We start from the raw sequence: 72089 nt of genomic DNA on the forward strand, positions 1-72089 counted from the left end.
ATCAGTGTTCTTGAGACTGGTAATGAGCATTTCGTTTTAGGACTCTGGCATTCTCTTCTCTACAGAAAAGAATCTAAGCAGAAAATAGTCTTTTTGCATTGTACTATTGACAAGACTCCCCACCTTACATTATCATAACTGTGAAAGTGACAGTGTTGTACAATGAATGAGAGGTAGAGAGATGGTAAATATGTGCACACAGATGTTATTCATTTTGTTTCAGAAAGTCACCATATTTATAAATCTTTCATGATTAGGGCCTAATTCATAGAAACATAGAATACTAGAACTAGAAGAGACCTCAAGAGATCAAGTCCAGTCCCCTGCCCTCATGGCAGGACCCAGCATCATCTAGAATTTCTAGATCATCCATGACAAGATGTCTATCCAACCCAAGCTTAAATATCTCCAGTGATGGAGATTCCACAACCTCCCTAGACAATTTATTTCAGTGTTTAACCACCCTGACAGTTAGGGAGTTTTTCCTAATGTCCAACCTAGACCTTCCTTGCAGCAGTTTAAGCTCATTGCTTCTTATATTAACATCAAAGGCCAAGGAGAACCATTTTTCTCCCTCCTTCTTGCAACATCCTTTTAGGTACTTGAAAACCGCAATCATGTCCCCTCTCAGTCTTCTCTTTCTAAACTAATAAGCCCAATTCTTTCAGTCTTCCCTTATAACTCGTATTTTCTAGGCATTTAATCATTTTTGTTGCTCTTCTCTAGACCTTCTCCAATTTTTTCACATCTTTTTAGAAATGTGGTGCCCAGAACTGGACACAATACTCCAACTGAGTGCAGAGTCGAGCGGAAGAATGACTTCTCGTGTATCTTGCTCACTACACTCCAGTTAATGCATCCCAGAATCATGTTTACTTTTTTTGCAACAGTGTCACACTGTTGACTCATATTTAGTTTGTGGTCCACTATGATCCCTTTCCGGAGTACTCCTTCCTAGACATTTACTTCCCATTCTGTATGTGTGAAACTGATTGTTCCTTCCTAAGTGGAGTACTTTGTATTTGTTCTTAATAAACTTTATCCTATTTACCTCAGACCATTTATCTAGTTTGTCCAGATCATTTTGAATGACCCTGTCCTCTAAAGCACTTGCAGCCCCTCCCAGATTGGTATCATCTGCAAACTTAATAATCGTTCTCCTTTTAAAGGATCCACCCTTCTTATGAGGGGTATGTGAGGGGCGCAGGGCAGGGAGGTTGGGAGTAAGATGGGCAGATTTGCAGGTGTATGAATGGTGCAGGAGTGTTGTGGCAGAAGATGGAGTATATGGGGCTGCAGGATTTTGGCGATGTGAGAGGCTCGGGATAGCGGGTTCCAGTATATGATAGGCTCAGATCTTGGGTCCGGGCAGGGTGGTTACAGGTGTGTTATAATGCTTGGCCCCAATTGGGGGTTTGTTGGCCAGGCTTCATTTTTCAATAAAATATTATGTCAAACACAAAAAGTTTCAGCATTGTCTTTATATATGAGAAGGACGGATAAACTGTTTTAAATGAGGGGTCACTGACCCACAGAAAATCAGTTGGGGCCACACAAGAGAGATGCAAAAAAATAACTCCTCCAACCACCCCCCCACCTCACTAATGTGGCCCCAAATGTGGTGGTGGGAGCAGAGGACATGGTACTGGGGAAGGGTGCTAGTGGGTGCTGGGGCAGGGGACAGGGTGCCAGTGGGTTCTGCAGCAGGGGCAGGGTTCTGCAAGAGGGGACGGGGTGCCAGTGGGAACAGGGTGCCAGTGGGTTCTGTGGCAGGGGACAGGGTGCCAGTGGGTTCTGCTTCAGGGGACAGGGAGTCCCCAGCATGCACCTCCTCCGGGGACTCCTACCCCCCCCCCAGAAGGAGGGAAGTCTGGTCATGCGCTTCTTCTCGGGACTTCTAACCCACCACCTACGTGGAGTAGGGAAGCCCCAGCACACACCTCCTCTGGGGGTTCCTCTCCTCTCCCCCACCATAGAGGAGGGAAGCCCGGGCATGCACCTCTTTTCGGGACTTTTAACACCACCCCCACCCACGCGGAGATGGGAAGCCCGGTGTGCACCTCCTCTGGGGACTCCTGTCTCTCCCCCATGCAGAGAGTCCCTGGCACACCACAGACCTGCATTGTGGTATGGCACCAGCTGTTTGGGGGAGGGGGAGCAGCCTGCACACTTCATCAAATCCCGGAAGTGGCACAAAGCTGTTGGACTTCTGTCCACACCATAGGAAGCCGGCACTACCTCCCTCATTGCTGGAGGTAGGTAGTGGGGCTTCTTTGGGGTGGGAGGAAATGGGGGGGAGGTTCCAAACACCTTGCGATTGACTGGTCAGGGCTTCCTGATCGACCAGTTGATCGCATTCGACGGGTTGGTGACCACAGCTCTAGGGCCTTGTGGTCAAGTTCCCCCTGTCCAAGGTTCTGCAAGGGTTGCCATTGGCTTCTTGGCTAGTCTTCAGTTGCAGGACCTGGTTCCGACCAGGTACCAAGTCCAGCTCCCACTAGGAGCTGTCCGGAGTGCTGATGTTCTCCCGGTCAGCCCTTAGATCTTCCTGGGTTGAGCTCCAAGAAGGAACTGCCAAGCCCTAGCCTAAGCGGCTTCTTTTATATCAGCCTGCAGTACCCTGATTGACTGAATCAGAGGCTGCCACTCTGTTCTGCATGGAGGACCTCTCTTCTGCTCATGTTGCTGGTCAGGGTGTGGAAAGGCCTCCCCAGGAATGTTGGGGCTTTGTCCACCCCTTCATACCTCTGTCATTGTCTAAATTGTTGATGGAGATATTGAACAGAACTGGTCCCAAAACAGACCCCCACTTGTTATGCCCTTCCAGCATGACTCTGAATCATTAATTAATAACTACTCTCTTCAAAGCCCCTTGAAGTCAATGGAGAAAACTTAAGAACATAAGAACGGCCATACTGGGTCAGACCAAAGGTCCATCTAGCCCAGTATCCTGTCTGCCAACAGTGGCCAACACCAGGTGCCCCAGAGAGGGTGGACTGAAGACAATGATCAAGCGATTTGTCTCCTGCCATCCCTCTCCAGCCTCTGACAAACAGAGGCCAAGGACACCATTTTATCCCCTGGCTAATAGCTTTTTATGGACCTAACCTCCATGAAATTATCTAGCTTCTCTTTAAAATCTATTATAGTCCTAACCTTCACAGCCTCCTCTGGCAAGGAGTTCCACAGGTTGACTACATGCTGTGTGAAGAAGAACTTTCTTTTATTAGTTTTAAACCTGCTACCCATTAATTTCATTTGGTGTCCTCTAGTTCTTCTATTTAGGGAACTAATAAATAACTTTTTTTATCAGCCCTCTCCACACCACTCATGATTTTATAGACCTCTATCATATCCCCCCTTAGTCTCTTCTTTTCTAAACTGAAAAGTCCAAGTCGCTTTAACCTCTCCTCATATGAGACCCGTTCCAAACCCCTAATCATTTTAGTTGCCCTTTTCTGAACCCTTTCCAAGGCCAAAATATCTTTTTTGAGGTGAGGAGACCACATCTGTACACAGTATTGAAGATGTGGGCGTACCATAGTTTTATACAGGGGCAGTAAGATATTCTGGGTCTTATTTTCTATCCCTTTCTTAATAATTCCTAGCATCCTATTTGCCTTTTTGACCGCCACTGCACACTGAAATCATGTGGCTTTGGCTCAGGCACATAGTACATCAGGGATGGGCCAGAACTACATTATTTACAATAGATGCTGGTGACATCTGAAAGCAAAAATGAAAAATGTACCTACAAATGGGAAAACAGAGAACATGTACCAAACAAATCACACTTCCAAATGTGAAGTTACTGTGCCAACCTTAATACAGATTGTTCCACTAAAATGTTGGGATGCATCTAGATTTTCAGCACACAGCCTTGCAGCTGGAGATACTTATCTAGCACTTACCAAGGCTAGCTATTATCATAGGAATCCTTTTTTATTCTGCACTGCTAGTTTAAATAGAAGAGTTCTGTCACGTTGATTCTTCCTATGTTTTCTGTCCTGTTTTTTCTCTTTAATAAAGTATCAACTGTACTTGCATGTTGTACTTATATTGTAACCTTCCAACAAATAATCATAATGAACATTTTAATTTTAGTATTTATATATTTTGTGCAAATCTCTGTAGCTTCAAGTTACTTTATCCAGTAATTTCAGGAAAATTTGGATCCAACTGCCATCATGCAAAAGATATGTAGGGCTGGAAACAAGAGAGGCTTGCAAAGTTGTATTGTGAAAAGATTTAAATTGTGTTGTGACATTGCTTACTTTTAGGAAAAGCCTCATGAAATGATGATGATGATGATTGATGAAAAATGGCATGTTGAATTTTAAATTAGCCATTAAATTAAATTCTCATTTCTTAATTTGGCTTCAGTATCATGTAGTTTATCTAGATCCAAATCTTCTTCAAATAAATGAAAACAGTTTTGTGAGAAGGAAACATACCTCACATGCAGTTTAGGATATAGTTTATTAATTTTGTGGCTGCAATCGTATAAATATTATGGAGCTTACATTCCTTTTTTTGAAATATCTATTGTAATCAAACTGATTATCCCTGGGAAAGCAAGTGTTGTACAAGAGAAATCCTATTTTACATAATTAAATAAGGCAACCTTAGGATACATGGGTATTTCTTAGGGTATGTCTACACAACCACCCTAGTTCGAACTAGGATGGTTAATGTAGTCAATCGAAGTTGCAAACGAAGCCCGGGATTTAAATATCCCGAGCTTCATTAGCATCTTGCCGAGCGCCGCCATTTTTAAATCCCCAGTAGTTCGGACTCCGTGCCCGCGGCTACATGCGGCATGGAGTAGGTAGTTCGAATTAGGCTCTCTAATTCGAACTACCGGTACACCTTGTTCCACGGGCTTCATTTGCAACTTCGATTGACTACATTAACCATCCTAGTTCGAACTAGGGTGGTAGTGTAGACATACCCTCACAGATTAATTTGACAGGTAAGGGAAAGAAGAACTATCTTAAAGTACTTTTTTAAGACAAATGTATAAATGTCAGTGGACCATTTTCAGTTTATAAAGAAACCACTGTGCATAGTGAAGGCATGGTAGGTGATACGTGAAGGGATATGCAAAAAGAGATTATATGTCCGAATAAGGCACAAAAGAGCTTTTGAAGTGATGTATCTGAAGTGACAGAAGATGAAATATCCAAGCCTATGGATTTCCATTCATAACTGGCTGATGTGCATCAAATAATTTTACATTGTATCAGTCATAAGAACATAAGAATGGCCATACTGGGTCAGACCAAACGTCCATCTCGTCCAATATCCTGTCTGCCAACAGTGGTCAGTGCCAGGTGCCCCAGAGGCTAGGGGCACCATTCCTTTCCCCCTGGCTAATAGCCTTTTATGGACCTAACCTCCATGAATTTATCTAGCGCTTTTTTAAACTCTATTATAGTATTAGCCTTCACAACCTCCTCAGGCAAGGAGTTCCACAAGTTGACTGTGTGCTGTGTGAAGAAGGATTTTCTTTTATTAGTTTGAAACCTGCTACCCATTAATTTCATTTGGTGTCCTCTAGTTCCCATATTTTGGGAACAAGTAAATAACTTTTATTTATTCATCCTCTCCACACTACTCATGATTTTATATACCTCTATCATATCCCCTCTTAAGTCTCCTCTTTTCTAAACTGAAAAGTCCCATGTTTGTTAACCTCTTCAAAGAACTCTAAGGGTATGTCTACACTACAGCGCTAATTCGAACGAACTTAGTTCGAATTAGTTAATTCGAACTAAGCTAATTCGAACTAACGCATCTAGAACTAAAAACTAGTTCGAATTAGCGTTTTGCTAATTCGAACTAGCGCGTCCACATTAAGTGGACCCTGAAGCGGGGTTAAGGATGGCCAGAAGCAGTGCCGGCAGAGCATCAGAGGAGGACTTAGAGCGTGAAGATGCTGTCTCAGGCTAGCCGAGGGCTGTGCTTAAAGGGTCCCGACCCCCACCCCAGACAGACAGTTCTCAGGGGTGCCCTGCTTGCAAAGCAGTCCTGTCTTGGAGTGCCCTGAGTGCCCACACTGGGCACATGACAGCACTCGGCCATCAGCCCAGCTGCACTTCCTGCAGGCTGCCATCTGCGGAGAGGGGACAATTGGGGGGCTGCAGGAGAGCTTCACCCCCCAGAAGCCCGCAGAGCCAGCCCATTCTCCCCATCGGGGGCTCGTGCCCCAATTCCTCCCTCACCTCCTTCCACTTACCCTTCCCTAGCCCCTCTTCTTGATGTACAAAATAAAGGACAATTGTGTTCAAAAATGGAATCTGTCTTTATTGAACAAAACTGGGGGAGACTGGGAAAAGGAGGTGGGAGAGGGGAGGGCAACTAAAATGATCAGGGGTTGGGAACAGGTCCCATATGAAGAGAGGCTAAAGAGACTGGGACTTTTCAGCTTAGAAAAGAGGAGACGGAGGGGGAACAGGATAGAGGTCTCTAAAAGCAGGAGTTGGGTGGAGAGGGTGCATACAGAAAAGTTCTTCATTAGTTCCCATAAAGAAGGACTAGAGGACACCAAAGGAAAGGAATGGGTAGCAGACTTCAAACTAGTGACAGAAAGTTGTTCTTCACAAAGCAAAGAGTCAACCTGTGGAACTCCTTGCCGCAGGAGGCTGTGAAGGCTAGAACTAGAACAGAGTTTAAAGAGAAGTGAGATCAAGTCATGGAGGTTGGGTCCATGGAGTAGTATTAGCCAGGGCGTAGGAGTGGTGTCTCTGCCCAAAGTTTGTGGAAGGCTGGAGAGGGATGGCACGAGACAAATGGCTTGGTCACTGTCTTCGGTCCATCCCCTCCAGGGTCCCTAGGGTTGGACGCTGTCAGAAGACAGGCTACTGGGCTAGATGGACCTTTGGTCTGACCCAGGACGGCCATTGTGGGCTCAGGGTCGGGCGTCTCAGTGGACCCCCTTGATTCTCTTGCACACCTGCTCCTGGGTGGCCAGGCTGGCAGCTCTCCTGCCCAAGCCGGCCACTTTCCTGTGCCTAATGCGGAGATCGTGGACGAGGTCCATGATGTCCGCACTAGCCCAGGTGGGTGCCCGCCTCTTGGGGTCCTGGGCAAGCTCCTGGGAGCCGCCAGCCTGGTCCCGGGAAGAGGGGGAGGGCTGGGGGGCATCGGATGGCTGGCTCGATCCGTGCCAGGTGCAGGGTCTGCTGGCTGGGTGCTGGCAGGCTTGCACCTGGCACGGGCACCATAGCCAGCCCGTGCCCCTTTAAGGGGTCCGGGGCCGGGAGGGGGGGCAGTAGAGTTTCCCTGGTGTTGGCCAGAGTGGCCACCAGGGAAAACTGGGGAGGGCTAACCTCCCACTAGTTCGAACTAGACTTAATCCTCGTGGAATGAGGATTACCTAGTTCGAACTAAGCGCTCCGTTAGTTCGAATTAAATTCGAACTAACGGAGCGCTAGTGTAGCGCCTATGAAAGTTAGTTCGAACTAACATCCGTTAGTTCGAACTAACTTTGTAGTGTAGACATACCCTAATAGATTAGTAAGACATAATTTCCCTTTACAGATACCATGTTGATTTTTGCCCAACAAATTATGTTCTTCTATGTGTCTGACAATTTTATTCTTTATTGTTTCAACTAATGTGCCCGGTACTGACATTAGACTTACTGGCCTGTAAGGTCACTTCCAGAGACCTTTTTAAATATTGGTGTTATATTAGATGTCTTCCAGTCTTTGGGTACAGAAGCTGATTTAAAGGATAGATTATAAACCATAGTTAATAGTTCCGCAATTTCACATTTAAGTTCTTTCAGAACCCGTGGGTGAATGCCATCCGGTCCCGGTGATTTGTTACTGTTAAGTTTTTCTATATGTTCCAAAACCTCCTCTAATGACACTTCAATCCAGGACACTTCTTCAGATTCATCCCCCACAAAGGACTGTGCAGGTTTGGGAATCTTCTTAACATCCTCTTATGTTCCTTTCTATTTACCTCACTAGGATTGGTCTTCCACTTTTCAAAAGATGCCTTTTTATCTCTCACTGCTTCTTTTACATGGTGGTTAAGTCACGGTGGATCTTTTTTCGGTCTCTTCCTATGTTTTTTAATTTGGGGTATACATTTAAATTAGGCCTCTATTATGGTGTCTTTAAAAAGTTTCCATGCAGCTTGCAGGGATTTTACTCGAGTCACTGTACCTTTTAATTTCTATTTAACTAACCTAATTTTTGAGACAAGACAGTTCTTCAGATTCATTACCCACAAAGGACGGGTAAGGTTTAGGAATCTCCCTAACATCCTCAGCCGTGAAGACTGATGTAAAGAAATCATGTAGTCTCTCCACAATGGCTTTATCATCCTTGATTGCTCCTTTTGTATCTCGATCGTCCAGTGGCCCCACTGGTTTTTTAGGTGGCTTCCTGCTTCTACTGTATTAAAAAAAATATTCCTCTTATGTTTAGAGTTTTTGGCTAACTGTTCCTCTAAATCTTTTATAGCATTTCTCATTACATTTTTACACTTAATTTGGCAGTGTTTATGTTCCTTTCTATTTACCTCACTAGGATTCACAGACTCATAGACTTTAAGGTCAGAAGGGACCATTATGATCATCTAGTCTGACCCCCTGCACAGTGCAGGCCACAAAATCTCACCCACCCCTCCTAGAATAATCCTCTCACATATATCTCAGATATTGAAGCCTTCAAATACTTTGAAGACCCCAAGATGCAGAGAATCCTCTAGCTGTGATCTGTACCCCATGCTACAGAGGAAGGCGAAAAACCTCCAGGGCCTCTGCCAATCTACCCTGGAGGAAAATTCCTTCCCGACTCCAAATATGGCTATCAGCTAAACCCTGAGCATGTGGGCAAGATTCATCAGCCAGACACCCAGAAAGTTCTCGGTAGTAACTCCTATCATCCCTCCATTGACCTATTCCCACTGCTAATGAATGGACAATTAGTTACCCATCTAGTTTAATCTTGAAACCAGATAGATCTTTTGCCCCCACTACTTCCTTTGGAAGGCCGTTCCAGAACTTCATTCCTCTAATGGTTAGAAACCTTCGTCTACTCTCAAGTCTAAACTTCCTACTAGCCAGCTTATATCCATTTGTTCTTGTATCCACATTGGTATTAAACTTAAATAATTCCTCTCCCTCCCTGGTATTTATCCCTCTAATATATTTAAACAGTGCAATCATGTCCCTCCTCAGCCTTCTTTTGGTTAAAGTAAACAAGCCAAGCTCCTTGAGTCTCCTTTCATAAGACAGGTTTTCCATTCCTCGGATCATCCTAGTGGCCCTTCTTTGTACCTGTTCCAGTTTGAATTCATCCTTCTTAAACATGGGAGACCAGAACTGCACACAGTATTCCAAATGGGGTCTCACCAATGCCTTGTATAATGGCACTAACACCTCCTTATCCCTACTGGAAATACCTCGCCTAATACATCCCAAGATCGTATTAGCCTTTTTCACGGCCATGTCACAATGGCGGCTCATAGTCATTCTATAATCAACCTTCTCCTCCTCCATTACTTCCAACTGATGTGTCCGCAGCTTATAACTAAAATTCTTGTTGTTAATCCCTAAATGCATAACCTTACACTTCTCACTATTAAATTTCATCCTATTGCTATCACTCCAATTTACAAGATCATCCAGATCTTCCTGTATGATATTCCGATCCTTTTCTGAATTGGCAATAGCTCCCAACTTTGTGTCATCTGCAAATTTTATTAGGACACTTCCACTTTTGGTGCCAAGATCAGCAATAAAAAGATTAAATAAAATTGGCCCCAAAACTGATCCCTGAGGAACTCCGCTAGTAACCTTCCTCCAACCTGACAGTTCCACTTTTTAAAAGATTGGACTTCCACTTTATAAAAGATGCCTTTTTTTCTTTCACTGCTTCTTTTACATGGTTTTTAAGCCACGGTGCTCTTTTTTAGGTCTCTTGCTATGTTTTTAATTTGGGACATACATTTAAGTTGGGCCTTTATGGTGTCTTTAAAAAGTTTCCATGGGTTTAAAATTGACAGTTACAATAATGAAACTTTGAATACAAATATTGTATATAGTTTTTCTTTTGATTTTTTTTCTCCAATAAACACTGCTTTTTAGTAAAGACAACTTGGAACTGAAGCTGTGGACCATTTTTGAAGATGAGTGAAACAAATTCTGGCATCTGTAAAAAGTAGGAAAAAGGTACTCAAAGTGGACAGCACTTGTTTCCAATTACAGGGAAGAAGAACTCATTGTTCCATAGGATGCTGAAAAGCTGTGTGGCAGGAAAATGTTCAGTTATTCATAAATGAAGATTTGTCATTTTGCCTTTCCATAAAGACTTCATGCTTCTTTGGGTAGATCATAGGTACAATGACCATTTTCATCAAATCAGTCTTAATGGTAACATTCTGGAATAAAAATTTTTCCACCGAGGCTTCCTAGACCATATTTTAAACCTCTGCCACTTCTCATTAGCTCCTTTGTCTATGATTTATATTGCCTCCAACATGGCCTTGATGTAGAATCATTTTCTGTAATCATATAGTAGATTCTTATAGTTTCTGATATATTTTATAAACTAATCATGAGAGATTGTGAGAATATCCTATAAAATACAAGGTTATTAAAGCTTACCAGTTAATTCTATACTTAGTATCTATCCCATATGAGACAAATTTTCAAAAGCAACTCTGCGATGAAATTTTCAAGAGATCTTAATTTCTATTTAAAAATTTAAAGGAAGTGGATAGATTGTTCAAAAGCACTCAGCACCCAGAAGCTCCCTTTGTTGAACATGTTTGAATATCTGTCCCTATTGTTACTGTGTGCATAATGACCAAACTGGAACCTTTGGTTCCAAATCTCCTAATTTTGGGATTGGGGTAGAGTTCAGTATTTTGCAGATGTCCCTGTCTGAACCTGATCTGGTGGTTTTGATTTGGTGCCAGATCCCAAAGTAGAAGGCACCCATTTTCCATATTTAGTTTAGATGTGGAAAATAGGAACAGAAATCTTATAATGACAATCAAGAGAACTTTTGTAGCTAGAAAGTTTTTCCGAGTATCTAACTTAAATCTGCCTTGCTGTAAACAAAGGTGATCGCTCCTTCACCTACTATAATGAGGTAGGACTCAGCATAGCAGAAACTCCTACTGGTTGTTTTAGGAATTAGCTCTTTCCGCGGTTCGCCTTTGCTACTGCTGTGTCACTCAACATTACTCTCTTGGTCATCACCACCCTCACATTCAGACTCACATCTCTCTTAGACCATGGTGTTCACTTCACTACACACCCTCCAGCTGTGCCTGCTTCACTGGCTCTCCCTTCCTGTGGCCCCCTTCTACAGGATCAGCAGCTTCTGATTCTACCACTTGTTTCAGGACTGCAGTGAGCCACACAATCTAATTTCTTTTTCAAGGGCAAACTCCTGTTTGACTTAGCCACATTCATTGCTGGTAAGTGTGTGTGCGTGGGTGTGGGGGCAACGAGGGGCCCAGGTCTGTCTTAGGTGCTTCTCTGTGAGCTAGTTCTCCCTTCCAGGGAGAGACTGAGCTCCTCTCTACCTTGTTGCCTTCTTATAGTGCACAGCCTAGCGCTGTTAGGCTGTTTTTGAGCCTCCACTTGATTGATGTCAATAAGCCCTTTCATGTTTGGCTGGAGATCTGCACAGCCTCTCTAGCCTGATTTAACCCTTTCCATGCTAGAGTGAGGGCAGTAGCCCCATTACATCTATTTGTGGACATCGAGAACAGTTAATGATCATCCTCTTCATAACAACTTTTTTAAAAATATTTGAAGACTGTTATGTTCCCCTCAGCAATCTCTTTTCTAGGCAACACATGTCCAAGTCCTTCAAACTTTTTAAATAAATCATGGGGGGTTTTAAACCTCTTACCATTTTTGTTACTCATCTTTGGTATTCTCTATTTTTTTCACATCTTTCTTAAAGTGTGTTTTTCAAAACTGGACACTACTTTGGCTAAGTATACCAATGCTGAATAAACTGAAACAATTACCTGCTGTGTCTTTCATATGGCACGCATGTTAATAAATCCCAGATTAAAGTTTGCTTTTTTTCACATCTTATTAAATGTATGATGCACTCTAGCCCTCAGGCCCTTTCTACTTTATTACACCTAGCCAGATATATCCCATTTTGTATTTCTGCATTTGGTACCCTTTCATTAATTGATTTATGGGTTGCAAGAGACCATTAGATGATCTAGGATGATCTCCTAAAAAACACAGACCATAACTTTGTGGTTATTCTGGATTTAAAGATTGCAAGTGATGGATATGCGCCTTTGGTATATTGTTTCAATATTTAATTACTCTGATTTTTTTAAATGCACCTTATTTCATATTTGAATTTGTTTAGTTTCAACTTACCGCCATTGGTCAACTGATGTCTGTTTGTTTAAAGAGTCCTCTTGTATCAAATATCTTTTCTCTATGTATATAATGTGATGTAACTTGTTTTTAATATGCTAAATAGATTGAGCGTCTTATTTCCACCACTGTAACATAGGTTTTCTGGATCTGAATCATTATATGAGTAGCAACATTCAGTAAACTCACTATACATAATACAAAAACTGGAATGTGGGAAAATAAGAGGCAACTGGAAAACCACCAGTTTAATTAAAATTAAAATTATCATAACAAAAATAAAAGCCTCATAAAGTGTGGGAACATTACATTTTCAATTTTAGCATTTACTACTATTATTCTGTTTTGTTCACTTTATTTGTACAAGTGAAAATCTGCAAACTAAATAAGGATCCAAGAAGATTTAAGTGATTGGTCTAATACTTTGCCATAGCATTTCCCCATACAATTGTTAGGGCAAATAACATTTCCCATAAGCAAATTCACCAGATTAATATCGCTCTTCTTTGGGGAAAGAATAATGGTAGTATTGTGTGAAATATGCTAATAAAAGGTTACAATGAAACACTGGAGACTGACAGCAGCTTACACAATGTTTGTTTTTTGCTTATTATGTTTATGTGTTTAACAAAGAAAATCGTAGAAATGCTAGAGTTCCTCTAGGGAAGTGCTGTATCTACTATTCGTGAATATTAGAAATGGAACTAAACTGTGATGTTGTTATATATCCCAAATAGAAGATTTAATAGAAATAAGATCAATAGAAATGAGAGGATTTTATAGAATTGACTCTGAAACATACAATTTAACAGACCTCTATCCATGAGTGCATGGGACTGGAGAATATGACCTCTGAAGGCCCTCTCCAGTCCTATGATTCTACATATTTTTAATATAATATAGGATTTAATAGAGACATAATATTTATTTCTGTTAAAGAACACTACAATTGGTTTAAAAACTCATGTGAAATGTTTATTTAGTGCATATATTTCATGTAAACTGAGCCAGCTACAACTTTTAAAATCCTTACTATAATATTAAAACATATACTTTAAAAAAGACTTCTTATTGGTTAAAGTTATGAAATGCAGTGAAACTGGTTTTAAATACCTTTCGGCATTTGAGTTCAGCATCCCCCTCAAGGGGTATTAAAATATTGGTCCTTCTAGATGAGCATGCATTTTACGGACTATTTTTGCCTCAAGTTTTAATATAGAAGTAATAGGATACTCTCAGAAGGACTGTGTTTTAGCAACCAAGCCAGTTAATTTCTGAAAATCCTATGTCTTATCATAATGAATAATATACCTTAGGCACACTGTGTTGTAATCCATTATCCATGCAACTTGAAGAAATTATTTAATTGGAGTTTCTTTTGACTGTGAAAAATGAATCCATCCACTGTAATTTTATTACACTGAAAGAAATCATGTAGAGGCATTTGCTGACACAAGACATTTCAATGTTAGCTGCTTGTCTGGCTTCTGTGAGTTATATTTACAAGTACCCATAAAAACAAGCATAGATTATTTAGTACATCTATAGACATGTATTAGGTATGTTTAGAGTAGGCAGCTAATAGAACCTGGAAGAGAAAGAATATATGCATGTCAATGTTCTTGCATACAAACATAGATAAATGGAAAATATGTTTAGATTAAAAGCTTCCATTTTGGCTATGGCATCTAAAAGGAGACCACAAGATAACAATCAAATTACATCCACCAGAAATTGTCATGAGACCTGGTTAAATTTCTGGCATTCCCTCGTCTCATTTACAGATATTATCACTAGAATAGTTTCACATTCTGTCACTTCCAGTTCTCATTACAGTCATTGTCACTGAAATGTAAAACCAGAATTTCAATGCTCTAATCTGCAGAATCTGGTTGCAAACTGCACTGCCCTGACCTTTTTAATATTCTGCTGTTTGATTTTCTGAGCATTCTTATTCTTCCTCATTTTCTGTATAAGTAATATGCAATGGAAAAGTACAAATACAGTCTGTCAAAATGTAAATGGTGATTTCTGGTATCTGTGGCAATTCAGGAAAGCATTCTTATTTATACATGTGTGGAGCATTAAACATGTGATTCAGCCTCTTTAAAACTCAATGGGCACATGTTTAGGTGCTTTCTATAGTGGAAGTGCCTCACCTGGGTCAGTGTGGCAAGATAGAAGGGAAACAAGCTATACTGGTCTATTGTTTCCTCCCTATCTCCCTATAGGTGTGTAGAAAGGGACAGGCAATGGGGTGGAACTTTGACAACAGCCAGAGCAACTGCACCAATGTATGTACTGTCTTTGTAGAGCACTAACAGTTTGTACTATCCACTATAGGGGCAGAGAGACATGGGTCTAATCCTGGGACAGCACAATTGCACCCCATAAAAAGGGTTTTTGGCCAAATTATATTTTATAAATTTTCCCAGCCTTGAAGAAGAGCGCTGTGTGTCTCAAAAATTGTTTCCCTCTTCAACAAAATATATTACCTCACTCATCCTGTTTCTCCCATATTTCTGCAGACATCTATGCAAAATTTACTTATACAGGTTGGAACATGATTTTGGCATAACATTTTTGGATTCATAAGCTTTTTAGAACAACTATTTTAAAGATGCCCAGACATATTCACAACATGGAAAATAAGAAACACTCTGTCTAACAAGCTTCACCTTTCTTAAAAGTCGAGGCAAAGGGGCTTTTTTTACATATTTTTAATGTTGTTTAACCAAAATGTGGCAATAAGTGTGGCTGATAAAATGAGCAGTATCTTTTAGGAAGGTGAGAATTGAAGATATATGGTTCTGCTCCATTGGAACCATAAGCAAACATTCAGTTTCATTAGAGATAGTAGCTAACAAAGAAAGTCAAGCTTAATAAAAGTCAAGATTAATGTAACATGAATTCAACAAAGATCCTGTATCAGCAACTACTACAAAAGGATGCTGATACACCACTGGTGGAGGAGAATATGGCTCAGAGGGCACACTGGCAGTTGGTCACTTCTGGCAGCATGCAGTGCTCCATCCATGCTTTCAACCCTCCCACCATGGTACTGAAGAACCATTATGCTTTTCCTGATATGGGAGGTAAGGAATTGCCCCTTGGAGCAGAAGAGGAGAAGCCTCTTCCAAGGCTGAGAGGTCTGCAGCTACTTCTGCAAGAAGAAAACATAGGGTAATGGTGATCAGAGATTCTTTTCTGAAGGGGATGGAGACACACATCTGTTGCCCTGACATGTCATCTTGGGAGGTGTGCTGCCTACCAGGGGCCCATATCCGAGACATTACAGAGGGATTGTCAAGGATTACCCGGCCCTCTGACTACTACCCCATGCTCTTCATCCATGTGGGCACTAATGATACTGCAAAGTGTGACCTTGAGCAGATCAAGAGTGACTACTGGGCTCTGGGAGTATGGATGAAGGAGTCTGCAGTGCAGGTGGTATTCTTTTCAGTCCTTACTGTCAAAGGTAGGGTCCCAGGTGCATAATGGAAATGAATGTCTGGCTGTGAAGATGGTATTGCCAGGAGAGATTTGGCTTCCTTAACCATGAGATCTTGTTTTAAGAAGAAGGGCTGCTAAACAGGGATAGGGTTCACTTTTCAAGGAAAGGGAAGACCATATTTGGATGCATGGCTAATCTAGTGAGAAGGGTTTAAACTAGGTTCGACGGGGGCAGGTGACCAAAGCTCGAGTAAGTGAAAAACATGGTGACCTGGGAAATGGGTTGGAAATGGCAGGGAACATGGGCTATAATACCAGAGATAAAGGAGGGACAAGGTTGGAAAACCAAATCAGAATCTCAGATGCCTGTATACAAATACAAGAAGTATGGGTAGTAAGCAGGAAGAACTTGAAGTGCTAATAAATCAACACAACCATGACATAATTAGTGTCAAAGAGACCAGATGAAATAATGCAACTGGAATAGTGGTATAGAAGGTACAGCTTGCTCAGGAAGGATAGGTGGGGGGAAATAGAGGGTGGAGATTTTGTCTTATATAATAAAATGCATATACTTAGACTGAGGAGGAGATGGATATAGGGGACAGACTTGTTGAGAGTTTCTGTGTTAGGTTAAAAGGGGATGAAAAACAAGGGTGATATCATGCTAGGGTTCTACTACAGATCACCTACCCTGGCAGAAGAGGGGGATGTGGCTTTTTTTACACAACTCTCAGAATCATCCAGTATTTGGTGATGTTGGGGGGACTTCAACTATCCAAACACACAATGGGAAATTAGCACAGCAAGGAACAGATTATCCAATAAGTTCTTGGAATGTATTGGAGACAACTTTTTTATTTCAGAAGGTTGAGAAAGGGAAGCTGTTCTAGATTTGATTATAACAAAGAGGGAGGAACTGGTTGAAAATTTTAAAGTGGAAAGCAACTAGCATGAAAGTGATCATGAAATCATAGACTTCATGATACTAAGCAATGGTAAAAGGGAGAACAGCAAAATAGAGACAATGGATTTCAGGAAGGCAGATTTTAGTAAACTCAGAGAGCTGGTAGGTAAGATCCCATGGGAAACAAGACTAAGAGGAAAAACAACTGAAGAGAATTGACTGTTTTTCAAGGGAACATTAGTAAGTACCCAAAAGCAACTATTCCACTACATAGGAAAGATAGAAAGTATGACAAAAGATTGCCTTGGCTTAACTAAGAGATTTTGCATGATCTAAAAAACAAAAAAGTAGTCATATAAAAACTGGAAATCACGTCAAATTACATAGGATGAGTATAAGCAAACAATATATGTATGTGGGCAAAATTAAAGAGGCAAAGGCACAAAACAAGCTCAAACTAGCTACAGACATAAAGGGTAACAAGAAGATATTCTATGAATATATTAGAAGCAAGACAAAGACCAAGGACAAGGTAGGCCCATTGCTAAGTGAGATGGGAGAAACAATAACAGGAAACTTGGAAATAACAGAGGTACTTAATGACTTCTTTGTTTTGGTCTTCAACAAGAAGTTTAATGATGAGGGAAGCCTAACATAGTAAAAGCTAGTGGAAATGCGGTGGGTTTAGAAGTTAAAATTTAAAAAAAGAACAAGTTAAAGAATACTTAGAAAAGTCAGATATCTTCAATCACCATGGCCTGATGAAAGTCATCCTAGAATACTCAAGGAGGTATCTGAGCCTTTAGCTATCATCTTTGAAAAATCATAGAAGTCGGAGAGATTACAGAAGACTGGAAATGGGCAAATATAGTGCCCATCTATAAAAAAGAGAATAAGAACAATCCAGGTAACTACAGACCAGTCAGTTGAACTTCTGTGCCAGGAAAGATAATGGGGCAGGTAATTACGGAATTCATCTGCAAACGTCTGGAAGAAAAAGTGAGAGGTAACAGCCAGCGTGGATTTGTAAAGAACAAATCATACCAAACCAATCTGATATCTTTCTTTGATTGGATAACAAGTCTTAAATAAATAAATATACCTATCTCATTGAACTGGAAGGGACCTTTAGAGATCATCGAGTCCAGTCCCCTGCCCTCATGGCAGGACAAAGTACCATCCCTGACCGGATAAGGAAGAAGCGGTGGACATAGTATGCCTAGAATTTAGTAAGGCATTTGATACAGTCTCACAAGAGCATCTTATCAATAAACTAGGCAAATGCAACTTAGATGGAGCTACTATAAGATGGGTGCATAACTAACTGGATAACCTTTCTTAAAGAGTAGTTATTAATGGTTCACAGTCATGCTGGCGGGGCATAACAAGTGGGGTTCTGCAGGGGTCTGTTTTGGAACCGATACCATTCAATATTTTCATTAACAATTTAGATGGTGGCCTAGAGAGTCTGCTAATTAAGTTTGCAGAAGTTAGCAAGCTGGGATGGGTTGCAAGTGCTTTGAAGGATAGGATCATAATTCAAAATGATCTTGGACAAACTAGAGAAATGGTCTGACGTAACTAGGTTGAAGTCCAATACGGACAAATGCAAAGTATTCCACTTAGGAAGGAACAATCAGTTTCATAGAATGGGAAGTGACTGCCTAGGAAGTAGTACTGCAGAAAGAGATCTAGAGGTCATAGTGGACCACAAACTAAATATGAGTCAACAGTGTGACACTGTTGCAAAAAAGGCAAACATGATTCTTTGCTATATTAACAGGAGTGTTGTGAGCAAGACACGAGAAATCATTCTTCTGCTCTACTCTGCACTGATTAGGCCTCAATTGTAGTATTGTGTCTAGTTCTGGGTACCACATTTCAAAAAAGGTGCGGATAATTGGAGAAGGTTCAGAGAAGAGCAACAAATATGATTACAGGTCTAGATAACATGAGCTATCAGGCAAGTCTGAAGGAACTGGTCTTGTTCAGTTTAGAAAAGAGAAGACTGAAAGGGGATAAGATAGCAGTTTTCAAGTATCTAAAAAGGTGTCCCAGGAAGGAGGGGAAAAGGTTGTTCTCCTTGGCCTCTAATGATAGGATAAGAAGCAGTGGGCTTAAACAGCAGCAAGGGAGTTTTAGATAAGACTTTAGGAAAATCTTCCTGTCAGGGGGTATGTCTACACTGCCACCCTAGTTCGAACTAGGGTGGCTAATGTAGGCATTTGAAGTTGCAAATGAAGCCCGGGATTTAAATATCCTGGGTTTCATTTGCATCTTGCCGGGCGCTGCCATTTTTAAATCCCCCTTAGTGCGTGGCACGGAGTAGGTAGTTCGAATTAGGCTCTCTAATTCGAACTACCGTTACTCCTCATGGAACGCGTGTAGCCGCGGGCACGGAGTCCGCACTAAGGGGGATTTAAAAATGGCGTTGCCCGGCAAGATGCAAATGAAACCCAGGATATTTATATCCCGGGCTTCATTTGCAACTTCGAATGCCTACATTAGCCACCCTAGTTCGAACTAGGATGGCAGTGTAGACATACCCAGGGTGGTTAAACACTGGAATAAATTGTTTAGGGAGGCTGTGGAATCTCTTTCACTGGAGATTTTTAACAGCAGGTTAGACAGACATCTATCAGGGATGCTATAGACCATGCTTGGTCCTGCCATGAGGGCAGGGGACTGGACTTGATGATCTCTCAAGGTCCCTTCCAGGTGTAGTATTCTATGATTCTAACTAGTTGATTTTCCCATAGAATGTTCCTATCTATATTCAAATGCACAGGTTTTTTTTATAAGAAAGGGGGAAAGAATTGAGAGTACATAACATTAGGAAATATTAGAACCCACTTGGATTGCATCTTGAAATAATGGAACAAATTTCAGTAAAATAATTTCAGCATTGATTTATTTGGGAGAAAGATACCAAAATTTAGATTCAGAGAAATGATCAACAAGTCCAAGTTTTACCTTATTCATTCAGGACTATATTGTGGCCTGATATAAACAGGTACAATTCCATTATTTTGGGGAGTGTTGTTCCTTTCCTCTGTTTATAAAACTTCTGAATATTGCCTGAGAGAAGTGATGACAAGTTACACCGATAGATTACACCGAATCCTTCAATCATGGAATACTGGAACTGAAAGGGACCTTGAGAGATCAGCATGTCCAGTCCCCTGTCCCCATGGCAAGACCAAGGAGAACAATTCCCCTCCTCCCCTTGCAACACCATTTTAGATACCTGAAAACTGCTATCATGTCCACTCTACCTACTAAACTAAACAAGCCCAGTTCCTTCAGCATTGCCTCATAGCTCATGTTTTCTAGACCTTTAACATGTTTGTTGCTCTTCTCTGGATCTTCTCCAATTTCTCCATATCTTTCTTGAAATATGGTGCCTACAATTGGACACAATTCTCCAACTGAGTTCAGAGTTGAGCAGAAGAATGATTTCTTGAGTCTTGCTCACAATACTTGTGTTAAAGCATTCGAGAATCATGTTCACTTTTTTTGGAATTGTGTCACACTGTTGACTCATATTTAGCTTGTGGTCCACTATGACACCTAGATTCCTTTCTGAAGTACTCCTTCCTAGACAGTCAATTCCCATTCTGGATGTGTGAATACTCATATTGAATAAACTGGGGACATTCAGGCTAGGTCCTGTAGCCAGACGTGAACCCCCATTTTAACATCCATTTTTGTCTGCTTGAAAGCATGCAGGGCACAGAAGAGCAGAAAAACAGCATGATCTTTGAAAACCTTGGAACAGGAGGTTCAGATATGCTGGCTCAGTGACCATGGAGATAAGCGGGTGGTCAAACTAAGAGGCTGCACAAAAGTGTCCTTGACTTAATCCATATTGATACGAACACACAGCAGTCCGCGGGGGGAGGAATCTCTCACCCAACAAGAACATCCGGCACTCCTAATTTAGCTATCTTCCTCTCTTACAAGTGTAAATTAACTTGAAACTTGCTTATAAGAACTGGTGCCACAAAACGGACCAGTACAATTTGGCCTCTTAAGAAAGAGAATACAGGCCCCCAGGGGTATAAAGATGAGTCTAGCAGCACACCTACTTTGTGTGTCAATCTACCACCTATCTGCTGGTCAGGTTTGGTGTTTGACCTCCCGAGGTTCCAGAAGGGACGCCCACCTCGTATTTGTCTTTCCGAGGAATTGAGGGACCGACCCTGGCCTGACACGCTGGAGTAGAGAGGCACAGAAGGGGGTAAAAATTGTACCTGGATGTGGGCCTTTGTTTAAGTATATATATACATAGTGTTAGAGCTCTTTAAACATTAAGCTGTCACTTGGTACCATTATTTCTATTTTCTATCTTTACCTTTTTCCTGTAACCATTTTTAAGACCTATATATATTTGCTAGCATTTAAGAAATAGAGCAATAGCCATTGTAACCATATGATTTATAAGCTTCTTTAATAAACCTGTAACTGCTTAAGCTTTAACTTGACTCCTTCAGTTGCTGTATTGAACCAAGCACAATTTAAAAGAACTTCAGCCGGTCATAAAGGGACAGTCATAGGAAGAGCTTGGGTGTTTGGATCTGTGTCACTCCCAGGTGACAAGATCCGTTGGGGCACCTTTTCTGCCTTTCCTAGGCTGCCCGCTGCGAAGGAACCCCTGTGTTCTAGCAGCTAAAATCTAAGGTGTAATAAGTTCTTCCTATATAACGGGGCATCTGTTGGCCTGCTGGCCACCCTCTGCGACGGGACCCCGGTCCAAGCAGTAAAGACACGGACGTTAAACCTTTTCTCGGAAACACACACACACACACTGCCCTGACCGTCGCCTGACAGGTCCACACAACAGCCATGTTTCCGCAAAAGCTTGAAGAGCGTCCACACCTCAACTGCATTTTTGTGCAAGTAAAGCAAAAGAACAGAGGGGTATTTCCGGTGTAGGTATTCCTCCTTTTACGAGGAATAACTCCTTTTCGCGCAAGAGCTCTTGTGCAAAAAGTTGTGTGTGGACAGGGAACAGGGGGGGTTTTACCCAAAAAGAGGCAATCAAAAAAAGAACACCTGCCCTGGTGGCCATTCTGTAAATAGCAATCAGAGTTTCCTTTTGAGAGAGTGCCATGTAGTCTAGACACTCTCTTCCACAAAAGCGCATCATTTTTTTGATACACTTTTGCATTGTGGACGCACTTTTGTGCAAAAAGCTTCTTACACAAGAAGCCTGTAGTGTAGACATAGCTTCACAGTTTTGTTTTTTCTGACCTGGCTTCTTGATAGTCAAAGAGTTGTATATTGCAACTTCTTTAATTGATGTGTGCAATTAGAATATGATCCAAAGGCTATTGAAGTCAACAACCCTCACTGCTCGTACAAGACATGTGCTAAACGGCTACATCTAGACTGGCATGATTTTCTGCAAATGCTTTTAACAGAAAAGTTTTCCGTTAAAAGCATTTGCGGAAAAGAGCGTCTAGACTGGTACAGACGCTTTTCCGCAAAAGCACTTTTTGCGGAAAAGTGTCCGTGCCAATCTAGACGCACTTTTGTGCAAAAAAGCCCTGTTCACCATTTTCGCGATAAGGGCTTTTTTGTGCAAAACAAATCTGAGCTGTCTACACTGGCCCTTTAGTGCAAAAGCTTTTGCGCAAAAGGACTTTTGCCCGAATGGGAGCAGCATAGTATTTCCACAAGAAGCACTGATTTCTTACATGAGATCGTCAGTGTTCTTGTGGAAATTCAAGCATCCAGTGTAGACAACTGGCAAGTTTTTCCGCAAAAGCAATTGCTTTTGCGGAAAAACTTGCCAATCTAGACACAGCCATAAAGTAAATTGAGCTGTACAAAAGGAGGATTTATTCAAGACATTTTTATATTGTTAAGAACAGAACAATTTTCAGAATCTGTAGGCGTTATGGCAGAGTGAGCTACTAATGATCAGTGATAATGACAACATATTTATTACTCAGCTTTATTTTTACCTCTGATTTAATTTTAGTCCATATGTATAAAACCCCAAAATAGTTATTTTTCCATCAAACTCAAAGTTTTTCTACACCAGGGACATCAAATTAAGGACAGCTTAGCATACTTTGCACCATGCCTTTAGGGTTTTTACCACTATCCTCTTCCAATGGTACTGAAAAGAATAAACTGTCATAGAAACCCTTAGGCCTACTTCACATAAACATGTTGGGTCAAGCATTTGAATTGACTTATATCTCAAATCACAGTTTGCTACTTTTAAGTGAGGCCACAGAGTGAGGAACACACTTTTTCCCCCTCTCTCAATACAGTAATGATATGCCACAAACGGACTAGCTATTTAAGTCCCTTTTCTTCAGACTGATCTCATGGGAAAGAATTATGCCAGCTAGGAGAACTGTGTGTCACCAAATCATCCATCATTCCTCTTCTGTATTACAGATGGAGGCTCTGAGTGTCATACAATGGCTGAGTCATTTTCCCAGCCTATTCAGTAACTGGATTAGTACAAACTGTGTAGTACCAAGGCATTATTTCTAAAGATACTTTGACATGATCTTGTCAAAAAGAAAACCATTGTAAAAATACAGTGTCCTTGCTTCTTCTCTAAAACGTAGTGTTCTCTGCGGACTTGAAAGCAAACCTCTAGACTCAATCCAGTCAAATCACAGTTGTGGAGTATATATTAATATTCCAGTTTAGTTCCAGTAATTAATTCTATACTGTACATCCTACTTTTAGAAAACCTAAGCCAATATAACCGTTGAAGAATATTGTCTTGTAGGCTTGAAGCAGGGAGGATCTTTTAGCAAAACATTACATGCAAAGAACAATAATGTGACATGGTATAAGTTGATAAAAATAATTCTAAATGCAATATTTTAAAGTCATTTTAAAAGAGATGTGTGACATAGCCATAGGTCACTGCAGAATTGTTATGCTGTCAGATTTCCTTTGGTTTGAATGAAGTTCTCATGAGTTATTGTGATTCTTCAAACCCAAAGCTCTTGGTATATATTACTCTTGGCAAGGCGGTGGCAGGAAATAAATCAATGGAGATACCACCATCCATGCAATAGCTGTCTGGCATAAATACTACAATAAAAGAGTACTTACAGCTGCACTTTATTTTAGTCTCAAGTACTTACACATGTGTGCAACAGGTTAGAATCCCCCCCTTATTTTTGGCTCTACCCTAGAGCCTACTGGGCTCCCACAAAATCTACTAGCTCCATGCCCCTCAGAACAGGCAAGCTGCATGAGTCGAATTTCTTTCTTACTTGATTTCTTGCTTTTTCTTTTGCTTCTCAATTGGAGGAGGCAGGTTTTTATCACCTTCTCATGTCGGGGAGGCAGGTCAGTGAGGTTTCCTCACTTATTTGTGGCTCCCAACTGATATTTATGTGGATCAGTAGCTTCCAATCCAAAAGAGTTCCCCACTCCTGCTTTAAACTGTTCATTAGTTTGATTTGCTTTTTCAGAGTCTGCGTGTCTTGAGGGCCCTGACAAACACATCCCAAAAGGCAGATATAAATAAGCTTCTTGTTTTTCTAAAACAAATATATCAGCAATTAAAACAGATCTTATCAAGAAGGGCACAGATTTGCCTTTCCCCTTGACCCACAGCTCTTCTCCCCTCACTGTTTTATATATGCAGTTGTAAAGGTCTGCTAAATTCTACTGATTTAGCTACTTCTGGCCATAAACATGTGATAACCAATATTCTAGTCATTAGTCATTAGTCATTTTACTTGTCTGCCAAAATTGGCCCTTACATAAACACTAAGGCTACGTCTACACTGGCCCCAAATTCCGGAAAAGCGATGCAAATCAGGTAAGTCAGCATAGGGAAATCCACGGGGGATATTTAAATAAACATGTCCGCTGCTTTTTTTCCGCTTTTTTTCAAGTAGGAATAAGAGATCCAAGCCGGAAAAAAAGCGGCGGACATGTTTATTTAAATATCCCCCGCGGATTTCCCTATGCTGACTTACCTGATTTGCATCGCTTTTCCGGAATTTGGGGCCAGTGTAGACGTAGCCTAAGGGTATGTCTAGACTACATTGTTGTTGTTGTTGTTTTAAAAACTGCCCTTTAAAAAAAAAAAAGTTCACCTGTGTCCACACTGCAATTAAAATTTCTTTCTAAATTAAATCACAATAATGCAGGGTTTTTTTCAACATTGGTAAACCTCAAATTATGGGGAAGAACGTCTTCTTCAGAAGATCTCTTGAAAAAAAGGTGTGTGTGGACGCACAACAGGGACATTTTTTGAAAAAAGTACAGGTGCCCTGGTGGCCATTCTGTGAATAGCAATCAGGGCTTTCTTTTGAGAGAGCGTTCACGCAGTATGGACACTCTTTTTCGAAAAAGTAGATCACTTTTTTGATCCAGTTTTGAGGTGTGGATGCTCTCTTTCGAAAGAAGCTTTTTTGAAAGAACTCTTTTGAAAACCTTTTTTCGAAAGAAGCTTGCATTCTAGATGTACCCTGAATAAACTTTGACTATCAGACATATATAACACACATTTACTTCCCTGTGTCATTAATAGCACCATAGGCTAACAAAGTGAGAAGAATGCTAAATTTTGCTTTTCATTATACATGTATACTGATATCTGAACACTTCACTCAGTATGAATAATTAGGTATGTCAGTTTTACTTTTGTTTCTAGGGAGTTTTTGGTCAACTTCACTTTCTGACTTTCATTCACCAACATAGTGCTACAATATCTGGATGTAAATAGTGGAGGGGAACTTTCAAACCTAAACAAACTGGTTTCTTTATATTCTACAGAACATTATGCAGACATATCTATTTGTCTTAAATTTTGTAAAATGCTATTTTAATAGAATATAATTTAGTCCTGAACAGTCTTACCTAACAGTTCTCCTTTATTTTTTCATGGCAAGTCCGTTAGCTAAAATATTATTACATTTTTCCAGACTCCTGAAAAAGAATGTTGAGCCTGGTAAAACAGCTAAAAACTGTTGTAGTTGTTCTTAAATTCAATTTCTCATTCAAAGTGGTATTCTGAATCTGCTAAATATTGTATGTGATGTGAAGTGTAAGGATTTGTCTCATAATATTTATTTTATCACTATATTTCATGGGATTGGATATAAGTCAATATTCATTTTAGACCTGGATGTTTGTAGTTATGTACTATCAAGCAGTACTGCATTATTGCTGGCTAACAAGGATTTGGCACAGATAATGGTTTAGTTAGAATTGGAAAGAAATGTTTTGCCATACCTAGAGAACGTAATTGTGTCAAGTGGGTTACCAGTTCTGTCCATAGTTTATCATTCCAACTTGACAAAATAACATATCAGAAATCTTGCTTGCCTTTAAAAATCTTCCAAAGTAAAAATGCCTTGTCCTTTGTCTCTCCTTGATCTTCTGAAAGTCTTATTTGTCTCCTCTTGTTGTGCTCCTAAACTGAGCTATTTTGATTAAATAAATCTCAAGAGAACTGAGATTATAATGCAATAGTCTTTAAAACAGTTTATTCTGGAGTGAATTCTGCTATTATACACTGCATATATAAAATCTGTATTTCATAAATATGTGTTTCCACAAGATCTTCTCAGGAGATGAATATCACATTCATTGTTCCTGACATCACTAAATCATAAACAACAAAGTGAAGCATAAATTGTTTATTTGCTGTGGAACAGCTGTGTGAAAATCTCAGTTCTCAATGGTATAGTAATTGCATCAAAAATAGTATATCCTTAAAATTATAGTTCATTCAACTTGAAATAGGTACTCTTATATAAGTCAATTAAAGTGGTCATAAATCAATTTCCCCAAACTAGACATACAATAGCAAAACAAATACATGCCCTCTTAATTCAGACTTCATATCAAAGGGTGGGGTCATTATTCAGGTGTAAAGTTGTGTTAAACAGCAGATCAAACCCTAAGTAATTAGTACTATATTGGCATAGAGAGTATCCTTATTAAGTTTGCAAATGATATGAAGCTGAGAGGGGTTGCAACTGCTTTGGAGGATAGAATCATAATTCAAAATGATCTGGACAAACTGGAGAAATGGTCTGAGGTAAATAGGATGAAGTTTAATAAGGACAAATGTAAAGTACTCTACTTAGGAAGGAACAATCAGTCTCAAACATACAGAATGAGAAGCGACTGCCCATGAAGGAGTACTTCAGAAAGAGATCTAGGGGTCATAGTGGACCACAAGCTAAATATGAGTCAACAGTGTGATGCTGTTGCAAAAAAAGCAAATATGATTCTGGGATGCATTAACAGGTGTGTTGTGAGCAAGACATGAGAAGTCATTCTCTCGCTCTACTCTGCACTGATTTGGCCTCAGTTGGAGTATTGTGTTCAGTTCTGGGCACCACATTTCAAGAAAGATGTGGAGAAATTGGAGAAGGTCCAGAGAAGAGCAACAAGAATGATTAAAGCTCTAGAGAAGATGACCTATGAAGGAAGACTAAAAGAATTGGGTTTGTTTAGTTTGGAAAGTAGAAGACTGAGAGGGCACATGGTAGCAGTTTTCAGGTATCTAAAAGGGTATCACAAGGAAGAAGGAGAAAAATTGTTCTCCTTGGCCTCTGAGGATAGGACAAGAAGCAATGGGCTTAAACTACAGCAAGGGATGTTCAGGTTGAACATTAGGAAAAAGTTCCTAACTGTTAGGGTGGTTAAACAATGGAATAAGTTGTCTAGGGAGGTTGTAGAATCTCCATCTCTGGAGATATTTAAGAGCAGGTTAGATAGACATTTATCAGGGATGGTCTAGATGGTACTGGGTTCTACTGTGAGGGCAGGAGACTGGACTTGATGACCTCTCAACATCTGTTTCCTGTTCTAGTGTTCTATGATTCTGTGAATGAGACCATGTAAACATAACCTTCACAATACCCAGGTTTCTGGTGGACTGCTTGCTCTTGCTCATGATGGAAAACCACTCTTACTCAATATCAAAAGATCAAGATCTTTCTACTTACTGACATTCCAATGATGAATGTTAGGGAAGCACAGTAGTACCCTATGGTCTGTCTAGTTTCACTAATCCATTTTTCTCATTACCATTCATTTCTTGTAACTAACTACAAGTTTGCTTACATTAGATTCTGAAGAGGCACTCCAGTTTGAGATAGCCAAGTAGATAGACAGAATGGTCTCTCTCTGTTGCATGCTCATTTAGTTTTAACATCAGAATAAAGAATATGAATGATGGTTGTGTAGGAAGAACGAAAATAAAATCCCTTTAAGAAAAGTTAGCAATGGAAAAACATAGTTCAAGAGGCACTAATGCAATAGTGATTGCTTATTCATTCTTCTTAGATATTAAATCCACAAGCCTAGAAAGACTTCATTAGGGCTACTCACAATGGAGCATCGGGGAATATATTTGCAGAAATGGACAATGAAAGGGGATGTAGGAAATAAGGGAGATCTTTTTAATAGTATGTGTCAATTATTGGATAGTGTGATGAGGTAAACTGCCCCACATAGGACAGGAAGAGGTTAAGCCCATACTTTAGTCTGAGGAAGCCATGCCCTTTCCAGGAAGACAGATTAAGAAGTAGCTTAAGGGAACTACACATTGATCTGGAGTAAAATTATGGAAAGAGTCATCACATTTCAGAGGGATCACTGCTGACCCTGTGATGAATACCCAGAACTGGAACCCAGTGGAATAGGGAGGACCTGGGTCCATATTATCTTAGCTTTTGACTCCCTCCCTAGTTGGCTATCCTAAATCTGGGGGAAGTCCTACTGTCTACAAACATTTGCCTTCCCCACCCTGAGAAGAAAAGCAGTTATTTTTTTTCTTGACTGTCAGGTCATAGCACCCAAAGTGGTGATGGGGATATACGGGTATGTCTACACTACAGTGTTATTTCGAAATTAGGTTAGGACTTACTGTGTGGGACTACTGCCTGAGGTTATCTGAGATCTGTGCTTAAAGGGTCCCCTCCCCCCAGACAGCCAGTTCTCAGGTTTCCCTGCTTGCTTGTCTACCTCGATGAAGGACAGCAAAGCCTTTTGTCTCTGCATGCTCTGGTTGTCCTCACTCGGGACACCACAGCACTCTGCAACATGGAGCCAGAGCTGCCCCTGGGCACTCTGGTGCTTCCTGTGGATGCATTACTGCGAGCCTGGCTGCACTGTCTGCAGGCTGCCATCTGGGAGGTCCATCAGGGGGCTGTCAGTATGCAGGAGGTCCTGCGGGAGAGCTTCCACCCTGAAGAGCACTAAGAGCCTCTCTGGTCTGCCCCACTGGGGTCTTGAGGCTCATTCCTCCCTCACATCCTTCCACTTACCCCTCCCTAACTCCCTTTCCTGATGTCAAACAAAATACACAAACTCTCTTCATTAAACAAAACTGCAGGGGGGAATGAAACTGATGAGACTGGGGAACGGAGGCAGGAGATGGGAAGAGAGAGGGTGGAAGAAGGGAGGGGGACATCTGGGAGGAGGGAGCTGGAAGGGGGAAGCAAGGGGAAGAAGGGGGAGGGGATGCTCAGGGCTCAGGATTGGGGTCTCATCGGACCAAATTGATTTTCATGTGAACCTGCACCTGGGTTCACATGTGGCCTTTGGTGGCCAGGCTGGCAGCTATCCTGCCATAGACGGCCATGTTCCTCCATCTAGTGTGGAGATCATGGACGTTGGGGGCATCCCCCCCAAACCTCAATAAGGTCCATGATCTCTACCATGACCAGGAATGCGCTCGCCTTCTCTGGGTCCTGGCAGGCTCCTGGGAGCTGTCAGACTGCTCCTGGGGAGCAGTGGAGGGATGGCTGCCAATGGCTTGCTGGCTCATGTTTTGGGGCCACTGGGTCAGGGATAGTGACTGCTGGCTCTGGGCTGGCAGGCTTGGAGCTGTCACAGGCACTGTGGCCAGAGTCTACCCCTTTAAGGACTCCGGGGAGGGGGGAAGAGAGAGGAGTGCTCTCGGTTGAGGCTGGAGTGGCCACCAGGGCACCCTGGGAAGGCTGGAGGCCCCCTATTTCCATATAAGTGTCAACACAGTACTTATTTTGAAATAGCTGTTTCAAATTTGTCATTATTCCTCATAGAATGAGGTTTACCAAATTCGAATTAAGCGTTCTGCTATTTCAAATTTATTTCAAAATAGCGATTTGGCTGTGTAGACGCTAGGAAAGTTATTACAAAATAAGGGCTGTTATTTCGAAATAACTTTGCTGCGTAGACATACCCTACATGTCCCATGACAGATGAAGGTAGTAAAATCACTAATAATAATGTAAGAAAGGAAGAATGTCCAATGAATATTTGTGTTCTGTATTATTTATTGTTAACACATAAGAATGAAAGAGTGCTTTAGAGTCTTATGGTAACTCAGGATGTTAAATATGAAATATTAGGGATAAAGATTTTAAAATCAGCAATCTCCGCAAAAATACTAAGCAATCCTTAGAGAGTTGATTGAAGAGAGTTCTGGCCTTCTGTTCTGTTTTAATAAATCTTGGACTAGCAGGAAAACTCCAGAAGAGCACTAATGTACCAATAGAAAAAAAAGGTGAGTAAAAGTAAACCAGTTACCCTGACATCAATTCCAAACAAAATAATGGAAAAATTGATATACAATTCAATTCCTACAGAATTAAAGGATAGAGATATAACTAATACCAGTGAACATGATTTTATGGAGAATAGGACCAGGTCTACACTATCAGTGAAAGTCAACCTAATGTGTGCAACTCCAACTATAAGACTAGCATAGCTGGAGTTGACATACCTTAGCTTGAATTTCTGCAGCATCCCCACTTCAGGACATCAATGGGAGACACTATCCCATCAACTTCCCTTAGTCCTCATAATCCAGTGGAGTACCGAGGTTAATGGTAACTCCATGGCTGTGTCTACATTGGCACCCCTTTCCGGAAAAGGGATGCTAATGAGACACTTCGGAATTGCAAATGCCGCGGGGGATTTAAATATCCCCCGCAGCATTTGCATGAACATGGCTGCCACTTTTTTTCGACAGGAAATAAGATGTCACATGACTAACTATTGAAATAAACTACCGAGGGGAAGTGGTAGATATTCCATCTCTTGATGTCTTCAAGTTGATATTGGCTACCATTCTGGAAGATATGCTTTTGCCTAATATAAGTTATTGGGCTTAGTATACAGATAAGTTGATGAAACATAATGGCTTGGGATATGCAGGAGGTCAGATTGGATAATGTAATGCTCCCTTTTAATTTTAACGTCTAAATCTGTGCAAGATCAGTACGTGACAATATGTACGTTTAAATGTTTGCAGAATGGGGGTCGGAGTTTTTAATCAGAGCTTCATTCAAACGTTTGTTTTTCAGTTGTTCACAGTGCTGTAGTAGTCATGTTGGCCCCAGGACACTAGAGTCACAAGATAAGCAGGCAATCTCTTCCTAGTTCACCTTCCATTGGCGAAAGAGACACAAGCTTTGAGCTTCAGGTCTTCAGACTTGATGAAGAGTTCTATCCAGCTCAACAGCGTCTCTTTCATCAACAGAAGTTGCTTTAATAAAAGATATTATCTCACCTATCTTGCCTCTCACTTTTTCAATGGGGTAATTTAAACTTATTAATCCAATGAAATTTTGAAAGTTTATTTTAAATAGATTTGCTTTCATTATGATTTTCATAATGCCATACTTTGCACATATAGCCAAATGCACTTACCCCTATCTTATGCAATTAAAAACATTCTTATGCAGTTTTGTAATTTTCACCTTTTATTGAAGTTTAATGTACCAGTATGTCTGCTAACAAAGGAAGGATCAATGAGAATTTTTTTTCTCCCTGTGTGGCAGAGGAATTATTTCTTCTGGAAAAAAATAAAAATGTGTGTGTGAGTGTATCCTGATTCATCTCTCATGACAGGCCCGTACTGAAACTGATTTACTTCAGTTTCACCAGTCCTTCATCATTTTCCCTCTGATCCCCCATGCTATTAAATTCACTTTTTACTTGACCAAACAAGAACACCAAAAAGAGCATTTACTGTAGAAGAACATGAATGGACTGGGGCCATAAGAAGAAATAACTTGTGTCACTTGAAAAATATTCACTATTATAAAAGATAGGAGCATCAAAGGTCAAAATCTCTTTTGGATGTAACTCACAAGTAACTAAAATAGTGCTGTGATTTTACAGTAGCATCTTTAAATTTTTATTTTATCCTACTTGACTATTCTGATAGTACCACCCTTGGAAATACAATAATGTGAAAACTATTTGCTACTTTCTTTTTGCTGTCTGTCTGACAGCTTCTTCAACACATCTCCCACCACAGAATCAATCTTTTTACCAGCATTTTTAACTTCATCCTGTCTTTGGGTATTGTGGAAAGGGAAGATGCAAAAGTTCAGTTAACAAAATTCTTTCCATCCTATCTCAGGTTAACAAATGCAGCAGTATCACTTTTCCCTGCTGCTTCAACTGGGGCATCTATTTAGCTGGATTGAGCATTGTGCTAAGAAACCTGGGTTCTATTCTCAACTGCCATTCAATCACAGTTTAGATCTTGAGTAAGTCTCAATGTCTCACTTCTAAAGTGAGGACAATAATGATTTCTAGGACTTCGAGGTCTATGGATAAATAAGTATGCAAAGTATTTTTATTTACAGTATCACATCTCATGTTGGAAAACTAGAGTTAAAACAAAAAGTGCAACAAAATCTTCGTTAACTTAAAGTCACATATGTGACTATGATTAGTTTAGAAAAGTGAAGACTGAGAGAGGACATGCTAGCAGTGTTGTGAGCAAGAGACAGAAGAAGTCATTCTTCTGCTCTACTCTGCACTCAGTTGGAGTATTGTGTTGAATCCTGGGCATCATATTTCAAGAAAGAGGTGGAAAAATTGGAGAAGGTCCAGAGAAGGGCAACAAAAATGATTAAAGACCTAGAAAACATGTGTTATAAGGGAAGACTGAAAAAATTGGGCTTGTTTAGTTTAAAAAAGAGAAGACTGAGAGGGGACATGATAGTGGTTTTCAAGTATCTAAAAGAGTGTTACAAGGAGAAGGGAGAAAAATTGTTCTCCTTGTTCGCTGAGGATAGGACAAGAAGGAATGAGCTTAAATTGGAGCAAGGAAGGTTTAGGTTGAACATTAGAATAAGCTTCCTAACTGTCAGGGTGGTTAAATACTGTAATAAATTGCCTAGGGAGGTTGTGGAATCTCCATCACTGAAGATATTTATGTGCAAGTTGGATAGACATCTCTCAGGGATGATCTAGACTATGCTTGGTGCATCATGAAGGCAGGGGACTGGCCTTGATGATCTCTCAAGGTCCCTTCCAGTTCTAGTATTTATAATTCTATTTAACCTATCATCTATTTCTTTCTCCCCAAATCATTGTCTGACCATGCTTGAGTGTCCCAAATCAATACTCAATATTCTATTAAGAAGTGATAGTGATATTGTTAGTAGATTGCAGTTAATTACTTGCTTAATCATTCCTATTCTTCCATGCAATGCTAGTGAATGTTAAAAAATGTCACTTTGATGTATAGAGTGCACTATGTAATATGTTTCTATGTTGTCAATTGAAGAAGGTGAGTAGTTTTGGTTTTACAATAATGTAAAAGATAATTCTTTTGTCCTTATGTTAGCCTACAAGTCTATTTCTTTCAATTACAAAAACCCCAGAGAACTTAAATTACTCTGTACTGTGATAAAGTTACTTCATCCCATTTTAATGAAAGTTAAAACCAGCATGACCTTTTAGCTTGTCTGCTGGGCATAAAAATGAGGTAACTAATTGTTGTTTAGTATGGTATCAGGTGTATTTAAACAAAATATTTTCTATTTGCCAAGTATTTTCTACAGAAGTGAATGAAGACTTTTGTATTTAATTGAGGTTTCTAAAGGCAAACATTGGAGTGCACCAATCCCTACTGTATTCAGACCCAAAATGAACAAATGAAGTCTTAATGGTTTACAGTCAGGATTAAAAAAAGACAATACCAATATTTTAGGCTAATCTGGGTTCTAGTTTTCTTCCTCAGAGAGAAAATACTAAACGGACCCAGGGATTACAGCTAAGCTACATCTATACTGGCATGATTTTGCACGAATACTCTATAACGCGAGACTTTTTGCGTTAGAATATTTGTGCAAGAAAGCATCTATATTGGTCCGGGACTCATCGTAAGAACGATGCACTTTTGCACAAAAGAGCGTCTACATTGGCGGGATGCTTTTGCGCAAAAGCAGAAGCCCAGAACCATTTTGAAGAGGGCAAAAGGGCACCAGCCCTTTCCAGGGGTGGGGCTGGAGCTCCTTTGAGACACGTGCTTAAAGGGATCTCCCCGGACAGCCGTTTCTCTCCTGCTGCGTGCTTTAGGACCTCTTACAGGGACTGACAGCTGTAGCAGTTCTATCTGTGGTTGCCCTCTGCCTTATTGAACACTTCTGCCTTTCGTGCCTTTGGCTGACTTTTTGATCTCAGCTCGTTTGTTGTGCCATGGAGCCAGGGATGGCCTTGTGCCTGCTCTGGCCCCTTCCAGCCATTTTGGAGTGGCTGCAGCTGCTGCTTCAGGCTGCTGCACTCCTCCTCCAGAATCTCGAGGCACAGGTTGCTCTGGACTCCCTCACCAGGGAGGCCATGGAATCCCTGTGCTATCCCCACACCACCGTGGAGAGAACCTTGTGGAGACTGGACACCGACTGGTGGGACCGGCTGGTCCTGGGGCAATGGGACAACCAGCAGTGGCTCCGGAACTTTCAGATGCAAAAGCAGATATTCCTGGAGCTATGTGCCTGGATCGCCCCTGTGCTCCAAAGAACCATCAACTGGCTGCGGGCACCCATCCCAGTGGACAAGAGGGTTGCCACCACATTCTGGAAGCTGGCCACCCCGGACAGCTACCGATTGGTGTCAAACCAGTTCGGGGTGGGCAGATCAACCATCGGTGCCATCATTATGCAGGTAAGTCCCAGGGGGAGTGGGGCGGGGAAAGGGTGCTGCACTCCATGCCCAGCGGCAGGCAAGACTCCAGGCTGGGTCACCCAGGGGTTTGGGCCATCCCTCCCTTGCACAGGCCTGCTGGTGAGGGTGGCCCGTGAGGCAAGGGAGCCCTGGGGTGTGTGTGTGTGTGTGTGTGTGTGTGTGTGTGTGTGTGAGAGAGAGAGAGAGGACAGAGGGCATCACAGGGGGGACCCCCCAAGGTAGCATGCACTCACCCTGCCTTATGTGATGTGTTCCCCTGTGTTTCTCTGCACCCTTCTGCAGGTCATCTGTGCCATCAATGACATCCTGCTTCAGAGAGTCATCCGCCTGCACGACATGGAGGCTACGGTGGCCGGCTTCGCTACCGTGGGGCTCCCCAACTGGGAAGAGTTGGGGAGTCCTGGATGCAACCCACATCCCCGTCCGTGCCCCGGAGCATTGAGTGGCCCATTTCATAAATAGAAAGGGGTACTTCTCCACCGTACTCCAGGCCCTCATGGACCACCATGGCCGCTTCCTGGACTTTTATGTGGGCTGGTCTGGCAGGGCACACAATGCCTGCATTCTAAGAAACTCCGGCTTGTTTGACAGGCTAGAGGCGGGCACTTTCTTCCCCCAGCGGGAATTTACTGTCGGGGACATGCCATTGCCCACGTGTGTTGTGGGGGACGCGGCCTACCTCCTGCTGCCCTGGCTAATGTGGCCATACATAGGGCGGATGGACCACAACCGGGCACGGTTCAACGACCACCACAACCGGGTCCGCAACCAAGTACAGTGTGCCTTTGGGTGTCTGAAAGCCTGGTTCCGCTGTTTGCTCACCCATCTGGAGACGGGTGAGTGGAATGTCCCAGAGGTAGTGGCTGCGTGCTGCGTGCTCCACAATCTCATGGAGCAGAAGGGGGAGGCCTTCCTCCCGGCATGGTTGGCAGGTGAGGGACAGGCCTTCGAACAGCCCCGCACAGCTGCCATCCACCAGGCGCACCACAATGGGGAGCTCGTCCGGGAGGCCCTGATGGAGATGTTCTCTCACTCCCCATAGAAGGGTCACCTCTCCCTTGACATCTCACTCCCATCCCAAGCCCTTCCCTTCTCCCATCCCCTTACCTCCCAATAAACAACCAACACCATTTTTTTTGGAACACAATGTTTTGAATTTTATTATATTTACAATGGATGGGGGGATGTAGAGTGGGAGGGGGGAGGAGGCTCTCAACTGGGAGGGGGAGCTACTGCTGGGAGGGGTGGCCCCTGCGACTGCCTCTGCGGGGGTGGACCTGGACATGGGGGTCAGTCCATGTTGGGGCAGGCAGCACAGGGAGGTGGGCAGGAGGGGCAGAAGGAGAAGGGGGCATTGCGGGAGCAGGAGGGTCAGCAGCAGGAGGGGGAATTGAGGGAGCAGGAGAGTCAGGAGGAGGAGGGGGCATGGGCATTGCTATGGGAGGGATGGCGGGTGGATGGGGCACTACCATGCTGTAGTGCACGGCATGCCCAATATGAGCAGTGAGGGCAGTGATGGCATCTGCCACTCGCTCACATTGGGCCTGGAAGTGGCCCCAGACCTGCTGGCACCACTCAACGTCTGCCTCCACCCGCCAGGTGATGGCTGCCTCAATGTGCTCGACGGCCTGCACATGCTGCCGAAGCAGTTGGTCCCGCTGCCAGACCTGCTGGCTTGGGGTTTGGGTGGTTGGGGGTGCTGCCGCTGACGCAGAGCTGGAGGGTCCCCCGCTCCTGCTCGGTCCTGCTGCAGGGAACAGAGAAAAGGATGGCTCAGTCAGGCAGCCCAGCCACTGCTCCCCTGGTCCTCTTCGTCCTCTGACCCACTGGCCAGCTGTTCTTCCTCCCCCGCCTCACTGTACCTGGTGATAGGGGGGTGCCTGCTGATGTCCACAGGAACTGAGGGTCTGTGGAGTGCTGCCTGGCCCAGGATGCGGTGGAGCCACTGGTAGTGGGGGCAGCTGTCAGCTCCTTCCCCCTGGCCCTCGCTGGCCCAGACATAGCCCAGGCACAGCTCTTTTACCTTAGCCCTGTCCTGCTCAAGGGTCCGGACTGGATGTCCCTGGTGTGAGAGCGCCTGGGCCATGCAGTGGAAGATATCTGCCTTGCGGCGACAGGTGCCCCGGGTGTCATTCAGGGCCTCCTCTTCTGCCCACAGATCTAGGAGGTCCTCGAACTCCCCTGGGGACCAGGACGGGCTTTCCATTTCCCGCCTCTTGGGTCCTCCTGCACTGTAGGTGCAGGTGGCTGTTCCTCACCTGGAACGGCCATCCTGGGCTGGTGGTCTGGTGGCTGTTGGGGAAGGCAGCAGATCAACATGGCAGAGCTCTGGGCAGAGGCGGCAGAAGGGCTTCTGCCTTGTGGCCTCTGCAGGCTGAATCTGCCTTTAAGGGGGCTTGGGTTACCAGGAAGTCCGGGAGCTGCCTGCAGGTACGGAGTGTCGAAGCGGCCATTAGGGCTTTTTTCCATTTAGACTGCTTTTGCACACAGTGTCTTGGCTACCTATCTACACTGGTGTCTTGCGCAAGAGCGCTTCTTCCTGAGCGGGAGTGTCAGAGTTCTTGCGCAAGAAGCACTGATTTCTTACATTAGAACGTCAGTCTTCTTGCGCAAGAACTCGCGGCCAATGAAGACAAGCAGCAAGTTTTTGTGCAGAAGCAGCCACTTTTGCACAAAATCTTGCCAATGTAGACACAGCCCTAATGTATATCTGAATAGTTCCATGTAGTCTAAATACATTGTTATAAATGACTCACAATAAAACCTCATACTGTGTTCAAACATGAACACTGGGGCTAGGGAATGTGGTAGAAGGGAAGACAGAAGCAGGCTCTGAACTGCTGCTATGTGCCCAGAGGTCCATGGAGTGTAGGGAAAGGGGAAGAGACTTGAGTCTGCTCCCCAGACATATTTTGCACTATAGATATGCTGGCATGTCAGGGAGTATACTGCAATCTCGAAGCAGCAGGAAGACTGGCAGGGACATTACTGCTTGTGGAACCATAAACTCCTTCCCAGACTGACCCACAGTTTCTTTTGTAATGGATGAGATCACAAATTGACCATTGTGTCAGGGTCAGGCGAGGGAGAAGCTGCAGAGAGGGCCTATTTGAAATCATGGGAAGGTGGGTGGGCTTTGCCCGCCCACATTCTAAAAGCCCCTCCCCAACCTTATGGGAGGGACACTGAACCCATGTTCAACTGAATCCGGGGGACTAAAAATGACAACAGGGTCAAGGAGTGCGGGTCACAGGCTTAAAATAAGGGAGCCGGATGGGGAAGGCAGCCCAAAAGGGTAAAAACCCCTGTGAGAAGAAGCAGAGAACTGCAGCCCAATTAGATGCAGCTGGGAGGGAGCTGGCTCAGTCAAATTGGGGCCAGCTGACTTCTCTGCTGGTTGACTGAGGGCCTTTAAAAGCCTCAGCGGTTGGAGGCTGGTGGGGAGAGTGAGAGGATGAAAGAGATAGAGGAAGAAATTGGAGAGAACAATTTGGGGTCAGTGCTAGGTAAATACAGCTAGGGAGGGAGCCTGAGGGTGCCTGGCTGGGCTCCCTACCATTGAGATCTGCTGTGAAACCCACACCCCTGGGGCTAGAAGGAGGAGGCCTACCCAGTGGTGGCTTGAGGAAGAGGGGCCCTTGCCACACCATCTATAGGACTTAAAGATGGATAGTTGTTTTGGGGAAACAGAATTAATTTTTCTTGCAGAATTTTCCAATAAAAATTGAGATATATTGAAATAGTTCAGTGTTTTTGTTCCCACAAAAGTAGAGCTTTGTATTATAGATACAATCACTTAGTTTCTAGTTCTCTGGTAGTTGTGCTGGGCAACTTAGTATTATTTAAACAAATCATCTATGAAAATAGATGAACATCCCAACAAATACATAATCATTTAAAAGAATCCAATGAATATTTTGTTTTCATTTCTTTTTAAGTGTATTCAAATATTAATCCTTCAATTTGCATGAGAAACTTTTTGTTGTCCAAGTTTAAATTATAGCAGTGTCATCCTTTGTAAAAGTTACATTAATGACCATATTATAATTTCTAAAACAAATTCTGTAAAATTAATCATAAGGGAGGATGAATGGAAAATGCTCTAATCTGTGTTCTGAATGGTCCCATCCTGCAGACTCACTACATAATTCTAACTCACAGTTGTCTGCTGTAGAACATTATTATGCAACTCTGTTCATTTAATTTTGTTTTAATTGAACACTTTCAGGATCACAGCAATAACTACATGGCAGGGGAGCATGTACTGAGCAGTATCATCTCCTGTGATGCATAAGCTACTCATCCTGAAGTCTTTAGTGTTTATCACTCAGTGGTTCCAAAGATATAAATTGACAAATACCAAACATGAGTATTTTACCAAATAGCTATCCCTGCAAATATTTTTGTATTTATTTCTCTGAAATTTATTTCCCCTGTTGCTAATTTTATTGAGATTATTTAACTTTATAGCACACATCAGTATCTTTAATGTTATACAAATAATAGGCCAAATTGAGACCCTTTATTATTTTAGTACTGAGTAAATTTTGCAAAAAATGTAGTAGCAATCATTTGCAGACAACTTCTTTCCAATAATTGACCTAAAACAAACATGCAAAGTGTGCAAACACACACAGTGTAAAAAATGCCAACAAATAGGCTAGAATGGATAGTGTATAAAGCCACGTCTATACTACACATCATGGCTATAACTACAGTGCTCAGGGTTGTGGAAAAATCCACACATCTCAGTAAATATTTTTACTGACCTAAGCTTTTGTTTAGACACTACCATGGGCTGGAATAGTAGACACAACTCCTTTTCTTTGGCTTCAATGGATTACCAATGTCATTGGTTTTGCATAAAATCCCTGATCCTTGTCCAGTTTACTTTCTGAACAATCTTGTCTCTTCCACCTCTAATTGTTCATCTACACCAGCATACATAGGGGCTGTGTCTAGACTGCATCCCTTTTCTGTAAAAGGGATGCAAATTAGATATATCGCAATTGCAAATGAAGCAGGGATTTAAATCCCCCCCGCTTCATTAGCATAAAAATGGCTGCCACTTTTTTCCGGCTCGGAGCTTTGCCAGAAAAAAGTGCTAGTCTAGATGCAGATCTTTTGGAAAATAAAGCCTTTTCCGAAAGATCCCTTATCCCTCTTAAAATGAGGGATAAAGGATCTTTTGGAAAAGGCTTTATTTTCTGAAAGATCCATATCTAGACTGATGCTTTTTTCCGGCAAAGCTCTGAGCTGGAAAAAAGCGGCAGCCATTTTTATGCTAATGAAGTGGGGGGGATTTAAATCCCCGCTTCATGTGCAATTGCAATATGTCTAATTTGCATCCCTTTTACGGAAAAGGGATGCAGTCCAGACACAGCCAGGCTGGCATAGTAACTGGTTTTGCTGTGTGCATCTGGTATGCAGTTACCACCATTACGTCACTTAGCATCTGATCCTATAGACAAAGCAAGGTTAATTGGAATAGAGGTCTTGATGCTCTCCCTGCACATGAAAGGTGAATTTATCATTGTCTTGATAGTGAATTTTGAGGTTGTAATCACAAGCAAAAAAGTCATTTTAGAAGATTAATTTGTCCAATGAGAGAATAGAAATGCTCTATGTGACCTAGAGTCCCAACTATAATAATAGGACTTCATATAGTTTACTTTGTAAACTGTATACTCAAGACAATACTCACAACTAATAGTTCATGAGAAACTAGGAGATAACAGCACTTGCCAAAGGAGAACAGGGCTGTGGGTTGGAGTCTCCACGGAGCAGGCCAAGCCCCATCCACCCTGGGAGCAACCAGATACAACATTTGCCTGGGGAGCACAGGGTTGCGGGCCTGAGTCTGACTCCTACCTATCCTGATAGCAGCCAGACAGCTACCCCAGGGATGGAGCAGCAGTTAAGGCAGACTTACACCTGCCCAGGATGAAATGTGTTTGTAGAAAACATTCATTAAAATATTTTAAATAATGCAAAGTAATGGAAACACATTTTGGTGTCAATCATCATAGCTTATTGTCCTAAAGACATATGTGCCAATTTTCACCACCTGAGTACATGGTTAATCTATTCTTGCATAACTCACAAACAGGAGATATGGCTGAATACACTGAGATATGGCTAGTTCTCCCCTTTCTCAAGTTGAGTATATCTTACTTTGTAAACAGAGCTATTTATTTCAATCAGACCTACTTTCTGACCTTTTAAAAAGTTTAACTAAAATATGCTCTGGAGGTAAGAAGGATTACTTAATACTAGCTTCAGAATTCCTAAAGTAGAATTATACCTAGAGGTCTGATTTTGCAAGGAAAGCTTTTTAAGTACTTTAAAAAAAGGTACAAGTGATTAGGAAATAGAAATGTCTGAATAAGATTAATTTAAGTAAATGGTGTATTTAGAAATAGGAAATCTGTGATCACCTTGAAAAAAAAAATTACAGTCATCACTCCTCTGAAGTTTATTTAACATATATAACCCTTTCTTAGTTGTGTTTCCTAGTTCTTTATTTGTCCTATTGAAACAAATTCTAACAGCCCTTTCCCCCCTTCACTCTAACAATTACTCTAATATTTTTATTTGCTTCTCAATAGAACTGGGTTTATACACTGAGGCTGTGTCTACACTGGCAAGTTATTCTAGGAAAATCAGCCGCTTTTTTGGAAAAACTTGCCAGCTGTCTACACTGGCCACTTGAATTTCCGGAAAAGCACTAACGATCTAATGTAAAATCATCAGTGCTTTTCCGGAAAATCTATGCTGCTCCCATTCGAGCAAAAGTATTTTTCTGGAAAACTGTTCCGGAAAAGGGCCAGTGTAGACAGCACAGTAATGTTTACCGCAAAAAAGCCCCGATCGCGAAAATGACTATCGGGGCTTTTTTGTGGAAAAGCGCGTCTAGATTGGCCACGGACGCTTTTCCGGAAAATGTGCTTTTCCAGAAAAGCGTCCTGCCAATCTAGACGTGCTTTTCCGAAAATGCTTTTAACGGAAAACTTTTCCGTTAAAAGCATTTCCGGAAAATCATGCCAGTGTAGATGTAGCCTAAAGGCTACATCTACGTTGCATCCTTCTTGTGCAAAAGCCTATGCAAATGAAGCACAGATTAGCATATTGCTGCACTTAATTCGCATAATTAATTAGGGTCCATTTTTGCGTAAGAGTCTTTTGCTTAAACAGGAGTCATCTACACAGTTCCTTTTTGCGCAAAAAATCCCTCTTTCTCAAGAGCTGTTCTTCCTGAAAAAATGAGGAAGAACTGCTCTTGTGCAAGAGGGGGGTTTTGCGCAAAAAGGAGCTGTGTAGATAGCTCCTTTTTGCACAAAAGCCTTTTGTACAAAAATGGTCCCTAATTAATTATGCAAATGAAGTGCAGCAATATGCTAATCTGTGCTTCATTTGCACAGGATTTTGTGGAAGAGGGATGCAATGTAGATGTAGCCTGAGAGTACAGGCAACAGCATCTGCACCTATGTAAATTGTTGCAGATTGTAGTTCTGCTTTTTAGTTTCACCCATGAGTCACTATTGCATGTAAGTGGCTTGTTGGTGTACTGTAATAAATAACTTATTTCCCTGAATCCTGTGTCCCTGCTTCTTTCTTCAGTTAGTAATGTCCCAAAGGGAGAGACATATTTATTCAGCTATAATCTAAACAATGTGTCTCATTCCTTCCACATTTCCTAATTAACCAAGATATTTTAGAAAATCCTTAGCAATTATTTTTTCCTACTTTTCATGAAATGAAAATATATTGCAAAATTTGTGATATCTTAAGGATTTCTATTACATTAGATTGTAATGGTTCCAGGGTGAGAAGTGTTACTTAACCCAATCCGATTCGGAAAGTTCACTGCTATAAGTGGTTAAGCCCTTTATTTCTTTCCCAGACTCTCCATTTGCAGACTTACGTATTGAATTTCTTTCTCCTCCCCTTTCACTTGACAGAAACATGCTATCACTCAACTCATCCACAAATTGGGCAAACGAGATGGCTGTTTCATCAAAGTCCTTTCCCATATAGAGAAGTTTATTTCTTGGACCGTGGGGCTGACTGGTGTTTCAGCTACTGAGGGCACATCTACACAGTAAGATAAAGTAGAATCTAATATTGTTGATTTCTAGGCACCTGATTTTACAGTGTCCTCACTGCAGGGAAGAATCACATGTCTGAAGTAATTCATCCCTATTAAGGAGCCTACCATCAACTCAGAGGGTGATGCACCATGGGCAGCTTTGCATTCTGGGCTATGCTCATAGTGCCCACTGAGCCCAAAACTTTGCAGTGGGTGGTTATGTGTATCCCAGTATGCACTCCTGGGCTGCGTCTAGGCTGGCAAGATTTTCCGCAAAAGCAGTAGCTTTTGCAGAAAAACTTGCCAGCTGTCTACACTGTCCACTTGAATTTTCGCAAGAACACTGACTATCTCACGTAAGATTGTCAGTGTTCTTGCAGAAATGCTATGCTGCTCCCGTTCAGGCAAAAGCCCTCTTGCGCCAATGCTTTTGTGCAAGAGGGCCAGTGTAGACAACGCGGGTATTGTTTTGCGCAAAAAAGCCCAGATCGCGAAAATGGCGATCGGGGCTTTCTTGCGCAAAACCATGTCTAGATTGGCACGGACGCTTTACCGCAAAAAGTGCTATTGCGGAAAAGTATCCGTGCCAATCTAGACGCTCTTTTTCACAAATGCTTTTAACGGAAAAACTTTTCTGTTAAAAGCATTTGCAGAAAATCATACAAGTCTAGACGTAGCCCTGTAGTCTCTCCCCCTTTGTGTGACATCAGTGGGAGGCTGTGTACTCATGCCTTTTTGTGCCTTGGTTGCCCGCCTGGATGCTATTGCTGCATGAGCATGGAGCCCGGTTTGTGGGAGAGTGTGGCTTCCCACTATATCTGGCACATACTGGGTGTGGCTTCCTGGGGACACTGCTTCTTTTCCTGCCCACGGGAGGGGCAGAGGAAATGCGTGTCCGGCAAATGCGACTCCCTGGGGAAAGTGCTAATAGGTTCTCCTGCTCTTTCCACCAGGTTGCGCTGCAAGTTATCAGTCTTCACCAAATCACACAGAATTATCAGCAGCAAATGCTGACTGAAGAAGGCACTTGCCTTGGTGCACATAGCAAAATTTATTCTGCACCTGGGCGGAAACAATTTGAGGGAACATTGATGATGATGCCTGGACTTGAACAGCCTCTAATGGACAAGCCCAAGCCCTAAATAGACTCCACAAATATTGATGCTTCTGACAGTTTTGACAAGTTGCTAACACCATCTCTAACTTCAGTTGACAGGTTTTCTGAACACTACCACACAGAATACTGCACATCTTGTTGCTGTAAGTATCTACAGTTCTTAAAGAGCCATACAATGTGAAGTAGATGAGCAACAGCTAAGCATTGACAGTTTTTTTTCCTAGTTGAAACATGGAATCTGGGGAACTGGATGCCTACTTTCTAATATTAGCGTTGAAAATTCAAACTGATCTGTAGTTTTTCAGCTGTCTAATTCTTACTGACTTTATTAGGATTCATACAGCTACAAACCACACAAATCTGTTCTTTACAGATTTACTTATAAGAGATAATATTGGAGGGGAGTTATTTAAAGCAGATATTCCAACAGATGCAGTTCCTCCGCTCTGGTAAGACTTTTTTCTAAATAAACTGCAGGTTTCATTGCTGCTGTCATTTGGATCTAAGAAGAAAAATATTACATAATGAAGTTGTTGGTTTTGTTTTTATTCAAGTTGCTTATTAATGATAAATATGGGCGACACTTGCCTCTTTTCAGATCTCCTCATTATTAAAATTACCTATTTCAGTTATTTTATCTGTGCCTTATTACTTCCTAAGTGTTTAATGTTATCCTGAAAGAAATGATGGGTTTCTGGACAAAGCACTAAATTGGGACTTGAAAGTCACAGCCCTCCTGTGTGATCTTAATCCTATATTGTCACTTAATCCTATCTTGTTCCTCAGTTTCCCATATATGAAAAAAGATCATGCAAGTTTTTCCTGAGATTGTATGGGATATATTTCTAGATGATTGACATGTATTCAGATATTATGGTGATGAGAGCCAGAAAAGTACCTTGATAAATGTGATTCCATTCCTACAAATTGGGTTTTTATCTCTACCTTTTTTGAACCTTTATGATATTTAATCTTGTTTTCAATGTTTTTGTAGCTTTGTTGTTCCCAGGCATGATGTAATGAAGGTCAATGAGCTAATATTTTTGGACCAACTTCTTTCTGGTAGAAGAGACGAGCTCTGGGCTGCATGGAAATCTTCCTAATGTCCGGGCAAGGTAACTAGAGTGTCCAAGCTAAATATATAATGGGATAGACTATTAAACTTAAGGGATTCAAAAGTGGCTAAACTGGAAGGAAGTTATTTAAAGCAGATGATTCAATGAATACAATCTCCTCCCCATTGAAATATTCACTGTCCTACTGTCCCCTGCCTCCAGTCTTGGCTTGGAAAGAAAATTATATTTAAAGCAAGAACTTAAGCTCTTACTTTTGAAAACTTTAAATCCAAATCTTCAAATGTATTATAAAATGTCTGGAATAGATAGTTTACTGTTGATAGTGACAACCATGTTTCAACATCTACAGAGAAGTAATAAAATCTTCCAATTTTATACAGATGTTAGATAATAGTCTTGTAAAAACTTAATAATCTCATGAAGTGTCAGTTTGTTTTATCTCATTGCAAGATTGGGGCTTTATACACCAAGAAACATATTATATCATTATATATGTACCACCACACTATACCATTTGGGAGCTGTCTCATTTACATGCAATGAAAAGATTGTGGTGGAAGTTTTATCCCCTGTAACCAAAGGAAGAATTTTCACATTTCTTTTCTAGACCTTGACAAAACAGTATGCCAGATAATTATTATGAAGACATCGGAAGGGTTTACCCTTCATAAAATTAAACAAAGTAAATGGAGTTTTAATGTTCAGACATTGGCATGGATTTTTTTGTTTTTGTTTTCCTGGTTGATTCTGATATTGTGAAAACAATATAAGTTATAATAACTTTTAAACATTTTAGTCTACTTTTACTCAATAATGTCCATAAATTAATTGATAAGCAATGTGTAATCATTTCACTTTTTCAGGGATGGGTGGAATCAAATGTTCCAAAAATATACATTAAATTAACACCATGGCTACGTCTACACTGGCTCCTTCTTCGGAAGAGGCATGCTAATTTCTAACTTTGGAATAGGAAAATCCGTGGGGGATTTAAATAAACATGGCCTCCGCTTTTTTTCCGGCTTGGGGTAAAGCCAGAAAAGAGCGTCCAGACTGGCACGATCCTCCAGAATAAAGCCCTTGCAAGTAGGAATAAGAGATCCTTTGGAAAAGCGGTGGCCATGTTTATTTAAATCCTGCGGGGGATATTTAAATCCCCTGCGGATTTCCCTATTCCAAAGTTAGAAATTAGCATGCCTCTTCTGAAGAAGGGGCCAGTGTAGACGTAGCCCATAGGTAAATCTGATTTGAGTTCATATCCATCCCAGATGTCTAAAATATTTCCAGTATGACATGACATAATAAACACATTATAATTTAAATTCATGATCAATATTCAAAACAAATATATACAAGCTTTATTATTTGCAGGAATTACAAGCCATTCATAAAAATGGTATATATAAAACAGATTTTATTTTTTAAAATTATGCTTTTTTTAATCCCTTATGACACAGGCTATGTCTACATTGGCATGATCTTGTGCAAATACTCTTTAACGTTCTTGCGTTAAAGTATTTGCGCAAGAGAGCGTCTACACTGGCATGTGCCTTTGCGTAAGAGATGTGCTTTTGCGCAAGAGCATCTGTGCCAGTGTAGACGTTCTCTTGCGCAAGAAAACTCTAATGGCCATTTTAACCATAGGGCTTTCTTGCGCAAGAAATTCATGTTGCCTGTCTACACTGGCATCTTGCTCAAGAACAGTTGTGCAAGAGGGCTTATTCCTGAATGGGAGCATCATAGTTCTTGTGCAAGAAGCACTGATTTCACACACTAGAACGTCAGTGTTCTTGCACAAGAACTCACGACCAGTGTAGACAGGCAGCAAGTTTTTGCGCAAAAGCAGTTGCTTTTGCACAAGATTGCACCAATGTAGACACAGCCACAGTGTTTACACTTGATAGAAGACAGAGTCTCAATAAGCATAATCTTTTTTAATAATTTCAGTAAATTCTGCTAAGTGTCAAAAAGTTAGTGTTAGTGATTAAGTAAAGAAATATTATAGAAATTAGTATTGATTGGAGTTAATTATTGAGATATCCATATTTTTACATAGTTAGCACATTTTAAGGGAGTGTTTGTGGTGTATCACATTAATATTTTCAGTCCAGTATCAAGGAGGGTCAGTGAAAGGTCAAGCAGGAACAGTTTTACAAGCTTTTTAAGTTTTGAATCATTATATGCGGTCCATTGGGTCTGCAAAGTGAACAGTGATAGTTGGTAAAGCATTCACTACGTAAAATGTAATCATTTAAAGATCTTTGTGCAAAGGAGGATAAATTATTCTTTGTGTTATACTTACTTGCCATTCTCAAGAGAAAGCATCAGGAAAAGTATTTATGGTAGAAGCCCAGGTACTGAACCACTAAGAATGGAAAGTTTGGGAGGTGTAACATGAGCACTCTGAAATGCAATGGAAAAGCAAAAAAAAAAAAAAAAGTGTATGCATATGTTCAAAACTAAAACAGTTTCATATTGTCTTGTACCCCCACAATATAACACTTCTCTTTTTTGCATTTTCAAGTACAAACCTCTTCCTTTTGATTTTAACTAAAGAATGACAAAAAGCGATGAATTAGATATGAACACACTAATCAAGATAGGGCATTTATTATGCAAATCATCCTTTAAAACAAGACAAGGATAATATTTAAGAATAGGATTAAATAACCTGGATGAATAGTGCAATATTTATGACTATCCTACTATGAACTTGATTTAAGCTCTTAGCGCCCCTAATATGATATTTCCTTTTGTGTGGTAAATAAACCATCAGTTCTGGAGTCTGACTGAACTTTGTGTTAACCAGTTCATGGTGAGATATAGTACACTGTAATTTTATAGGAAGCACAAGAAGTTGTTCATCTTCCTTTCTTTTATGAGATTGGTTACTCTTGGGTCTATTTACAAAGGAGTAAAAGGTGCTAGACATGATTAAAAGAAAGATTAGCTCAGGAAAAAGGTAACTAGAATATCTAAAATTATAGTATTTAATTTACTAGGTTAACATAATTAAAATAATAGAAAATCACATAAAATAGATCAGAGACACTAAAATAGAACAATTCTGCTACATTGTCACAAAAAATGCTTTGTAGACATGCACAATATTCATCTTATAACTTTCACTGTCTTCTCTTTATACATCAACTTCAAAAACTTTCCTATCGAAATATGTTGCATTTCATATAACTGTGAAAAACAATAATTTATATTTGTAACAACATAATTTGACTACTGAAGTGATTGAAAACTATACTCAAGGATAGGGAAACCATTTATTTTCTAAAAGAAGTTCAGTCAATAAGTGTCAATGTAAATATGCATTTTAAGTATTTGTAACAAGAATTGACTAGTTAATAAATCTTTAACAACTCTTCATTGATAAGTTTTAATTGGCAATGTTTAGAAATCATAAATAAGGCTTAAAAATCAAGTTGGCTAAAACTTATGAAAGCTAATTTGATTTATTTCCTCATGAATCCCTTTGACTTATGACTTTTTTTGTAGATGAGATGACTAGAAGAGAATAGTCCTGGCAAAGACATAGCACTGATTTACATACTGGAATTATCATTATAGCTTTACTTATAGCCCACTCTTTAAGCACCCCAGCCTTTGTTTGCCAGCATTGTCCATTGGCTACAACAATGTTATGGGAATATGAGACTTCAGTACTAATTACAACTCCATCACTGACTTTCTTTGTGTTGCTAGACAGACTGTGCCTTTTTTTTTTTTTTTTGCCACCCCAGTTTGCCTTTTGCTCTGTAAGCTTTTTGGAGCAAGGACTGTCCCTTAGTGTGTGTATCTATAGCATCTAGAACAATTTCAGTTGGGGTACTAGTCACTACTGTGATACAAAAAGGAATCACCACCACTGTACAGCAGCAGTTTTCATCAAGCTGTCCACACTGATGTCCTGAGTGATTACAGTAAATTTAGCAGACAGCAGTATATGTAACTTGTTCCAATTATTGCTTTCAATATTCATTACCTTACATTTTGATAGGATGATTCATAAGTAAGTTTGCAAAATTTGCAAAGCTTATCAGTCAAGTATTTCCTCTGGATGATTCTTGCTGGTTTCTCTCTCGAAGAGGTGATCCGTTCCTTGGATAATAGTATCAAAATTGAAAAAGATTCCCTCAGGCTGTGTTAAGTCAAGTTCTCGCAAGAGACAATATTTATAGCAAATGCTTTAACTAAGTCATGTTTTAGGAGTGTCTCAATTTGCAAGTTTTATCTCTTTTGACACTAGAGGTGCAAAAATTATTGTAAAAGGGGGATCAATCTACTTTCTTAAATAGAGTCCGAATTGATTTTGAAGACTTATGAAAATAATGGGATAAGACTGTTTTGACATGCTAATAAGAATTACCCGTTGATTGCCAAACAGCTTATATTGGACAGTAACACAATTCAGGGCACTGATTCAGTACTAACTAGAGCTAGTCAAAGTGTCATAGGACAGTGTTTCTCAACCTTTTTTTTTTAAAGTACCCCCTTCAAAAAAAAAGTACCCCCATTTCTATCATTGTAACACATTTGCTTAAACAACTTAATCATAGCAGGCCTGGTGATGAAATTTTTGGGTGTAAAAAGTACAAAAAATAACAAAGTACTGTAAAACTTAAAGCAAACATTCTGTTTTCTCTAAATTTCAGTTGTGTTGATGTACCCGCTAGACTTCTCTCAAGTACCCCTTAGGATACTTGTACCACTGGTTGAGAAACACTGTCATAGGAGACAGATTCAGTACTTTTCTCCTATTCATATAGAACATCCAGATTATAATGTTTACAAGTTTATTTGTTATTTAGAAACTATTATGAACATTTTTAATAACATATTAAATGTAGGGATTGTTCATAATGAACATTGAGTTGGTTATTTGCTGTGCAAAATTCAGAGTTCAAATTGTGTGGCTTACTATCTAAATCACATGGTTAACTGATTTGACAACCTAAAATTAATTCTGATTTAATGTAAAAATAATCAGTTTTGTCATGAAACAAACTGTTTTTCAATTAAACAAAGTTTGTTTGGGGGAACAGAAGTTTGTTTTGTTCAAATATTCACATGGAAACTTCACTTCCATTAATGTTCTGAAACAAATAATAGGTATGAACAGGTTATATAAAAACCTCACGGTTTTCCACTGAATTCAACCACACAATGAACATGCCACCAGCATTTTACCTACTTTCTATGTTGTGAACTCTCTGGTGGCAAGTTTTATCTAATTCAGCTAGTTCTGTGAGAAGCAAAGGCAAAAAGTATTGAACCACTTATAATAGTAGTTCTTACTGCTCACATATATATGTGTGTCCTCTCTCCTCTCCAAATTTTAGCTAATATACCTGGAGACTTGGATCAAAGAATGTTAATAATAATCTCTCTTCTTATTGTTTCATAACAAAATCTGAAGCATCCAGTATTGACCAGACACAACATTTTAGTCCACTTCCTGTTATCAAAGTATTTCATGTTTTACTGCTCTCTGCAGAAATGCATTTTGGAGTGTCATAGGATTCTCTCTGTACAAGTCTTAAAGAGTCATTCTCAGATGCAAGTCTTCAGCACAAAGCTTGTATTTGTTTTGCAGCTGATTTTCCAAGGCTCATCTGCAGAAAAGGCATGTAAATTCTGGTGTTCTCTAGTATGTCACACACTAAGCAATGCAAGTGGATTCTGCAGGCACACAGTAAAAACTCCCTAGTGCACATTAACACGATACCTTTTAAAATGGAATTACACTGATGCTTTTAATGTGTGCTCCACATTACCCAGTAGTGTATGACATGTGTATGACATGTAGTAGTATGTGTATGACATACTATTGCACACTTGAATTAACACCTCTATGATGTACACTACTGCAGTATGCAGAAAAGCCCTTATATAATTTTTGAAGAATTTATGGCATTCTGTGGACTCATAGAGAAACCTGGACAAAGGTCAGGCAAACTGGGAAGCTAATTTTCCATCTGTCAATGAACTCTCTTTTTTTTTAATTGAAGCTGTTTAGCTTTCTCCCTAGCTGTCCTTCAGAATTTTTAAAACAAAAATCCTATGGGTTTCATAGCTACTTTTGATGAATCTTGTATACGTATGGCTTGTTTTGTAAAATCATCCTTGTTTCATTTTGATGGTTTAATGTGCACTTTTCTGATATCATGGGTGTTAAACAATGGCATTCTTCATTATGAAGACTGTTTCTATAAAAATGATCTCACTGTGATGTTGTACTTTCATATTTTATGGAAATCTATTTATGATTACTAATATGCATAACTCACATATGCTTTATGCAAAACAGGTCAAGTACCCTTTTGTTCAAGAGCCTGTAATCTCCCAAATATGCATATTCTATTTGTGTGCAAGTATCATTCCTGTATGTGAAGTTAGAAATATGAAGTGCAAACCTGCTTAATAATCTAGAATTTGTAGTGAAAGCCTGTGATGGATAGGAGAGGGTACTATTCTTTTCTAAACATACCAATATTCAGTAACCAAAGGGTTCAATCAAGGACTGTGATATTCAGGAAATGTTGGCTGGGAGTCAGGAGAGCTAATGGGAAAAGAGTGAAAGATTTTTTTAAATGAAACAAAGTTCTGCCTGTTTCCGTTTCCTTTGTATATAAGTTCAGAAAACAACTGGGACAGAAATGGAATGAGCAGGAATAAGGCATGGATTTTTCCAGCAATATCTATGTCCGAGAAAAGAAAACCTAAACTTTAGAACAATGGGGACATAAGTAGAACAGTGGTAGAAATGTTTTGTTTCGTAAGTAGAACAGTGAATGTTTAGACAGACATGATCTGTTTTTTTTTTTTTAATTTTTTTTAGTTTGGTTAAACTCTTCTGTGCTAACCCCTAATTCTGTACCTTTGTTCTCATTTGCTTCCACTGTAACTGAAACCCAGGAAAGTAATTCTCTGTACCCTAATTTTTGTTAGTTGCTCTGTAACATGTATCAATCAGTAAGCTTTACCAAATATATCTTCTTTGCTTTGTTAACTATCATCTGATTCCTTTGTCCTATCATGTCAGGGTATTTTAAGGTCATTTTCAGGCCCTTTAAAGACTAACAAGATGGTTTATTAGATGATGAGCTTTCGTGGGCCAGACCCACTTCCTCAGATCAAATAGTGGAAGAAAGTAGTCACAACCATATATACCAAAGGATACAATTTAAAAAAATGAACAAATATGAAAAGGACAAATCACATTGCAGAACAGAAGGGGGATGCGGGGGGGTGGGAAGGGGGAGGAAGGAAGGTAAGTGTCTGTGAATTGCTGATATTAAAGGTAGGGAGAGTGGGATGTTTGTGAGTTAATGGTATTACAGGTGATAATTGGGGAAACTGTCTTGGTAATGGGTGAGAAAGTTCAAAGACTTGTTAAGTCCTTGTTGGTAAGTGTCGAATTTTAACATGAATGACAGTTCAGAGGATTCCCTTTCAAGTGCAGATGTAAAAGGTCTTTGTAGCAGAATGCAGGTGGCTAAGTCATTTAGAGAGTGTCCTTTCTGGTTAAAGTGGCAAGAAACTGTTTTCTCTTTGTGATCTTGTCTGATATCTGTTTTGTGGGCATTAATCCTTTGGCGAAGTGTCTGAGATGTTTGTCCAATGTACATAGCAGATGGACACTTTCGGCACATGATAGCGTAGATTATATTTCTGGATGCGCAGGAATATGTGTTCTTGATCTTATAACTCACTTGGGGTATGTCTACACTACCCCGCTAGTTCGAACTAGCGGGGTAATGTATGCATACCGCACTTGCTAATGAAGCCCGGGATTTGAATTTCCCGGGCTTCATTAGCATAAGCGGGGAGCCGCCATTTTTAAATCCCCGCTGCTTCGAACCCCGTGTAGCGCGGCTACACGGGGCTCGAACTAGGTAGTTCGGACTAGGGTCCTATTCCGAACTACCGTTACTCCTCGTGAAACGAGGTGTACCGGTAGTTCGGAATAGGCACCCTAGTCCGAACTACCTAGTTCGAGCCCCGTGTAGCCGCGCTACACGGGGTTCGAAGCAGCGGGGATTTAAAAATGGCGGCTCCCCGCTTATGCTAATGAAGCCCGGGAAATTCAAATCCCGGGCTTCATTAGCAAGTGCGGTATGCATACATTACCCTCCTAGTTCGAACTAGGAGGGTAGTGTAGACATACCCTTGGTTAGGTCCAATAATGGTATCAGCAGAATGAATATGTGGACAAAGCTGGCAACGGGGTTTGTTGCAAGGGAAGGTACCAGGGTTGGTATTAGTGTGGTATGTCCTGTGGTGGTTGGTAAGAATCATCTTGAGGTTAGGTGGTTGTCTATAGGAGACTATGGGTCTGTCTCCCAGAGCCTCTTTGAGTATGGTATCCTGTTCCAATATAGGCTGTAGTTTATTGATAATGTGTTGGACAGGTTTAAGTTGGGGGTTGTAGGTGATGACAAGTGGTGTTCTATTGTTGGTTTTCTTGGGTCTGTCTTGAAGTAGATGGTTTCTAGGTATTCGTCTGGCTCTTTCAATTTGCTTTTTTGTTTCTCTGGGTGGGTAGTTGAGATTTATAAATGCTTGGTAGAGATCCTGAAGCTTCTGGTCTCTGTCAGTGGGGTTAGAGCAGATGCGGTTGTATCGAAGGGCTTGGCTATAGACGATGGATCGTGTGGTGTGTTCTGGATGGGAGCTGGATGCATGTAGGTAACTGTATGAGTCAGTGGGTTTTCTGTAGAGAGTGGTGTCTAATTTTCCATTGTTGATTTGTACGGTGGTGTCCAGGAAGTGGATCTCTCGTGTAGAATGGTCCAGGCTGAGGTTGATGGTGGGGTGTAGGTTGTTGAAATCTCTGTGGAATATCTCCAGTGTTTCTTGGCCATGTGTCCAGATCATAAAGATGTCATCGATGTACCGTAGGTAGAGGAGGGGTGAAAGGGGACGGGAGTTGAGGAAACGTTGTTCTAGGTCAGCCATAAAGCTGTTAGCATACTGTGGGGCCATGCGTGTACCCATGGCTGTGCCGCTGATCTGGAGGTATAAGTTGTTCTCAAACCGGAAATAATTGTGGGTGAGAACAAAGTTACATAGGTCTGCTATCAGGTTGGCAGTAGTGTCCTCTGGGATAGTGTTTCTAATTGCTTGTAAACCGTCTTCATGTGGGATGTTGGTATATAGAGCTTCTACATCCATGGTGGCAAGGATGGTATTATTGGGGAGGTTATCGATGTTTTGTAGTTTCCTTAGGAAGTCAGTAGTGTCTCGGAGATAGCTGGGGGTATTGGTTACGAAGGGTTTGAGAAGAGTGTCTACATAGCTGGATAGACCAGTAGTGAGCGTGCCAATACCAGAGATGATGGGACGTCCGGGGTGCCCAGGTTTATGGATCTTGGGAAGTAGATAGAACAATCCTGGTCGGGGGTCAGAAGGTGATTCTGTGAGGATTTGTTCCCGAGTAGCTGTGGGGAGGCTTTTAAGGAGACAGTGTAGTTTCTTTTGGTAGTCCAAGGTGGACTACTATCACCTGTAATACCATTAACTCACAAACATCCCACTCTCCCTACCTTTAATATCAGCAATTCACAGACACTTACCTTCCTTCCTCCCCCTTCCCACCCCCCCGCATCCCCCTTCTGTTCTGCAATGTGATTTGTCCTTTTCATATTTGTTCATTTTTTTAAATTGTATCCTTTGGTATATATGGTTGTGACTACTTTCTTCCACTATTTGATCTGAGGAAGTGGGTCTGGCCCACGAAAGCTCATCATCTAATAAACCATCTTGTTAGTCTTTAAAGTGCTACATTGTCCTGCATTTTGCTTCAACTACCCCAGACTAACACGGCTACATTTCTATCATTTTCAGGCCCCTACCTTTAGCACTTGAAGTTCCAGAGCACTTGACAGAGCCATTAGAGGTAATTAATGGCCTGATGCTCCAGGTAAAGATCTGTAAATGGCTTTGTTTTTCCTATAAGCCCAAACTGTGGTTAGTTCAAACACATGTGATCATGCAACCTGGTGCTGGAATCCAACTTGAATCTGGTATTTTTCCATGGGCATGATAAGAGAAAACAAAGGACTCCTGCCCTGGGGAAATTCTATTTAAGGAACAGAAAGCAATCAACATAATCTTCAGATGGCTTTTGAAACTCTTCCCACCCCAAGAGGCTACAGAAGAAAGTGCTTGACCCAGGCCAGAGAAAGATTGACTCTGGCTTGTGAAGAATTGGATCTGATATGATAATCTTTGACCTACACAAACTACTTATATAACTAGGGTGAGGAATATGTTTTGTAACTTCTCTTTGTGTAATAGGCTTAAATGGCATTTTTATTTGTTTATTTTGGCTCAGTAACTTACTTGGACTATTTGTTTTTTCTTGCAATCATTTAAATCCTACCTTTTATACTTAATAAAACATTTTATTAGTGTAAATAATTATTACCGGGGGAGAGGGTGCATATTCTCTTTCATGGACAGGGGAGTGAACCTTATGTATTTTCTCTGTGTAAAACATTTAAACAGAGTAAGTTGGATTTATTTGGGGTTTTGGTCCCATTTGATTGTTGTCTTCCTGGGTGCTATCAAGTCCTTATAACTAAGCCCTCCCTTATTTGAGTAGGTTCAGTATCTGTGTTACTCTGCTGGGGGAGTGGAAGGCTCTGACCCTAATTCTGTATCTTTGCTTGGGAATACCATAGCTTTTGGCCCAGCAAGATTGGGTGGAACAGTACCCCACAAGACAGATAGGTGTATTCAAAGGTATGATCAGCACATACAACCCCCAGGAGACCTCTGTGATCCAGTCTGTCACATTCACAATCACTGGTAGCCAATAGATACTGTTCTCATCTGCTTTCACATTTCGCTGATTGTATTTTAAAGATTTGCTCAAGTGACAGAATTTGTATCCATTTCTGTAACATCATTTTCCAATAGTGATAAATGGGGTGTTTGGCTCGCAGGTTTCTTTCGACATGTATAGAAAGAGAAACTTTATGAAATTCATATCAGGTTTTGAACTTCCCCTTGAGATCTGGTAGAAAGAGATTTGTATTGTTAGGTTTGTTTCTAGGCTCTCTTCATTTCATCAACATGCTGAAATAATTTCTATAACCAGAGATGGTTCTATTTCAGACTTCCCAACAATAAAGTGAAAAACTGAAGCTTTGTTAGATGATAGATCCATTTTCAGTGAATCAAATAGCATAAAGGACTGTAAAAAATAGATTATATATTTCACGATTAAACAATGGGTGCATTTTTTCTCTTGGTACAAAACCAAAACTAAACACTATTTTACTGATTACAGGCAGTCCCCGGGTTACGTACAAGATAGGGACTGTAGGTTTGTTCTTAAGTTGAATCTGTATGTAAGTCGGAAATGGCATCCAGATTCAGCCGCTGCTGAAACTGATCAGTTTCAACAGCGGCTGAATCTGGACACCAGTTCTGACTTACATAGGGTATGTCTACACTACCCCGCTAGTTTGAACTAGCGGGGTAATGTATGCATACCGCACTTGCTAATGAAGCCCGGGATTTGAATTTCCCGGGCTTCATTAGCATAAGCGGGGAGCCGCCATTTTTAAATCCCCGCTGCTTCGAACCCCGTGTAGCGCGGCTACACGGGGCTCGAACTAGGTAGTTCGGACTAGGGTCCTATTCCGAACTACCGTTACTCCTCGTGAAACGAGGTGTACCGGTAGTTCGGAATAGGCACCCTAGTCCGAACTACCTAGTTCGAGCCCCTTGTAGCCACGCTACACGGGGTTCGAAGCAGCGGGGATTTAAAAATGGCGGCTCCCCGCTTATGCTAATGAAGCCCGGGAAATTCAAATCCCGGGCTTCATTAGCAAGTGCGGTATGCATACATTACCCTCCTAGTTCGAACTAGGAGGGTAGTGTAGACATACCCATACAGATTCAACTTAAGAACCCCAGGCGTCCCCAAGTCAGCTGCTGCTGAAACTGATCAGCAGCTGATTCCAGGAAGCCCGGGACAGAGCAACTCTGCCTCGGGCTTCCTGTAGTCAGCCGCTGGTCAGTTTCAGCAGCGGCTAACTTGGGGACGCCTGGGGCAGAGCAGCTCGGGTGCTGCTGGGTTGGTCCAGTAGCGCGGCCGCTCCTCGGCGCTACCGGACCAACCCAGGAGCACCTCAGCTGCTCTGCCCCAGGTGTCCTGATTCAGCCACTGCTGAAACTGATCAGCAGCGGCTGAATCAGGACTCCTGGGGCAGAGCACCTGGGGTGCTGCCGGGTTGGTCCAGTAGCGCCAAGGAGCGGTGCTGCGGGACCAACCGGCAGCGCCCCACCTGCTCTACCCCACGCTGCTCTACCGGCAGCGCCCCAACTGCTCTACCCACTAGCTGCGTCCCCCCCCCCAGCAGACCAGGGAGACGCGGAGCAAAGCGGCGGAGGACCCGGGCCGGACCGTGGCACTTCCAGATCAGCACCGCGGTCCGGCCCGGGTCCTCCGCGGCTTTGCTCAGCGTCTCCCTGGTCTGCAGACCAGGAAGACGCTGAGCAAAGCCATGGAGGACCCGGGGCCGGACCCACGGCCGCTTCCAGATCAGCTGGAAGTGCCGCGGGTCCGGCCGGGTCCTCCGCAGCTTTGCTCAGCATCTCCCTGGTCAGGGAGATGCTGAGCAAAGCTGCGGAGGACCCGGCCGGACCCGCGGCGCTTCCAGCTGATCTGGAAGCGGCCGTGGGTCCGGCCCCGGGTCCTCCATGGCTTTGCTCCCCGACTCCCTGACCAGGGAGATGCTGAGCAAAGCTGCGGAGGACCCGGCCGCTCCAGTCCTCCAGGGCGAGAAAATCCCCGTTCGTAACTGCGGATCCGACATAAGTCGGATCCGCGTAACTCGGCGACTGCCTGTAGTTTATAAAAGCATTTAAAAGGAAGATGTATAATAGTTAAAAAGAAAGAGGGTTTGTTTAATTCAGAACTCCTATATGGATCTGTTAATTCAACTGATATTAGTGAATTTTGGAACTTGATTACCCCTAAATGGGTTATATTTTAGTCATCCAATATTTTGTTCACCCTCCAATATACAAGACCTAGAAATAATGTAACTAGTTTGTGTATGTCAAAGATTATCATGCACTGACTGTAAATGCATTGTATTAATAATACAGACAAAAATGGAGTTCAAGAACTTGGGAGGAATGCTATTCTACATGTTGAGTACAGTGTTCCATCACTAAAATTCTTCAAGAGCAACTTAAAAAAAAAACCCACAAAACACATGATGTTAAAAATGCTCATTAGTGCATGTAATTAAATAGGATTAAAATGGTTTGTAAAAGGAAGCAATTAAGAACTAGAACATATTTCTCGCACTTGAAATGGGTAGTCATAAGGGAATAAAACTCCAAAAACATTTATCAACAATAAGACAAGTCCCTACAATAAAGGCAACATATATACTGGTGAGATAACAAGTGTCTTCTAGCCACCAGCAACACCAGAAGTGTGGAAGGAATGTCTGCCTTCCCATATTTGTATCTCTTCAGAGCCTCAAGGGTAAAGAATGTGCAGATCAGTACGCATTATGTCAGACAAAAGACAGGTGTACATCCTGAGCTCTTCCATGGAGATATTTTTGTACCTTTGCTCCCAGATGAGATAGCATCTGTCAAATACAATCTAATCAGATGAATTTATGGACTACTCCTTGAAATTATAAATGCTGTGTAAAGCAGTATGCTCAATAGAATCTGTACTGAAGAGTTATTAGACACATGTTATTTGGATAGATTAAAATCCAGATATTTCAACTACCCAATTTTTGAGTATGTATAAGGGGAAATAATCTACTTGAAAATTGTGCAATTTCTTTAAATTTTATCTAAAACAAAATTTTGCTCCTTTGCTCATTCAAGTTTGTACCTTGTTTTACTTCATCTGTGCTCCCATCAGCTGGCCTCTGAAATAAATGTATCCTAGGCAAAAGCCTCCCAAAGAAGCCCTAGCAAAACTAAATTATAAGCACACAAGCTTCAGGGATTCTGCCATTACTGTCATACTTCAGAAACTGACATTCAAATAGTAATTACATGAAAATTCCTGAATGCGCTGGAGATAATATGTTCTGAACCCAGAAAACTACTGAGACCCCTTCCTCCAAATTGACCTCTGAAGAACTTGATTCTTAAGGGGAATATAGGTAGTGCAATGTCCAGCTCTTAAATACTGAGACATTTAGTAGAATTTACAACCCTAAATTAGGGAGCTGAACTCCTCATACAATGCAAGGGGAGAGTAAAGTGCTGTAAGGGGGTATATACCGCATCCTGTCTTTAAAAGAGATACAGTGGACCTGAGAAGCCAATTTACCCATTTGGTTACACCTGGAAGATATGCAGCCCCATTTAAAGATAAGTTGTAGCTGGGAGAGGAACTGGGTGATTTCTATAAAGACAGAAAGCTGGGAACAGAAAGCGAAGGTAGAGATTAAAAAAAATCTGCACCTGTTCTTTGGCATTAATTAGCAAAAAGATCAGAAAGATCAAGGAGGATTCCTATACTGAGTAATGAAATCTGTCAAGAAGCCAGGAGAGAAACAGCTAGTCACTGAGATGGAGGAAACTCTAGTAATAAAATCAGCTCTAGACTTCTGGGGGAGAATCCTAGGAGCTGTTCAAGTGAGGAACAGAGGGGTGTTCAAGCCAGAAGACAGCAGAAATAGGTTGAGGTTTATTCCACTTGTATATGAGATAAAAATAATTGAAAGCCTTCAGAAAAGAATGAGAGGACTGAGAGGTACAGAGAGCTGTAGATTTTTTTGAGGATACTAAACTGTTTTTGGACTTTGTTACCCTTGAAGGGGAGGGACTGAAATGTGAGCTGGTCAGAGACTGAAGTCACAAAAAGAGGCAGACCATTACAAGACCAGAGTAACTGTCAGCAGGTGATACTAGCGAGGAGGCATAAGGTAGTGTTCCAGCAGTCACTTGAGACAGCCTTTCTATCTGTCCCTAGAAAGATTCACAAAAGCACACACTGAAGCTAGTCAATATGAAAAATCCTAGGTGATGGACTTAGGCATCTCCCAGGTAAGAGGGAAGCAACTGCCTTTAATATGGGTTCACAGCTGTGACATCTCTTCTGGGGTTAGATTCCTAAGCTAGGTCAGCCCTCCTTTGTGGACCAACCAGGGTAATAGAGGTTTTGAAACTCCTGGGCTTCACAGTTATTTCTCTGTGTTCTCCTGGGTATATGATTTACAGATGGCAAAACAGCTTTTTGAAAGAAATGCAAACCCTTGTGTCATGATTATGAGGGTTAGCCAGCAGCCTGGGGATTAAGGGGTTAACTACACCTAGCCAGGTGGAGTGATCAATAGGAATGTACGTGGGACTTTTCAAACTGGGACAAAGGAATTTGGGTTTTTTTTCCTTTCTCCTTTTGTCTCTCTGGGAGAGTTCTCTGCAGCTACAGAGAGGGACAAGCATGTCTCTCTCTCTCAAAGACACCATTCTTCATTTTCTGTAAGTAGGGTAAAGTTTAGGTAGTTTCGTTAGGTTTTATTGTTTTATGGATTGGGTATGGGATCTGCAATGTGGCACTGTTTAAAAGATGTTTTGGCTTTTCTTTGTATCTAAGTTCTAGGCCCATGGAGTTTCTTCATGAGTATATTTTGTTACCTCCCTATCTAGTCATTATGTTTGCAACAGGAATATTGTTGTAATAATAAAAGTTCTTTCTTTTCCTTTTTATTAACCTGGCAGTGGTTAATTGTGTGCCTTGATTTTTATTTTAGGGGTAAGATTTCCCGAATGATCTTTCCCCTGATTTCTTTATCAACATTTGGGTGGTGTCAGCGGAAGTTTTATTCCCAAGATCTAGTTTTTTAAGATTTGGGGGGATGTCATTAGAAATATCAGTTCAGTCATGGTTAGGTTACCCGGTTCAGACCTGAAGAGACCATCACATCTGGTCTACCATCGTTATTATAGTGGAAGTGAAAACCAACACATACGTGTTAAATACAACTGAAATGAGTCCAAAGTATTGCAGCTCACTGAAGACTACATTATTATATGTCACAGGGACAAGATAAGAGGCACCTGTGTCAGAGGCATCTGCAGTGGCCGGGAAATAATTGAGTACTGTACTTTCAAACAGCCAGGGCAAATGACCCAAATGTGCATGGCTCAGAGAAAGGAAATCCCTCCCTCCTTCCCCATGCTCTCACGTCTAGTTCATTGTCAGTGTGACCTATGGTAAAATTCTCTCTTGACTCCATCTATTGTGATCATTTTGATCCTATGCATATGAGCAAGAAAAAGATAGCCACATGCAATCACAGACTGTGGCCATTTGTGATGCTTCAAGAGAATAAAATTTTAAAAATCTGTTCCAGACTACAGTTGGGAACCTCTTTCTGACCTTTTCCTCTTGAAACACTGAAGCACGAGCTTTCAAAATGTAAAACATAAATAAGAAGTGATCCCTACTATCACAAGCAAGCACATCATACAATCACTTTCAAGTCTATCCAGCTTTCTTAAAACTATTTACATTATTTACCTCACTACTTCTGTTGAAAGGCTGTTTCCAAACCTCATTTTTCTGATAGTTAGCAACCTTTTTTCTAAATTCCAGACTGAATTTGTTCATGACACAAATGGTTATAAATTGGCCAACATTGCCCTTTTGCTAAAATAGTTCTTTCCCCAGTATTTACTCTTCCATTGTTTCCTTCAGACTGTATCCAGTTTTCTAGTTGGATTATGTGTAGTCCTTTTACTAACTGTAACACGTACTCCAATCAGTGTTTGCATTTTCTTTTCCCTATTGTCCATCTTCTAATCTTGTGGCGTTCCATTATCTCCCTCTCAATTTCGAGTCAAGTACTTGACTTTCTTCCTCTTGTGTATTCAAACTGGGCATAGAGATTAAATGAGTTTCTCCTAGCAGTCTGCTTTTATCTCCTAATTTAAAGCTCTTATCAATTATGCATGTCTGGATTCCAGAAAGTTAATATCTCAGGTACTTAAGTGGAGACCATACATTAAGAGTCTTCTGTCTGTGAATTTCTCTCAATCGTTGTTCATCTCCAAATTTCCCTCAAAGTACAGATGGGGATTTAAGGTTCTTTCTCCAAATGAAGCACAATAGGGATTTAAACTTTGGGGGCATGTCTACACTACAGCATTATTTCGAAATAGCTTATTTCGAAATAACACGTCTAGACACAAAATGCATTTTGAAATAGTGTTTTGCTATTTCAAAATAGTGCATCCACACTGATAGGATGCTGAATCACATTTAAGGCTATCCGGAACCAGTTCTGGCAGGGCATCAGGTCAGGACTTAGCCTGAAGGATCAGCAACACAAGGTATCTGAGACCTGTGCATAAAGGGACCCCGGACAGCCAGTTCTGAGGTTTCCCTGCTTCCTTGCCTACCTCGCTGAGGGACATCAAAGCATTTTTTTCTCTGCATGCTCTAGTTGCCCTCACTCAGGACACCACATCACTCTGCAGCATGGAGCCGGAGCCGCCCCGGGCTCTCTTTGGTGCTTCTCCTGGATGTGTTGCTTCAAGCATGGCAACACATTCTGGAGGCTGTAACAGTCTCCCTGGTTTGTCACACTGTGGGCTTGTGACTCATTCCTCCCTCACATCCTTCCACTTACCCCTCCCTAGCCTCCCTTCCTGCTATATAATAAAAGACATGTGTTCATTACAACAAAGCCTCTTTATTGAACAAAGCTGGGGTGGGGAGGAATGAAACTGAGGTGAGAACGGGGAAAGAAGGTGGGAGAAGGGAGGAGAGAAGGTGGGAGGAGGAGGAGGAGAAAACTTGGGAGGAGGGAGTTGGCAGGGGGAGGTGAGGGGAGGAAGGGGGAGGAGAAGCTCAGGGTTGAGGATCTCTCTGGCCCAACTGTCTCCCACCAACATGGATGCAAGGGCCTCAGCATTCCTGGGGGTGTGGGGAGGAAGAAGAGGGAGGGGGAGAAAAAGTGGGAGGAGGAGCGGTAGCTGGGGAGGCAGCAGGGGCTGGAGCAGCAGGAGGCAGCAAGCTCTGCCCCAGGTTTGATGACCACCTTGATGGCACAGACCATCCTGCCCCCCAGGATGCAGTCAACAGCATCAAAATAGGGGCAGGGGTCTGGGTCTGCCCCTGGTTGGCAGCTGCACCCTTTGGCCTTGGCATATGCCCGCTGCAGCTCCTTGATTTTCATGCGAATCTGCTCCTGGGTTCGCATTTGGCCTTTGGTGGCCAGGCTGGCAGCCATCCACCTGTAGCCAGTTGCGTTCCTCCGCTTAGTGCGGAGATCAAGGATGTTGGAGGCATCCCCCCAAAACCTGAATTAGGTCCCTGATCTCTGCACTGGACCAGGCATGTGCCTGCCTTTTCCGGCCCCTAGCAAGCTCCTGGGAGTTGGCAGATGGTCCTGGGGAGTGGTGGAGGGCTGGCTTGCACTGGCTGCCTGGCTTATGCTGGGGCTGTGGGGTCAGGTGCAGTGACTACTGGTTTTGGGTTAACAGGCTTGGAGCTGGCACAGACACTGTGGCCAGAGTCTGCCCCTTTAAGGGATCCGGAGGGGAGGGGGAGGAAGAGGTGTTTTCTTGGTTGTGCCCAAAGTGGCCACCAGGGCACCCTGGGAAGAGCTGGAGGCCCTGCTTATTTCGAAATAGCAGTTTCGAAATTGATGTTATTCCTCGTGGAATGAGGTTTACCAATTGTGAAATAAGCCCTCCACTATTTCGATTTAATTTTGAAATAGCAGTTTGGCTCTATAGACGCTGGTAAAGTTATTTTGAAATAACAGCTGCTATGTTTGTTGTTTCATGCTAACTCATGGGTTATTGTGTAGAAAGAGTTACTTTGGATATCTTTTTTGTGAGAATTAGGAATCTTCTGAGTACAGCTACCAGTTCAGGTCTCCAAGGTCAGACATGTAGGAGAAAGAATTCTCAAACTATTCAATCAGAATTTAGATGAGGTAGATACTGAGCAGCTCAGTGGTGCAAGGAGGTAGGCAGCTGTGTGCATAACCACCAGCAGAAATTTAGATGTTTGTGAAGTTAGATAGCAGATAGGCAGAGGTTTGATGAATGCCAGTGGGGCCTAAATGTTAGACTTAGGTCTATATTCTGAGTTTACAAACCTAAATCTTCTGTAATCATATCCCCTAGTATAGTGCGTGCTTCATTGTTCCAACATGACATTTATTTTCTACAAAGTTCTAAAATGTAGATCCTACAGTAGATTGGCTTGACAAAAATACCTTATAATCAAACATCTGGGTATACTCCTGTACACTCTTTTCTGAAATATTTGTCAGGAGAGATCACATTTTGCCAAACAGAAATTGTTAGGTATTGTATCTCATTCAAGCTCATGAAGAGCTTGAGTATTTGCCACAGCTTTTCATCCATTGTCCAGGGAAAAGATAAGTGTTGCTAGTAACTCTGAATTAGTTTAATTATTATACACTTGTGTTTCTGTTTTAACACATCTGTTCCTATTGGATTTGCAGAAGAAATGTTCTTATGCCACTCTATTATCTGTTGAACCATTAAGGTTCCAACTCAGTAAACATCTTCTAGATAATAGGCCACAAGTGTTATACTTGAATAGCTATTAATACCTTTATTGATGCAGGATTATCATTAGTTCTCCATGAACAAAAATGGGGGCTATATCTGTCCATTCATCCCAGAGAACACATTCAACGAGTCTATAAAACCCCTCAAATAAACACACAGATGAGAGAGAATAGTTGTCCCAGATTAGTCTCCTTAGACCACTGTGAAAAATTGAGGCGATCATGTTATGTCGTGGGGAGTTTCACAGCATAGGAAGAAATCAGTGGAAAGGCAGAGAGCTGGAGTAGGTGCAAGTGTCCATTTTATTGCATAGCACAGAACTCACTAGAACAAGCCCAGACTAGCTGGGCTGACCCCAGTGACCTACTCAGTTACCATAACAACAAGATCTATATCTACAACCCAATATACAACAGATCATGAGTAAATGTAGATTCATGAAGGTAGATCCACAACAGGTCTTGATGTTGTACTATTTAACTTTTAGGCATTCTGCTGAGAGTGGAATCCATGGCACTGAATTAAGCACTCAGGTGATCTATATAAGAGAGTGGGGAAGTTGAATAGTTGTTAATTCACAGAAGCTGGAGCAGGGAACGGAAAAGCTAGCCATTAGAAAATGTGAGGGAGAAGGGTGGGGGCTCTCCAGAAGCTTAGTGTACCTGTTTACTTGGCATTCTCAGTTGTGAAGTCACTTCTGGAGGTTCCCCCAAAAGAAAGCCAATATTACTGAATGCAACAATTATGCAGCCCATGTGATTCACCTGTATTCTAGTGCCTGCTCTAAAGATAAAAGATTGGTGATTTAAAGCTGAATGTCCCACCTTCTGGGTGAGTATTGTGACTATTGGAATATTAGGTATGGTGGAGATGGGCTGAGGGAAGTGTATGGTACACCTTCAAATGTATTTTCTGTCAGTTTGGCATGCCCAGCACATCCCTATCTGACTCAGTTCTATAGGGAAGATAATCTAAGTCCTGCATGAGTCTGGCACCAAGAAGCTCAGTGGCACTAGGAATTTGGCAGTTCTGTGCATGACTATCAACAGCAATATAGGTGTCCAGGGAACTTTACCAATAGAAATTTTTATTCCTAGGAAATTTAGGTGATTACAAGGCTGGACAGTGAGTAGGGCATCATAAAAATTTTAATGGCATCTAAACATTGAATTTAAGTGCATAAAGTAGTAGTGAGGGGCTTTGGGCCCCTCCAGAATCCACCCTACCTCCCTATGTTCAGGGGGTCCTTTATCTTGTGTTCCTAATGTAGGAGCCAAGTCCATCCCAGAGGCAGTTTCTGTTCGCTGCCTAGCTCCTCCCAGAGCGGGTGGGGCTTGAACCTGCCATGTTAGGCTCCCCAGGCAAATGCCCTATACCTAAATTACTCCAGAACCCAGACTTCCTCACTACCTTCAGCAGATCCCTTATCCTGCTTTCCTAATAATCCTCCTTTCAGCTGGGTGTCCCACACTTGAAAAACGAGAAGTGAATAATTGGAAAATGATGCAGGGGAACTAAGCTTAATTACATGTAAAAACAAATAATCAACTTCAAATTTATTTCATGTTTGGCTTTGATTTTGGGATCTTTGGGGTGGGGATGTTCATTAATCAAAGTGATCTTGCTCGCTTTTCTGCTATGTGGAATAGGCAAATATGACTGCTTTGATTTCATCACTGAGTGCTATATAATGTATTGTTTGAATCTGCAAGAACAGATAGGTTCATAACTTCATTTTCTGAATGTTATGAAAATCTCCATAATAACTTATTCTGTACAACATTTTAGAGTGTTTTCATTTGCACTATCATTATTTTCTTCATGTACTAACTGTAACAATGCCCGGCACAGACATATATATGCAGCAATATGAAGAAAGACTTGAGAACTGGGTAATAAGATCAGATTGTTATACTATTCCACTGTAAATATGTGAGATATTTCATCATAAAAATGATCTGACATTTTTGCTTCAAGCTTCTGACTGCACACCTAGTCATCAGAATGATTCTTCCATAATCTAATAAACACTGGGATAATATGGTATGTCTGACTGTATAATGGGACTGTTTTTATTTTCTAAAGGGCGTACCTGTCATTTTAATTGTTTTTTCCAATGACTCTTGTAATGGTGTTATCAGTTAATACAATTATTAAAAATATGTTCATATCCATTCTTGTAACTTACCAGTACCTAAGTTATTAGATAAACTATATGTAAAGTGAAGGTTACTGTTACCTGAAGCAGCAGGGCTAACAGCTTGGCTAGATTGGGGAGGGTAGGACTGCTCCACATCCTGGAAGGCCTCAGTCCTGCCCAGAGTGCACCATGCAGCACTCCAGCAGCAATTTAAAGGACCCAAGGCTCGAGCTGCAGGCATTGCTGCTGTAGCAGTGGCAGTGGCTGGGAGCTCTGGGCCCTTTTGAATTTCTGGGCCCTATGGTAGTTGCCCCCTTTGCAGCATTAATCATTATTATTAAAGGACATGAATGTTTGCTTGGATCAAATCCTTGCCAGTTGAAAAAGTTAAACTTTTCCTCAAAGCTCACTTTCAGGGTCAAAGATTTCACAAAGAAATATTCTTGCAAGATAATTCATATGGATTTACTGAATGGAAAAAAAAAGATCTTATCACCTCTGGTTAACTGTCTATCATAAATCTAATTGCCATGCTCTTCAGAGAAATAAAATAATAAGTGACTATGGTCAAATAGGGTTGCATCTAGAGAGCTATTTACAAAAGAGAGATAACCTTCTTTAATCCACAGAATTTAATTGGAATAAACTGTCTATAAATCTAAACCTCACAATAGGTTTATATTAAAATGTCTCACATAGGATTGTGAGTGGTAAGTACGTCTATAGTGTGTTGCTGTACATGTGTCACAAAATAGAGCCATGTTGCTAGTGAATGACACGATGGCTGAAGGGGAGCAACATACATTTTTCTTCCCCTTGCAGAAGCTTCAAGAGAGAGATGAAAGCACTCCATTTGGAACATTTTTCCAACCTGTGCAGCCATATCTTCTTGCTGTTGGCCTGCCAAAAAACACTGACTAATGCACTATGGTGCTCTGACTGATTGGAGTATCTGGTTCCTCTCTCCAGCAGTATATAGACCTTTGTCTACAATAGAAAGGGTTTGCAAGTATAGATATACCTTTCCAGGGGCATACACTGAAATTACAGTTTCACTGCTTTTGGCGGGACACCTGTTGTTATGCCAGTGCTTGGTTCAACTCCATCAATAATTATAATGTCTATAGATGAGATATGTTTTTATCCCAAAGAAATATTTAAAAGAAAAAAAGATAATTTCTTACTCAAGCTCAGGATTGTGAATATCCAAAATTTATAATTGGCCTTAAATAAGAACCTTCTTTAACCAAAGCATCTGAGTCAAGCAGAATGCAGTCTGTTGGCTGATCTTATACATATTGTTTCAGGTTAGTTTTGGTCTCGTATTAATATAAATCAAGTGTAATTCCAAAAATCAATGGTGCTACATTGATTAAAATGAATAAAAGTGAGAACTCAGAATTATGCTGTGGATCTTTACTCTACACACTACAGAACTGCAGAAATGACAATGGGATCAATTAATATTAGAGCAGAGTAAATTTATATCATTATTCTCCACTGGGATTCTTAACATTAGCGTCATGTTAATTTATCAAAGACTCCACAAATATCATGTACCCATGCAAAAGACTGCTACTAATACCACTATTATTAGCAACAAATTTAATACTGTTCACTAAAGCCAACTAATCTGTTTCAGGTTGTGACTGAACTTAATATTTCTTCCTTAAATAGATAAGGTATAAATTGTTGGGTAAATGGGACCAAATGTATTCTAATATAATTTCATTTCCTTCTTCTAGGATGAATAGGTATAACTAGCTATTTAATGAACTAGCTTGCATACTTTAATATCAATGATTAAATGTTAAAATAATAAGTGTTTATAATAAATGTTGATAATTTAGGGAAAGATTGAAACTTTACTTTTTGGAAATAGTGACCATAATATAATAACATTTAACATTCCTGTGGTGAGAAGAACATCTCAGCAGCCCAACACTGTGGCATTTAATTTCAGAAAGAGTAACTGCAAAAATGAGGAAGTTAGTTAAACAGAAATTAAAGGTATAGTGACTAAAGTAAAACACCTGAAAACTTCATGGACACTTTTCAGAGACATCATAACAGAGGCCCAACTAAAATATATACCCCAAATTAAAAAACACAGTAGAAGAACTGAAAAAGAGCCATCATGGATTAACAACCATGTAAAAGAAGCAGTGAGAGATAAAAAGGCATGTTTTAAAAAGTGGAAGTCCAATCCTAGTGAAGTAAATAGAAAGGAACATAAACACTGCCAAATTAAGTATAAAAATGTAATATGAAAAGCCAAAAAGGAGTTTGAAGAACAGCTAGGCAAAACCTCAAAAGGTAATAACAAAATGTTTTTTTAAGTACATCAGAAGCAGAAAGCCTGCTAAACAACCAGTGGGGCCCCTGGACACTCTGGATACAAAAGGAACACTTAAAGATGATAAAGTAATTGTGGAGAAATTAAATGAATTTTTTGCTTCAGTCTTCATGGCTGAGGAAGTTAGGGAGATTCCCAAACCTGATCCGTCCTTTGTAGGTGACAAATCTGTGGACTTGTCACAGATTGAAGTGTCTTAGAGGAGGTTTTAGAACAAATAGAAAAACTTAACAATAACAAATCACCGGGACCAGATCGCATTCACCCAACGGTTCTGAAAGAATTCAAATGTGAAATTGCAGAACCAACAACTGTGGTTTGTAACCCATCCTTTAAATCAGATTCTGTACCCAATGAGTGGAAGATAGCTAATGAAACGCCAATATTTTAAAAGGGTGCTAGAGGCAATCCCGGCAATTATAGTCCGGTAAATCTAATGTCAGTACCAGGCAAATTAGTTGAAACAATAGTAAAGAATAAAATTGTCAGATACATAGAAGAACATAATTTGTTGGGCAAAAGTCAACATGGTTTCTGTAAAGGGAAATCACGTCTTACTAATCTATCAGAGTTCTTTGAAGGGGTCAACAAACATGTGGACAAGGGAGATCCAGTAGATATAGTGTATTTAGATTTCTAGAAAGCCTTTAAAAGGTCCCTCACCAAATGCTCTTACTTAAAATAAGTTGTCATGGGAGAAGAGGGAAGATCTTTTCATGGACTGAGAACTGGTTAAAAGACAGGAAACAAAGGGTAGGAATACATGGTAAATTTTCATAATGGAGAGGGGTAACTAATGATGTTCCCCAAGGGTCAGCCCTAGGACCAATCCTATTTAACTTACTCATAAATGATCTGGAGAAAAGGGTAAACAGTAAGATGGCAAAGTTTTCAGACGATACTAAACTGCTCAAGGTTGTTAAGACCAAAGCAGATTGTGAAGAACTCAAGAAAGATCTCACAAAACTAAGTGATTTGGCAACAAAATGGCAAATGAAATATAATGTGGATAAATGTAAAGTAATACACATTGGAAAAAATAACCTTAACTATACATACAATATGAGGGGGGCTAATTTAGCTACAGCTAATCAGGAAAGAGATCTTGGAGTCATCGTGGATAGTTCTCTGAAGACGACCACACATTGTGCAGCGGCAGTCAAAAAAGGAAACAGGATGTTAGGAATCATTAAAAAAGGGATAGAGAATAAGATGGTGAATATCTTATTCCCCTTATATAAATCCATGGTACACCCACATCCTGAATATTGTGTACAGATGTGGTCTCCACAACTCAAAAAAATATACTGGCATTAGAAAAGGTTCATAGAAGAGCAATCAAAAAGATTAGGGGTTTGGAACAGGTTCCTTAGGAGGAGAGATTAAAGAGACTAGGACTTTTCAGCTTGGAAAAGAGGATACTAAGGGGGGAAATAATAGAGGTATATAAAATCATGAATGGAGTGGAGAAAGTGAATAAGGAAAAGTTATTTACTTGTTCCCATAATATAAGAACTAAGGGCTCCAGCACCAGATGATTAGAATGGTTAACAAGGAAGTATGAACTCAGGCATCCTTCAAATTCAGGATGGTTGGAGAGGGGCAGAATTGAGAATTCTAAAACAAAAGGCATACACATGTGAAGGAGATCTATGAAGGAGATAAACCAGCTGCAGTCACTGCCGGGATCTGATAGAGCATGACAATGGAAGCAGTTTTAAGGTAAACACCAATGAACAATTAGATTATTCCAGCATGACACTGCAAAACTCATAGACTAAAGTTGGGACTTACAACCCTAAAGGAGGGGGTGTGTAGCCATGAAGTTTTGGCTTAGTCCTGTGAAGGCAACTTTAGAGCATTGGACCACAGCTGACAGAACCTAGCTCTTTCTCCATTTTCAGCATACTTGGCCACTAGGAAGGCATGAGCACAAACAAGACTGGTAACTATAACACCAGCTGCAGGACTTGTGTGTACTAATGAATGAATGCACATGTTGTATTTGCCATACATGTGGTATGTTACCTTTTCCCCCTGAAAAAGTTCTTGTGTGCTTCTTAAAGCATAACATTTTTGGTGGAGGATGCTGGCAAAAGGTAATAATATGAGGTACATTTGACTTGGGGTAAATGACTGGTCCTTTATTAACGAGAGTAAACTGAATATTGTGATTTATAGTGTAAGAGGCCATCTGTCAAAAAGACAGACTTACTTAGGTGGCAAGTCTGGTGGCAAGAAGGAGTGGAGTACTCAAGAGAACTGTTTGGCTCCATGGTGAGACTGCTATTGTGCTTGAGGAGTTCACACCTGATTGGTGATATGTAAATATAGAACTCAGAACATATTTGGAGGTTTGACCTACTTCTTAACGATCTAGTTGAGGTTGGTTGGTACATGTACAGATGACACCCTTGTTTACCAGGTTTGCCTGTTGCTTTGTGGTGTGCTTATTTAATAGTGTTATTTTTCTGACGGTATGTGTGGTTCGATCATTCTACTAATATGCTTCTTGAATTACTTGTGTTCTCATATGCAGCTCTAGTTCTCCTTTCTGACAGTTCCCTCCCCAATGGAGCTATCCTGCAGGATCTAGGTTCCCCAGAGCTAGCTTCTTCCCACCCTGGAATCAGATGAACAAACACCCACTACCAGAGCATGTCTGAGAGGACTGGTTAATCAATACTCACAGGCTGACTCCTTTTCTGATGGAACGTTTCTCACTTGGAAAATGCTATTTTGTCAAAATCAAAACTTTCAACAAGAAGGTGTAGATATTAAAAATTCATTTTTTAAATAAAAAATGTTGATGAAATTGAAATATTTTGAATATAAAACATTTTGATGTTTTGTTTTGAAAATATTTACTTTAATTAAAAAAGTCAACAATGACATTCAGGAGGTCTCTGATGTGGTACTGAGTATTCTCTGTCTCATGGGTGCTAATTCTTGCTAAAATGCTTAGGGTATAACTCAGAGGTAGGGAAACTCTTTCATGTCAGGGGTCGCTCTCCTGTAGGAAAATCAGTCTGGGGCCCACACACAAGTGAAAAGCAAAGTGAAAATACCCTGACTGAT

This window comes from Pelodiscus sinensis, chromosome 4 (assembly GCF_052426305.1).
Source record: "Pelodiscus sinensis isolate ZL-2025 chromosome 4, ASM5242630v1, whole genome shotgun sequence".
In the NCBI taxonomy this organism is placed as follows: Eukaryota; Metazoa; Chordata; order Testudines; family Trionychidae; genus Pelodiscus; species Pelodiscus sinensis.